Below are 72,089 nucleotides of genomic sequence, written 5' to 3'. Positions count from 1 at the left end.
GCCCTCCACCGCGCCCTCCTCCGCGCCCGAGGCCCTCCACCGCGCGTTGCCCCACCGCGCCGGCCCGAGGCCCTCCAATACGTACACTGCCGAGCTTCGAGGTGATATATTCGTCGATCTCTTTGTACATTCGTCCGAGCCCTCCACTGCCGAGTTATAGATCACGTCGAAAACTACAACTTTGGTGTAAGCCATGTCAACGGTCGAGGTCGATTGAAAATTCCAAATTTTGAATCACAAAATCTATAGAAACTAAAAATGAATATTTGGAACTCTAAATGATTTTAAATAAAAATATATCTTAAGGCAAGTTTTGAATATTTGGAACTCTAAATGACAAGTATAATTAAGGATCACCAATGAAATTACTTTAGAAATTAATTAGATCGATGTAAATCCATGGCTTGTATAATAAACACGCTATATATTATTTGGAAACAACGCTACGAACCATCCGCTAATGATCCAGCCCATCAACCGCCATATATTCATCACTATATGATATGCCATTATTTCAAGATGCAGTTTCAATAGAAGAATTTTTTCTATCTTCATAGATCAATGTTTGTTAACGAAATTTTATCCAAATATATTCATGTAGGGTCTTTTTTTTGAAGGATTTGTTGTAGGATATATAATGGTCAAATAGGAACTCAATTTTGATACCCAGTTTATAAACTAAGCGTTTTTTAGTTTATCAAAAATATCACATGTTTCTTCATTTGTGAACTTTGAATATACAGATATAATATATTAATGTTGCTAAAGTAATATGAGCATTACATATTTTTTTCCGGGAAGACTATCTTCAAACTTTATATCATAGCATCAGAGATCGCCTGTAGAAGAAGAAAATAAATTCTTATCATTTCGGAAATAGTAATGGTTATATGAGCAATAAGACACGTATACTTACATTTCATAATGGCTTATACTTATATTATTAACATAGAATTTTCTCATATGATGAATGACTACATGGTTGATCACATGGTACATAGGATCACAACATCACGCACCGACACCGCCCCGGCCCGCCTCACGTCGTCGTCGTCGTCAGCACGCCAGCCCGCCTCACGTCATCGTCGTCAGCACACCGGCCACCGCGCCGACACGTATATATACGTCATTTGTATTCATATGCATTTCGTCCATGCGTTTCTATGTATACGGCGGAGCACCGCCGCCCTCGTTCACCCATGTGTACAGACATATATACGGCGGAGTGGAGCACCGCCACTCTTGTCACACCGCCCTTTCTCGTGCCCTAATTCGCCCTAGTACCGACGTAGTTCGTCCTAGTGTGGCGAATTGCGTCCGTGATCGAGGGGCAAGATTTAATAATGCATATTGTTTGTAGATTTTACGCATGTAATAAGCAAAGATTTGACGTACTATATATTGGTTTTGTTTTTTGAAGCTAGATGGCCGACCCGAGAAATATGGATGAGGAGGAGTTGATGATGAATTTGATCAACACTGGCACTCAAGTTGCCAGCGATGATGGTGCTAAAAATAACGTGCAAGAGGATGTAGATGACGGGAGTCAGTACTTAGCTCTTGAACAAAATGAGCAACAACATATTGGCCAAGTATATATTTTTTATTATTAGCTATATATATATATTATCATATGTCTTATGTGTGCTCATGACATTAAAAATAATGTTTATGTTTTGTAGCCCTCTGGATCGACATCAACAACTACAACGAAGAGTAAAAATGTTCGAGGTCCCAAAAAGCCATTGGAGGGTCGCTTCATCATCTCGGAGTTCAATGTGGATACAGGAGAACCGGGGGGGCCGAATAAAATGAAATTTGTGCACCACTGTGGTTACCTTGTACGGGACCGGCTCCCGATTAGTACCCGTGAATGGAAGAAGAAGACCAATGCTCCTCATATCAGTTTTGTCTCCGATCGTGACAAGGCGTTAATTTGGAATGATGTCTTGGTACATTTCACGCTCCAAACAGATGATTATGATGATATAATAGATGGTGATGAATTGAAGGAGCGAGTTAGGGATTGGGCAATGAAGAAGATGGCCACCCAGTTTCAGACTTGGAAGAAACACCTATACACGACGTATGTCAAGAAGAACATAGCACCAGATTTTACTGTCCCAGGCCCGATCTCAAAGCAGAGGCCCTATTGGGATGAGTTTGTACAGTACAAGACTTCAGAAGAGGGTGTGAGTCGGGTGATAAAGAACCAACGTAATGCCCAACAGAAGACATACCACCATACCTTGGGATCAGGTGGCTACCCGACTGCCATTAAGAAGTGGAACAAAATGGAAGCAGACCTTCTTGCCAAGGGTATCAGACCAGAATCACTCGAGTGGGGAGAACGTGCAAAGAATTGGTTTTTCGCTCATGGGGGAACACTAGACCAGGAGACAGGGAAGTGCGTTTATGGCGCAAGACTGCAAGAAGCAGCAGAAAGATTGTTTTATGCTCAGAGAGCTGCTGCTAGTGGTGAGTTCAGGCCCAACAGAGAGAAGGATGAGCTGACATACGCCATCGGGACTATTGAACATGGTGGCCGAACTAGAGGCAAAGGAAGTGTCTCGTGGGAGCATGGATTCCCTCAGGACAGACCTTCCTACAGAAGTCGCCAGAGAAAGAAGGAAGAAGAGGCACACCGGCTCCAGAGGTTGGAGGAAGCGGTGCGTGAAGCACAGGAGCGGGAAAAAAACCTTGAAGCGAGAATGCAGGAGGAAATCAAAAGGCAAGTGCAAATAGCAGTGAGTGCAAGCAAGCAGGCATCAGAGCCAGGAATCAACATTAGCCAATCTGTTCAGTTGAAAAGCAGCTGCGCTTCCACGGAGATACCAAATCAAGGGGACACAGGACTGCGCTTCCCTGTGGATGACGTCACTGAACCTTGTACAACGTGTGAGCTACACATTCCGAAGGAGAATTCCACAATCAAGGTGGCTATCGGTCTTGTTAATCCTATCGACCGAACCAAGACACCAAGGATTCATGGGAATATAATCCAAGAAGGATATGCCACCATCTCGGTAGATAAAGCTGAAAAAGGTTTTAGTGATTTGCCTCTTGACATTCCTGGAGGTGATGGCGAGAAGACTCTAGGAGAAGCGGAGAAGACATTCATTCTATGGCGCAAGCGCTACATCATCATTCCAGGGATGTCGGCTCCACCTCCTTCTGAACTACCTCACCATAGGTACGTGCGGATGAAAACACTACATCATTAATTTGTATTGGCTTAAATAATTAACAATCTGCTCATAATAATATGTCATTCCTTTTTTTGTAGCAGATCCTCCCCCAACCTAAATCCAATTGTTCAATCGCCAGATCATCATAGTGCTCTGTACGATGACATTGTGTTGGAAGACGAGGCTGCATCCACACCCTCTCCAAGGAGGTCTCCAACGCCACAGCCGCCACCTCCAAGGAGGTCTCCAACGCCGCTGCCAACACCTCCAAGGAGGTCTCCAACGCCTCCCCCGCCCCCGCCTACCAAGAAGCCTAGCAAGAGGCCAGCCCCTCAAACGAAGAATCAGTCCCCGCCTGCAAAGAAAGCCACCGTGAAACCAAGGGCTATTCCCAAAATAATATCTGAAGAGAAGGAAGAAGGAACTGATGCATATAAAAAAGACATGTCTAGATTCTATGACAAACTTAAAATGAATCAAGAAGCAAGGAGAAACCCAGAGAAACCGTACTTCTTCGTAGCTCCGGATATTTTAAGAAAAAAGGTGACTTCTTACTAGCATCAACAGCGGGAATCTCGTAAGCCGTCCAAATCAACGTTATCAGACTATGACCGCACTCTCACCAAGTCAATTGAGGCGGCACAGAAAAAGAAGCGGGCAGGGAAAGGAGTTGCCCAACTCGGACAACAAGCGCACCAATCAATCCCCCCGCTAGTTGTTGGTAATGAATATGGTTCGAATTTAGGATTAATGCATCAGGCAAACATACCTCCGGATGTCGATTTGGATCACCTTGGTGAATTTCTTGATGAGACTGGTCTCGACCTTTACCAGATGTTTGGTGATGGAAAAATTGAGAGTGCGGCGGAGGTTGATATTTGGAAGAAAAAATTTGTACTAGGCCAGAGTCTATACAACCCTCAAGCCTTATCTGATCTGGGGACGCAAATGTACCTGCTAAACAAGTGGTACATGCAGGCGTCTACCAGTGGAGACTTCTGCGTTGGTGTCAGAATTAGAGACGAACATTGGTTCCGTGGCGATGATGTTATGTATGTTGACTTTGCAGAATTTCATCAACTATGCCACCTTACCTCTCTGGACAAAGTTATCATTAGCTGCTATTGCCTGTAAGTAATAATTCTTTCGATCTATTATTAAACTCATCATATGTGTGCATATGCATATAAATTATCCTAACAAGTACTATATATATGCAGATTTACAATGACAGAGCTCAGAAAGGAAGGCTGCAATGAAATTGGTTTTGTTGATCCCCATATAGTATTCAAAGACCCAATTACTCCAATGACTAATTGGAAGTCTGAGTCAGAGAGTAACATCATAAACTTCTTAGTGAACCAACGCCACAAGAAGGATATACTCTTTCCCTATAACTTCAAGTGAGTGTTAATCATGTCGATCATAGCCTTAATGGCTCATATGTTGATTCTAGTTAATTAATGAGTGTTATGCGTTATATCCTATAAACACATGCAGCAATCACTGGATATTGATGGACATCGATCTGGTGAAAAGTCACTTGATAATCTATGACTCGATGAGAAAACCACAACAAGACTACCAAGATATGATAGATATTATCCAGAGGTAATTTCGGGATCTCTAGCAACTATATATACACACAAACATGATGATTAACTATATCTGATGACGTGGCAAATTTTTTATTGGGCAGTGTTTGGAAAACCTTTATTGAGAAGCAACACATGGAAAAATGCAAAGCGCCACTGAATGTAATCCCATTGAAAGTAAGTCCCCTGAATCGCATCATCTTTATTAATTAAACATATAGCTTTCACCGGATCACCAGATTGGATGACAAATCTTTTTCTCGTAAAGTGGTGTCTGAGGCAGGAACAGGGGAACAACTACTGTGGTTACTATGTTTGCAAGTTTATCAAGGTGCTCTCCCAAAGAACTCCTACAGAGAGACTCAAAGTACGTTAAAAATACACTATATATTCATTTAATTATTATTATTGATTGTGTTACTATGTCTTTATATATATATATATATATGTACATATATTAATTTATTTTCCTTTAATTCAAACATGTAGACTCGATGGTTGGAGGAAAAGGTCATACGGCAAGACCAAATCAAAGCAATTCAAGAGTCTATAGCCGGATTTTTTAATGAGCAGGTCATCGATTCCAAGGGCGAGTTCTACTTCGACCCAACACTGCCATTGAAGCCAAGCTAGAGGATGAGAAGAAACTTGTTATGTCACAACAACTATAATGCAATCTTTTGTAATATATGCATATGAAATAATATAATGTAAAATACACATATGCATGCATGCATGTAAATATATATATGATGCATGCATATATATATATATATATATATATATATATATATATATATATATATATATATATATATTTCTATGCTTGAATTGTGTGATTTAATACGTTCATTGTGCTTGAACCGAAACATACTATATGCGCATATAAATGTATAATTAGCAGCGTACAATACGACTTCGAAAACCTATTTTGAAAAGAAAACAAAAAAATGAAAAGAAAAGAAAAAAGAAAAAAACCTTTAGTCCCGGTTCGTATTACCAACCGGGACTAAAGGTGCCGGCCATCGTGGCATGTCAGGAGGCACCTTTAGTCCCGGTTGGTGTTACCCACCGGGACTAAAGGTCCTCCTTTAGTCCCGGTTCCTGACCCGGGACTAAAGGACCCCCCCTTTAGTCCCGGATGCTTGCTCCCGGGTGGGGAACCGGGACTAGAGGGGGTTCCCCACCGGGAGTAAAGCTCGGTTCTCTACCAGTGAGTACTTTGACGAGAGAGAAGTCAATATTATCTTAGATGCACTTTTGAATACAAATCTACTTATGCAAGTTTTATGCCCTAAACTTGCATATAATTTGACTAATTGTTGGTCAAAATTTGTAAAATACGACTTTTCTCCTTTAAAAAAACTCTTATCAATCCTGGACAGAGGTACACTAGTTGCAGTTCACTTTTGTTGTCGGAAATGACAGCTCCAGACCGGAGGGAGTAATTTCCAGGCTTGGTTCAATAACATATTGGCCAAGGTAAAAGCCGAACTAATTAATAGTTCATTTTAAAAATATATGACGTTTAGGATAGGCTAATTAGTTTGAACTCAATAGGTTGTCCCAAACGTCATATATTTATAGACGGAGGGACACTTGTGCTAAGAAATTAAACAAAAAGAAAACAAGAATGGCAATCGTTTGCTGTTGTATGATTCTACAACCTGAATGGAATGCATGATGACTGTACTCACAGAGTATAATATTGTTGATACAGGATAGGAACTAGAATATACAGTTGCAGACTAGCAGTCTTCCAGATATGCATCATTTCAACTTGACCTTGCCATCAGTTAAAAAGAACACGACAGTACAGAAGCACAACACGCTTTATTGCCGGATTAACTTAAGAATCAAGCTACAACACTAAGCATACACCAACGTAAAAAGAAAAGAAACAAGGACTATTGAGGAATGACCACCTAAATTTCATCTGAAAAGAAAATTAGTAGATTGATGGATAAAATTCTGCAACAAACTCAAAATCACATATAGAAAGATCTATTTGCAGGCAATTGGAAAAACCTACTACATTCGTAGATTGATGTTTAAATTCAGAATAAAGCAAACAAATATGATTAGAACATATTTGAATCTAAGCAGTCCACTACAGAACATTCAGAGCAAAGCAAACAGACTGCAGACGCAGATCCAGTAAAGAACATGGGTGTGCACATGTATGCATGATAATCTTTGGAAGGAATCGAAGTTAGCAGGCATAATACATGTGCGCACAGCAGGAAGGGAAGAGAAGGGGTTGGCACACCTGGTTGTTCTCCTCACCGCCGGAGAAGTGCGGCGACGTGGCGGGAACGGCGTCGGTGTGTCGCGGTGGCGGCGGCCTAGCGAGGTCGTCCGACGGCTTCGCAATCACGGGCGGGGCGGGGCGCCGGGGGCGGGACGCGCCGGGGGCGGGGCGGGGCACCGAGGGCGGGCGGCGCTGGGGACGGGACGCGCCGGGGACGGGGCGGGGCGCCGAGGGCGGGCGGCGCTGGGGGCGGGAAGCGCCGGGCCGGGAGGCGCCGGGGGCGGGGCAGCGATGCCGCGCCGGTGGCGGGGCGCGGTGGGGCGGGGAGGCGGTGGGGCGCGGCGGGGCGCGGCGGGGCGCGGTGGGGCTGGGGTTGGCGGCGTGTGGTTGTGTGCGGTGCGGCGTGTTGTGTGTGCGAGGGTGCTAACCGGTGGGTTTTTTTTGAAGGAGTATGCCGAGTGCCAAGATCTGGGGCACTCGGCATTATTATTTTTAATGTTTCATTACGGCCTGATACTATGCAGTGGGGCCGGTCGACGGAGTTGCCGAGTGTCCCCTATATGACACTCGGCAACTGTTCTTTTCGCCGAGTGTCCGGTACAAAACACTCGGCAAAATAAATCGATATTTCATGCTCCACCATCTTCCTTCTTCATAGCGTGTTCTACTAAATTTGTTACGATATAATTTAAAAATACCTTGTCAAATTCACTCAACAATGCATATTTGATTTTTCTACGAATATTAATCCATTATTTCATGCAGTTATAGCTCAAATTCAATATATATCAATTAAAATTCTATAATTGCAGTTAATAAATTAAAATTATCAAACGGATCTGAAAAATTACCAAAATTTGACGTGAACCAATCTATATTGTGTATTGCCTATACAAAAAGTTTTGAAGTCAAACCCCGATTCGACCGTCACTTTGACTCCAAATCTTATCGGATCCTTCTAAACGCTACGATTCTGGTACGGAGATGCTTCTGTTTGTAAAGGTCATACGTGACAAATTATGCGAAACCTTCTCAATTTTTTTTCACAGTCTCCACGTATGATATCAGGAGATCTTGACAAATCTCGTCATTTTCAGACTTCGTTTGCTTTTTTTAGAATTTAAAAATCATTCGGCCACACGTTCGTGGACGTGTTTCCTAAATAAAATGTTCGAAAATTCTTTTCATTTCCCGAGTAAGGCCCCAAAATGGACTCAATAACATGAATATGATTTCTCCACTCAATTTATTCCATTATTTGTATCACTTGCAGTTCAAATTTGACTTAAACCAAAAAATTCCTCTAAATGCAATAAATTACTTAAATATAGCAAACAAATGGAGAAATATATCAAATTTTAACATGTAGTACCACATGTTGTATGTGGAGAATAGAAAAAGGTTGGAGGGCAGGAGAGAAAAAAAAATTATTTTTTTGCTGAGTGCCACTAAAAAACACTCGACAACAACATTACTTTGCCGAGTGTAAACAAAAAACACTCGGCAAAAATATTAGTTTGCCGAGTGTCAAGAAAAAACACACGGCATACCTTGTCTTTGCCGAGTGTCTCTAACGGGCACTCGGCAAAGTTCTAACGGCAGGGCGGCGCACCCAACGGCCGTCAGATGGCCGCCGCACGCCCAGCGCACGTGACTCCATTTTGCCGAGTGTCCGTGTTTGCCGAGAGTTTTTTTTGTATTTTGCCGAGTGTTTTATATTAGGCACTCGACAAAATTTGCTTTTGCCGAGTGCTATGTGTTTGCCGAGTGTTTCATTAAATACACTCGGTAAAGTGGATGTTTGCCGAGTGCCCGATGAAATGCACTCGGCAAACCCTCAGGCACTCGACAATTCTACTGTTTCCGGTAGTGAGTGTCGTTAGGAGCATCTAGCACTAGCAACACGTCCCATGGCAACACCTTGTTGCAACAACAGGGTGCCGTAACTGGTGCAACCATGAACAGTAGCAGCATGACACCTCCCCCCACACCTCGCATGCTAGTGCTGGTAGCCCATGGCCCATGGGTCTGTTACAGCAGCCCGTGGTCGAATCTACAAGGCAACCCATGGCTAGGACAGTCTGAAGCCTCTACGTAGCGAGCTCCCTTGCTTGGATTGTCGGGCCATCTTCCCTAGGTTCACATGACAATGTCTCCCTCAAAGGTTTTAGCACCTCTAAACACATGGGATCCGTTTGCTCTAGTTGCAGCACTAAACTAGCTCTAGTTTCAGCAGCCTAGTCTATGGATGATGGACACATGCACTACCTCTCACATGAGCTCCACTGATGGTACTCTGCTCTCTCGCCTTCTTCCTTACTCTGACATTACCATTGTGAACAACTCTTTTATTCGAATTGTTGCTTAGGTCATTCCATCGTTCCTATCCCTAATTGCTTTTCCGACACAGATTCATTCCATGGCAGCTATGCTTTGCCCAAGCATGCCCAGCGCAGCGCCACGGAGACGACCGGCTACTACTCTGCTTTGCCTGGAGCTGGGAGGACGAGGACAGCGTCTACTACGTCGACAACAGCAATAGCTACTTCAGCAAGGGCATCACCTCGGCCTGGTCGCTGACCTCGCTGGCACGCCGTCCATAGAGGCGCTCCAGCTCGACGTCACCTCCGCCGCCAGCGTCGGCGCCGCAGTCCGCGACGTGCTGGCGCGACATGACGAGGAAGGCCACGGACGTCGGCGTCTTCGCCAGGCACGTGGCGCGCAAGGCCGTGACTCGGTCACGGATGTCGATGGCCACCACGCGACAGCCGAGAGCCATGAAGGCATGTCAGTACTCATCATTAGGGATGAAAACGGATCGGATTAGGACGGATATCACCGATATTACATTTGTTTTCATATTTCTGTCCGGATTCGGATTCGAATACGGATAGTGTCAACTATGTCGGATAGGATACGATTGGATATCGACATCATAAATATGCGATTTGAGTATTCGGATACGGATACGGTATCGGATGTTGAATATCCGGACTCGAATACGGACAGATTCAACTCCTGGATTCGGTTTCGAATACGGTCAGAAAATATCTGTACCGTTTTCATCCCTACTCGTCATAGATCCCGTCCTGCACCCTGTGAAGATCACCACTAGCTGCTTGCTGTCCTGCTGCCACAAGCCCACGTTGTTGCCGGTCAACATGGGGTGACAAGCTTCGACTTAGCATATCACTAAAGAGAAGAGTAATTTAGTTTTGAAAGTTGCATTACTTGATTCTACGAAAGGTGTCAATAAAAGCCATTTATAGTTTATTAAAATTGCCATGCATTATAAACAATAATTTGAAATTGAATTCAAATTCCATTTTTTCTGCAACATTTATCCAGTAATTAAAAAAAAAGCACCAAAAGGCTCTTGGAGCGCGCTCTCGGCCGGCATCACCCGACTGCCGCAGCACTCTCCAAGCGCCGAGCCACCGGCAATGGTCTTCCCCGTCCCCGGCCTTCCCAGGCTCCCAGCCAGAATCAGGCATGCGTCAAACCCAACTGCCGCTATCGAGTTTCGACGGGATCGGGAGTCGACCGCCTGCGGCGTCTCCACCCTCCGCCCCCTGGTGCTTGGAGGGCGCCAGATCGAGTCAGCGATGCCACCCTCACCAGTTCTCCGCCAGCGGCGACCGCCGATTGCTCCTGGGCGTCGATCGTAGCCTCGCACGGCCGTACCGCTGCCTCCGCCCTGCACTCATCTCAGCTTCCGTCCCCATCGGCTCCGACCCCGCACCTCCGCTCACTCTTGGGCTCTTGGCTCCTCTGTGCAGACTAAGGCGCCCCGACCGTCAAGGTGAGTGAGTATCCTCTCAATCCTCTTTCCTTGTATGCTTATGTGCAAAAGAATGTTGCCAATGGATTCAAAAGGGAGGAGCTCCACTGCCCTAACTCTGGTGTCGTTATCTTTCCTTTGCTCACGTGCGCTCCTTCCACCCCATAGTTTCCATGGTCATGATATCTACTCGCGCAAACCCCATTCCTCCATGGTCATGATATCTACTCGTGCAAACGCCATTCCTCTATGTGATCCACCTCCACTTTCATCTGTTTTAGGATCCAAGAGTAGAAGTCCACCAATCCTTTGCTCATCTATGTGCATCCATGCTCCCGTGCACGCTACTATATCTATGCTGTCCCAATCCATCCCTATGATATGCCACCCCTCCGACCCCCTCTGCGCATGCATGATTCCTTAGTCCTGGCAGGATGTCTTCCTCATCCTCTACATCCAGTGCTATATCTTAGCTTAATAGCATTTCCATGGCCAGCGAGATAGTCATCGTGTTCACCAAATCACTTGTGTCCATCACCCTAGAATCTAAGAATCCCAACGTTGCCAAATGGTCCACTTTCTTATGTTCCATGTGTGGTAATTTTTGACTACTCAAGCACATCAAATGGCACTACAACACCATTGCCAACCAACCCTGTTTGGGAGATGAACAATCACAATGTGCAAAGTTAGCTCTATGGCTTTATCACCCCCAACGTCCTTGATCCTGCTATGGAGCCGAATCAAAACCAAGTGCCCTGTGGACAACCATTGAGAACCTTTCCCAAGCAAACAAGGAACCACCGATGATTTTCTTGAGCCACGAATTCCACTTCATGACTCAAGGCGATCTCCCTATGTCTGAGTACTGTCAACAAGTGAAGATCCTCACCCATTCTCTATTGGACGTTGACCACACCATCTCCAACCCACAATGAGTTCTTCTGCATGGCATCAATAAGTGCTTCTTCAACACGATCGACATATATATTTCCAACACCATACCACTGCCGACCTTCAGTACTACTCGTAGTATATCCTAGCCCTCAAGGAACTCCGATTGGCCAATGAAAGGAAAGTCTCCTATGAAATAGCATTATTTCTTGTCGGGTGTTCCTCCACTGCTACTTATTGTATGATCTATCGCACTTCTTCAGCATTGATCATCGGGAGTGTCGTTAGGAGCATCTAGCACTAGCAACACGTCCCATGGCAACACCTTGGCTCAACAACAGGGTGCCGTAACTGGTGCAACCGTGAACAGTAGCAGCATGACACCTCCCCCCACACCTCGCATGCTAGTGCTGGTAGCCCATGGCCCATGGGTCTGTTACAGCAGCCCGTGGTCGAATCTACAAGGCAACCCATGGCTAGGACAGTCTGAAGCCTCTACGTAGCGAGCTCCCTTGCTTGGATTGTCGGGCCATCTTCCCTAGGTCCACATGACAATGTCTCCCTCAAAGGTTTTAGCACCTCTAAACACATGGGATCCATTTGCTCTAGTTGCAGCACTAAACTAGCTCTAGTTTCAGCAGCCTAGTCTATGGATGATGGACACATGCACTACCTCTCACATGAGCTCCACTGATGGTACTCTGCTCTCTCGCCTTCTTCCTTACTCTGACATTACCATTGTGAACAACTCTTTTATTCGAATTGTTGCTTAGATCATTCCATCGTTCCTATCCCTAATTGCTTTTCCGACACAGATTCATTCCATGGCAGCTATGCTTTGCCCAAGCATGCCCAGCGTAGCGCCATGGAGACGACCGGCTACTACTCTGCTTTGCCTGGCGTCGGGAGGACGAGGACGGCGTCTACTACGTCGACAATAGCAATAGCTACTTTAGCGAGGGCATCACCTTGGCCTGGTCGCTGACCTCGCTGGCACGCCGTCCACAGAGGTGCTCCAGCTCGACGTCACCTCCGCCGCCAGCGTCGGCGCCGCCGTCCGCGACGTGCTGGCGTGGCATGACGAGGAAGGCCATGGACGCCGGCGTCTTCGCCAGGCACGTGGCGCGCAAGGCCGTGACTCGGTCACGGATGTCGATGGCCACCACGCGACAGCCGAGAGCCATGAAGGCATGTCAGTACTCGTATTAGATCCCGCCCTGCACCCCGTGAAGATCACCACTAGCTGCTTGTTCTCCTGCTGCCACTAGCCCACGTTGTTGCCGGTCAACATGGGGTGACAAGCTTCGACATAGCATGTCACTAAAGAGAAGAGTAATTTAGTTCTGAAAGTTGCATTACTTGATTCTACGAAAGGTTTCAATAAAAGCCATTTATAGTTTATTAAAATTGTCGTGCGTTATAAACAATAATTTGAAATTGAATTCAAATTCCATTTTTTTTCTGCAACATTTATCCAGTAATTTAAAAAAAAGCACCAAAAGGCTCTTGGAGCGCGCTCTCGGCCGGCATCACCCGACCGCCGAGCCACCGGCAATGGTCTTCCCCGTCCCCGGCCTTCCCAGGCTCCCAGCCAGAATCAGGCATGCGGCAAACCCAACTGCCGCTATCGAGTTTCGACTGGATCGGGAGTTGAGTCAGAGATGCCACCCTGGCGCTAGGAGGGCGCCGAATCGAGTCAGAGATGCCACCCTCACCAGTTCTCCGCCAGCGGCGACCGCCGATTGCTCCTGGGCGTCGACCGTAGCCACGCACGGCCGTACCGCTGCCTCCGGCCTGCACTCATCTCAGCTTCCGTCCCCATCGGCTCCGACCCCGCACCTCCGCTCACTCTTGGCTCCTCTGTGCAGACTAAAGCGCCCCGACCGTCAAGGTGAGTGAGTATCCTCTCAATCCTCTTTCCTTGTATGCTTATGTGCAATAGAATGTTGCCAATGGATTCAAAAGGGAGGAGCTCCACTTTGGCACTCAAAGAACCTCGGACTCTTATCAATTAATATCAAAGGAAGAATTTCCTCTAGTACAACCAAGACAGACTTGCAGCAATGCAGCGTAGAGTTACATGCATTTTCTGATGCACATATCAATGGAAAATTAAGACTTCATCACCTTTATTCCTTGCAAAATGATAATGATAATCAGCTTAGTAACCTCATTCTGTAACCTCTAAAGACTTCGTCAACATTCAGGACAGTGACACAAATACCCAAATGCCCAGTAACATTATGATCCACTCAACTAATTTTGTACTGAGGCTACACAATTGCTAAAGTGATTTTTTTGATACATAACACGTGAAATTATTTTTTTAATACATACTCTTGTCAGATACCCAAATTAATTTGATGGCTATACCCAGATACCCAAATGCTGGTTTGTAGCGATCCCGGCTGAGGCACTGGGCTGGACGAAGCCATTGAAAAGGAGGTGAAGGGACATAGTCATGATGGTGGCTCCACTTGTTTAGCAGTGTACATGCAACCCAATTAAGAATATCTAGCTCTGTAAGACTGTCTCCAACGGAGACACCCAAACGCATTTTCGGTGCTGCACAGTACTTTGCATACCCGGAATCATCCTCCAACAGATGACCCATTCAAATGACCCATTTTGGGTCCGACGCCATTCGGAACGCAAAAAAGCGTCGTCCACGCGAGACGACGCAAAAATCTTGCGGCCGTAGTGGTGGGCCCGCGGACGAGACGGCGGGCGGAGACGGCGGCCTGGAGCGGGGAAGACGGCAGTGGAGGAGCCGCGCTCGCCGCGACCGCCGGCTGTGGAGGAGCCGTGACCGCCGCGACCGCGACTGGAGGAGTGGAGGCGCCGCGACCGCCCAGATCCACGCCTCCTGCGGAGGCGCTCCAGAGCCGGATCCCGCTGGGGCGGGCTCGATGGAGCTGCCGCTGGAGGTGGTGGCCGTGGCGCAGGGGCCCGGCGCCATCGACGGCGTGGACGGGGAGGACGTCCCCAGGGGCGCTCCCGCGCCGGAGGTGGCAGCACCGGCTGTGGTGGCGGTGCCCGACGTCGTCGTTGTTGGGCGCGTGGAGGGCCGCGGGGACGGGGGCGCTCCAGCGCCGGAGGTTGCTGCGGAGGTGGGGTGCACCATCGTCGGCTTGCTGCTCGACAGGCCGCCTCCCATTTGGGGCTCGGCGCCTCCGTTGGAGAGCTCAAGTTATGCGTACCTCCCTTTTTTACTGTGCGTTACCTAGACTGTCGAATGCGTCGCACGTTTGGGTTCCCGTCGTTGGAGTCAGTCTAAGTCAAAAAACCTGAAGTGTTCGGTAGGCATTTATATATTGATTTTAGAACTGCGTTAGTGCATGAGTTATTGTAGCATGTAAATATAAATTTGCATTGGGCATCTTTTTCTTATTAACTCCTTTTTTTGCTTGATTCATATTTTCTCTGGCTGTGGCATATTTAATTAGTACTGGCTGCAGTCTGTCAATTTGCTTCTAGTCATTGTCAACTTGGACTTGTTACTTGCCCGTTCCAGTTCTGTGTAGCCGTGTAGGACATGTTTGTAGAATTTCTATCTACGTCTCTTAATTGTTCCTGTAATAGTTCATGCCTACAGGTTTCTTGCAGGAATTCATTATTATTGACAAAGATTGCAATTTATAGAATTATATCAGTTACAATCAGACGACAACTATTCAGTCTGATTGACTACTGAATCTTCAGACGTGCCACTGAACGGTGACAACACTAGCTTATTCCTCGACATCGTCGTGCTCTCCACCTTTGACAGACAGGTGAACAATATGACTCGACCGCAGATTAGTTAGCGGCAACTGATGATGACAATATGGGCAGTGTCCTTAATTGGGTAACTGCTGGATTATATGGTTTCGCATGAATAAGTTCCCTTCGTGACGATGGACCTGTTTGGTACAGCTTATAAGCTGCTTACGGCCAAAATAAGTTGAAACCAACAGCCAAACGGTATGCTTTTTTACAGCTTAATTTAGCCACGCTTATTTTCACTCTCACCACTCTCATTTGTACTAAAAAGCAGAAGCTGAATCAGATCAGCTTATTTTGACTGATACTTTTACTCTATTTGTGCAGCTTATCTAGGAAGCGCTTCCCTGATAAGCTGTATCAAACAAGACCGATATATGATTTGCTGATTCCCTGGTTACAACAGTAGTAAAATTTATTTTTGATGTAACATGCAAGATATGGTTAGTTTGTGTGGTGTATCTCCGACCACGGGACCCTGTTCGTGATGGGCACTGCCTTTATGATGGGTGTTGGAGCTGTCAAGTTCTGGGAGAGGACATGGTCTCTCAGGCACGCCAGCTTCAGCATCATCCGGGAATCAGTGAAGACAGTGGCACTGGCCAAGTGCAATTTTTTCCTCGAGTATGAGACCCGTCCATGTGGATTCAAGGGGGATACTGCCCAAGAAGAAGAATTCTTCAAACGGCATGTTCATGCCCTGTTCCATGTTAGCAAGTCTGCCATGGTTGATTCTTCAGTTAATGATGAAGGTTCAAATATTAGAAGTAACCATGGTGGTCTTGGTCTTGGTCGAGTCCTTGAAGGCTTCAAAAAACAAGACACCAAGTACAAGTGGACGTTGATGGAGAATTGGAGATAGAGCTATCTCTTATGCACGACATTCTCTACACCAAAGCAGCTATGGTCCACATCTGGTTTGGCTATTGCATCCGTATCGTGTCAGTGCTCACAGTATCAACCTTGCTTCTGCTGTTCTGGTTCAGTATCAAAGCTGGGTACAACAGGTCGACGTTGTTATCACTTATGCCTTGTTCGGTGGTGCCTTGCTTCTGGAGATGATATCGCTGTTGGGAGCCCTATTCTCCACCTGGACATTTGCCTTTCTATGCTCCACGCAATGGAGTGGCCTTCGGCATGCAGCCTTGTGCTCGGGAAGGTGGGACCAGCTTCGTCGTGTAATCGTTTCCCTTCACCGGCTAGCCTACATTACAAGAATTGCTGGCTACTTCAGATTATCAAGGAGGTGGCATGGTACCATGGGGAAGTGCAGCATGTTGGACATGTGCATCCGTTGGGGCACAACCCGACCTCTTCGCGGCATATGGGCTAGGATGCTAGGCTCCATCGTTTGGACTGTTAACATCCCAGACACAGTCAAGGAACATGTGGTGGATTATATAAATTTCATCAACGAAGGAGGTTCAATAAACACACTGGGGGTGATTAGGAAGAACTGAGGCCAGGTCGCACTAAAGCACCATGATTTTAAGGTTGGCGAGGCACAACATGGTGCTTAGGTCCAAGAGGCCATCGTCATCTGGCACATTGCCACTGATATCCTCCTTGTAAAATTGGGGAAGTTGAGGACCAAGGACACAGAGTGTTGTAGGGGCAATCAAAACAATCTCCCACTACTTGATGTTCCTCCATGTTGAACGCCTGCTATGCTACCTGGCCTTGCTCAGATCAAGTTATACCAACGGACAGAAAAAAACTTCCTCCACTCTCAGTTCAGCAAGCTGGATTTACATCGTCTATACAATGGTCGTGGAATTACATGGTGGTGACCCCAACTCTGATTCTCGGAGCCACCGAAGAGAGCAACATGCCAAGAGACTACTCGATCACCAGCCTAAGTTGGACGAATTTGGCATTAAATCTCGTGTAAGATTTGGGATCAGTCTAGCGGAAAAACTGCTCAAGAGGGAGGGCAAAGAGAAGGACTTATTGCGAATAGTCTTAGATGTGTGGACAGATATTCTAGTCTATGTGGCCAACCGATGCAGCAGGGAGTCGCATGCTAAACAGCTTAGCATAGGTGGTGAGTTTACAACTCTCATATGGCTTATGACAGAGCACTGTCATCAAGCTGGTTAGAGACCAACCTCTTACTAGGGATGGCAATGGCCCTGTCCACTGTTTCATGGCAGTTGTTATTAATCCCCATACTTGGGATGTGGTTAAATATGACATTGGATCTGTGCGTATCTTATATCATATAAAAAAACATTATATGAAATGTTGAGCCACCTTTGATTCTATTTAATATGTCATGGTCAATTGATGTCCATCTTTAGTATCTTGAAGTCTTATTGTGTTGATATAAATCATGATGTTGCTATTGCCATTTTGATGCTTGTAAAGGGGGATGGAGAACCCAGTGGGTATCCATTCGATTTGTATGGGTGGGGGTGGGGAAAAATGAGCTTCAAGGACAAGGATAAGGTATTTTCTTCCCAATGGGTATGAAATGGGGAGGAGTGCTTCAGGTCCAGATCAACGACCATTTGCTATTACAGTTCATGAACTTGACTCCCAAGGAAAGCTCAATGAGTCTGCTATATTAGACACTGATGATGTCGTGCAGGATGATTTCAGAACCAAGAACCAAGATACTGGTGAAAGCTATATGTATGAAGAAATATGGGGCTGTCGCAGATGACAAGTCTCTAAGTAAGTAAGTATGATAATTGATACGGAATAATCTAAAACTGGTTCCACGGTCAGTACTATCCCATGTTCATAAATAGTTCACTCTTCATTGGCATCTTGCATCTATGCTATAAACAGAGGATGCTGGGAATTCATTTTTAATGGGCACATGACACATCACAATGTCCTGTATCTTGTATGTCAGTGTCAGTGTCCATACCAAAATTCACAAGGGTCACATCTGGGGCTAAAGGAGATCATCACTCATCAGCAAATAATCATTGACATTATTAAAAGGTTTTCTGTCAGACTTGCAATATTAGAGTATGCTTGTCTGATTATTAGTACAATTTCAAGTACTGTTTTACATGCTTGTACTCTGAGGGGCATGTGAAATTATTTGCTTGTTCATCTGTTATGTGTGCTGTCTAGTTGTTGCCAACATATGGACAAGTAAACTATGGATAAAATTATGTTTTATATCTTCCATAGAAGTTGGAAAACGCTGAATTAGTACTGCTGGTTTCAAACGGCTGGCAAACAGTTACAAACTGAACTGATGGTACAATCACTTCATTTTTGGCATACCTCTGCTTAACTTGTACCTCCGTTTTCTTCTGTTAAATTTATAGATCATACGTTGCCTGGCTACTCAGGAACTCATCTAGTACTGTCATAGTTGTGTTTGGTCACTTCCACGCTGCCAGTCCTAATCTATTCTCAGGTAAATCTATTATTGTCTTTTGCTAATTTGCTGCCTCTGGACTACCGGCTACCGGCTACTTCTCTTTGCTTTTTGTTGACTGTATTTTCTTTTCATTGTTGAGTTTTAGATATCCTTATGTTAGAAATTACTTCATCTGTTTGCAGATTTTTGAACAGAAGGAATAATTGCTAGAGCAGAATTGGGTAATTCTGTGAATATAACTGAATCAAAGGTTTTTCTCAGATTAGGAACAGAACATGTTTGCTAATTGCTAATGCTCCACAGGTTGGAACATGTTTCTAATCTAGTTGAAAAAATCCCCAGAAACTGGCAAAGCCCAAAACAAACTTGGAAAGGACACGTGAAAGTCAAAGATTGAAGGAAGCAGCGTGCAGCGACGTCTCACCAGATCACGAATCAGATGCGATGGATTTGCATGCTGCATGCATTAGCACGCATCCATCAGGATTAAAAAGATACAGCAAGTTGCTCGCTCCCATGCTCTGACTCTGACCAAGAAAGGCTTGGCCCCTTTCTATTTTTGGATAAACATAAGGCAAGGCTCAGCCAGCTCTTGGCTACGCTCCAGCCCAGCACCACCATGGCAATGCGTGTCATGAGATTGCTGCGCGCCGCCACCTTCGTCATGATTGCAATGGCCTCCAGGGGAACGCACGGCAGTGCCAGCGACGAGGCCAGTTCTCTGCTCGCTTTCAAGGCTGAGCTCGCTGGCAGCAGCAGTTCCGGTGTGCTGGCCTCCTGGAACGCCAGCACCGGCGTCTGCAGATGGGAAGGCGTGGCGTGCAGCGGCGGCGGCCAGGTGGTGTCGCTGAGCCTGCCCTCCTACGGGCTCGCCGGCGCGCTCTCCCCGGCCATCGGGAACCTCACGTTCCTGCGGACGCTGAACCTGAGCTCCAACTGGTTCCAGGGGGAGATCCCGGAGAGCATTGGCCGCCTAGCGCGTCTGCAGGCGCTGGACCTGAGCTACAATGCGTTCTCCGGCACGCTGCCCGCCAACCTCAGCTCCTGCGTCTGTTGTTTTTCATTCAGTTTGTTCAGTCCAGGTTTAGTGTTTTCAGTTCTTAGCAAATAATGGACCCGGTTCGATCGGGTGCGTCTTGTACAGGCCAGACGCACGCTCAGTTCATGCAGCGGCTCTCCTTCTTTGTAGCTGTAGTGGTGGTGACCGCGTCCGTGGTTTCGTTCGTGGGATGGCACGGACAAGTCGGAGACCGCGGCTTGCGCGTCGCGTCGAAGCCTGCATGCTCCGAGTCGTGGGATGGCGCGACAATGGTGGGGGCGTGGAGGTTTCATCGTCAAGGCCATATCGGAGGGGATACTTTCTATTTAAGTTTGCAATAGAGTCATGAAAAAGCTGCTCGGTTGCGGCACCAAAATCAGTGTTTTGTGTGCTTTGTGTTCCACTGCGTTCGCGTGCGTGAGAGTTCAGCTCAGGAGCTGTTCATCTTCCTCATCTCCGGCGATAGGCGCCGGCGATCAGGGGACCACAATTGGTATCAGAGCGCCAGGTTCCGTCGGTGGACGCGCGACCGTGCGATTGCTGTTGCCTTCATGGATCGACGGAGGAACCGCTCGTCCTCGCCGCGACGCGGGAGTCACGGCACGGGCAGTTCGGGCAGCGGCGGCGATGGCGATCGCGGCCTGGTGATCCACCGGGTCGTGCGTGAGGAGACCGGGAAACACAAGTATCCCCTTCTCACCAAAACCAACTACTACTCATGGGCGGCGCTCATGAAACTCAAGCTCCAGGCGCGGAGTTTGTGGGAGGCCGTGAATGTCGGCACGGCGGACTTCGTCGACGATCGGAACGCGCTGGAGGCGATCACGCTGGGGCTTCCGGAGGAGCTACACGGCAGCATGGCCAGCAAGGCCACTGCGAAGGCGGCGTGGGATGCGATCAAGAAGATGCACCTCGGCGTCGACCGTGTACGCCAGGCGAAGGCCAACACGCTCCGGCGCCAGTTCCAAGATCTCAGGTTCAAGGATGGGGAGACGGTGGACGAATTCGGCGTCCGCATCGCTGATCTCGCGAATCAGCTCGAGGTTCTTGGCGCCGCGTACCCGGAGCCAGAAGTAATCCGCAAGTTTCTGCAGGCCACACCGCCAAGGTACGCGCAGATTGTGATGGCTATCGAGACCCTGCTCGATCTCGATCAGATCTCTGTGGAGGAATTGATCGGGAGGCTCAAGGCGGCCGAGGAGCGCTATGGCCTCACCAGCGGCGGAGGCGGAGCCACGGCGAGGCTCAACCTCACCGAGGATGAGCTCGTGGCCAAGGTGATGTCGCGGCTGCAGATCACCGGCGAGGGCGCGTTAGGAGGCGGACGCCCACCGGCTTCAAACCAGCGACACGGCCGTGGTGGCGGCCCGCCCCAGGGTCGCAGGAGCGCAGGAGGCTCCAAGCAATCCACTGGCGGCGACGGCAAGAAGGGCAAGCGGCGTCTCTGAAAGTGCATCTAGCCCTTTAGTGGGTTTTGGATGATTGAATGACAACGTGATTAAAGGACTAACCCGTTTGCTAAGTGTGAACAGGTAATAGGTTATCTCACAGGCACTTAATGAAAGCCAAAATGATGTGTTGTTGTATAAACAATCTAGTTTAAGCACAAGACAACAATGCAAATGGAATTCATGTGAAGGCTTATTTCTTGTGGGATTTCCATGTATTATGTGAAAGCAAGCTCGTGATTATTAGTTAATGAGACATGAGGGATTGCATATGGAATGATCTCATATTTGAAGCTTGCTAAATAAAAATGAAAAAGATAACAATACATATGAATGGATGATTCAACAACAAGATGTGACTTGATGGCTTGAAATGGTGAAGATAGCAAGGAAATGCTTCGAGGTACTAAGCAAGGGTGAAGGGCAAGCGACGGCTTGGCGGCCGAAGAACCTAGCTAGGGTGAAGAAGAAAGTACTTGCATTTAGTTGAGGTACTAATCAAGCTAAGATGGTCATATTGATGTGAAGAATCAAATCTATAATGAAGTATTTGATGGAAGTGACTTGATACATTTGGGATTATTCAAACTTAATGAATGGAATCAAGTCACATGCTCAAGATGGCTATGCTCAAGTGAAAAGATCAACATCAACATGTTAGCACCCTTACTTGATGAAGATTGGAAGGGACGGCATCAATTCAAAAAGAACAACTCAAGTGGTACAAATTCATATTCCCATTTATCTTGAGTTTAATAGGTATGCCGTACTATTAAGAGGGATGCATCATGTTGATAGATAATGTTTCATAAGTGCTCAAGCCAACCCATGTGAGTTTTGAGAATTTGAGCGACAAAAGAGCTGACTGATTCGTTGCTGGTCTGGCAATACCGGACGCGTCCGGTATTCGTACCGGACGTGTCCGGTATTTGTCCAGCAACTGTAAAATTATTGTTCTCGGGTTGGTTAGTCGGGAGTTCCGATGTAGGTCGGGAGTTCCGACGGTCGGGAGTCCCGGCATGGGTCGGGAGTCCCGACGTGTCGCATTTCGACCGACTTGGAGGGTTCACTGTCCTGGTCATACCGGACGTGTCCGGTATTCATACCGGACGTGTCCGGTATGGATGACCAGAAGCCAACGGCTAGTTTTCAAAAGCCGTGAGGGTCGGGAGTTCCGACGTAAGTCGGGAGTTCCGATGGTCGGGAGTTCTGACATATGTCGGGAGTTCCGACACCTCACTAACTTTAACTCAGTTACATGTTTTTCAAAATTACTGAGGGTCGGGGGTTCCGACTTGTGTCAGGAGTTCCGACGGTCGGAAGTCCCGGCGTTCTTCGGGAGTTCCGACGCCTCACAACTTCACTGTAACTTAGTTACCGTTGGTGCAGTATGAGTCATACCGGACGTGTCCGGTATGCTTACCGGACGTGTCCGGTATTGCAACGGCTATAAAACGGCTAGTTTTTCAAGGGGGCTATAAATACCCCCAAGCCTCCACCTTTGGAGGCTGCTGATTCTGCTGAGATAGACACACGTTTTTGAGCCTTGCCAACTCTCCTAAACCCTCTCTTAGTGAGTGTGTGATCCAAATTGCAAAATCAATTTGTGGGTTAAGAGAGAATTTGAAAAAGAGAGCAAGCCACCACTTGAGCACTTGTGCATATTGTCAATCTCGTGATTTGCATTTGTTACTCTTGGACTCTTCGGTCCTAGACGGCTAGGCGTCGCCGGAGAGCAACCGAGAGATTGTGGTTGCTTCGGAAAGTTTGTAACGGTCGATTCCGCTGCCTCGGAATCAAATTAGTGGAAGGAGGAAAAGGAGTTGGAAAAGACTCCGGCTAGAGTGACCTTCGTGGTACCCTCTAGGGCTAACCTTCGCTGGGTCGCCCGCAGCCCCCTCAACGGAGAGTAGGACTCGAACGAGTCCGAACTTCGGTAAAACAAATATCGTGTCTAAATTCGTATTTCATTTGATATTTGTGTTGCTCTAGCTATTCTGCAGGTTCTCTGTGTATTTTGTCATCTCCATTAGGTGCCTGCAGTTTGGTTTGAAGATAGAAATCAAAAGGAGCAAGTTCGGAGCCGATCTGCAGAAATCGTGTATACCGGACACGTCCGGTATTTCCTGCCTGCACTGAAAATATTTATTCTGTGTTCTAACTTGGTGTTACAGGGTTGTAGCTTCTAGATATATTCTTTATACCTTGTTTACTTTGTGGCTAACTTGTGAGGGGTGGTAGTACTCTTAATTTGGAGTTTCCATTTTGGAAACTCCCCTTTCTAATTGTTTCCGCATTTAAAGGTGTTAATTTTCAGAAACGCTTATTCACCCCCCTCTAGGCGGCATCCTAGGTCCTTTCAATTGGTATCAGAGCAAGGTTCTCACCTAAAGCTTCACCGCCGTGAGAAAAGGATGTCGACGCCTATCGAGTTGGAGCCGGTGCTTCTCCAAAATAATGGTTCAAACTTTCTACCTTGGTCAATTAATGTACTCAATGCTTTTAGAGATATTAGTCCTCTTGTTGAGCATATTGTGGATACAAGCATACCTCTTCCTATAGTTGATTGGAGCAACTACAAAAATTTGTCAAAAGAGGAAGAGATATGCGTGCAACTCAATGCTCAAGCTATTAATGTCATTTTGAGTACATTAAGTGTAGAGGTTCAAGATGAGGCAATATTCAATGGACAACCACCTTCGGAGAGTGCTCATCTCATTTGGACTAGACTTTTTGATTTAAATGGAAAATCCAAATGTGATGATGCACTTGAGATCGAGTCAATGGAAAGTATGTCCATTGTGTCTTCATACAGCGAAGAAGCCTCACAAGACCTCAAGAGTGCCGAGCCGGAGCAAGAAGTGCAAGCAGCGCATGACCTGCTGTCTGCCTGCATATACCGGACGTGTCCGGTATGCCTGCCGAACGTGTCCGGTATGCCTGCCGGACGTGTCCGGTATGGCCGAGGCAGCAGACCAGCAAGCAGCTGTTTGCGACGATGCTCAAGCCCGATGGCAACCAAGTGATGAGTCAATCTCAGTATCTCATGATACTCATCACTTGTGTCTCATGGCCAAGAAAAGCAAGAAGAAGAGTAACAAGAAAGATCAAGAAAAGGAGAAGGCTCAAGTGGATGATCAAGATAAGAGTGATATTGAAGTTGAAGACAACTACAACCTTGATCATCTCAACCATAAAGACAAGTTCATCATCATGAAGATAGTTGAAAAGAATGATGAGCTTGAAGAAGAGATTGAGAAGCAAGAGCAATCGCTTCAAAATCAAGAAAAGTTTCTCATTTCCAAATTGCAAGAGCTAAAGGCAATAAATGAGAGGTATGAAAAATTGTCAATTGAGCATGCTTTAGTTACTAACTCCTCTTCTAGTGTTTCACAACTAGAGAAGGAAAACTTTGAGCTCAAGGCAAGGCTAGATGAACTATCAAGCAAGTATAATGAGCTACAAGCAAATTATGTTCATCTAAAGTGCTCTCATGAGGAAGTAGTAGAATCAAGCATCATGCTTGAGGTGGCTCATGAGGTTGTGATTACATCGGTAAAATTCTCTCAACCTCTCATACATCCGCTCACTAGTACACCATCTCAATTAAATATTTCTTGTACTAATGAATGTGCTACTCAAGCAAGCCAATCTTCGATTGAGCTAAATCTTATAGAAAACATAGAGCTCAAAGAAGAAGTGCAAAGCTTAAAGAAAGATGTGATTCGGTTGAAGGGTAAGGAGAAAGCACAACCTTCTCAAGATAACCGTGATAACATGGTGAAGAAGCTTGAGAAGGGTTCAAACCTTGCTTCCTCCAAAGCCCAACAAAAGAATCACATCTCAAGCAAGACCAACACAACCAAGAGCAAGAAACATGGAAAAAGGATGTGCTATGGTTGTGGATTGTATGGACATGAGTGGGCTATGTGTCCACACAAGAGTTGGGCCGACAAGGTTGAAGCTGCAAATCAAAAGGCTTCTACCAAGAAATGCCCAATGTACAAAGAGGCAAGAAAGAAAGCCCAAGTTGCAACAAGAAGATGCTATGGGTGCAATGAGATGGGCCACAAGGTTGATAGATGTCCATACAAGCAAAGCAAGCATAGAGCACACAAAGGCCGCATATGCTATGCTTGTAGAAGAAAGGGGCATCTAAGCTATGAATGCCCAAATGGTAAAACTCCTAAGCCAAATACATTTGTTTATAATGATATGCTTAGGAAGACCACAAATGGAGTTAGCACTAGTAAGGTGATGTGTTCACCACAAACTAACGCTAAAGCCATTTGGGTGCCTAAGCACTTGTTGACTAACTTAAAAGGACCCAACAAGAGTTGGGTACCAAAGTGTGCTTAGGTTAATGATGTAGGTACTTGGTGATGAGATGAAGGTTTCGGGGTGGTTGAGCAAGCAATTTGACTATATTCACTCAATCTATCAACCAATTCTTATCTTAATCCCTTATATGGTTGACCCAAAGATAATTCAATGAACATCTCATATATTTCATCCTCACCATTGGTAACAAGTACCTAAACCTTTTAGGATAGCCACCTTGTTCATTTCATGTTCTATAGTTCACAAATAGGTACATTTGTGAAATAATGAAAGTGGCTAGTTAATTTCACTTGAGATTTATCATGTTTGCCATATGATGCTTTTATTAGCTCTCTAGTAGAGTAACTTATTTGTTGAGATGCAAGTATACAATAAATAGATATTACAGTTAAAACAAAGAATCACAAGCAGCAACTTAATTGGTTCTGTCTTTCACCTATCGGACGTGTCCGGTATTACTATCGGACGTGTCCGGTATGGCCAGGGACAGAAAGTCAGTGTTTCCGTTCTGTGTATTCCGGACGTGTCCGGTATACTACCGGACATGTCTGGTATTGCATGGACCAGAACACTAATTGTTTTCCAACTGAGTATTCGATCCATAATTTTTTTTATATATCCCTAACTTACTCAGAAGCTTGTGTTTTATCAAATCTAAGTGGATTGTGAGCATCTCTTAAACTCACTTTTAACTATGGCAATCTTATTTGGTTTATGGTCAAAATGAAAATTGGCTCTCAATTTCTTATTAGAATAAAAGTGCTTGTTGAAAGTCATTCAAAATACTTGAAGCACTTATTTAGGGGGAGCTAAATTTCCATTTTGCACCATTGTGGACTAACAAATTTATCTAGCACTCTTTGTAGTCCTTTGGATGAAAAATTGAATTTGTATCAAGCATGATTACTTGGCAATCAAGGTCAACATAAAGATTATCATGCCATGTGTCTTCTTAGTGGTATTCTTGTGGGCTCAAGGCAAAGGTATGTTTTTACATACATGTATTGTAAGTGCATCTAAGGCCCTTTACATGTTAGAATGTACATTTGTGTGACATAGGAGAGATGTTTTTCAAAACCCATAACTAGCATATGTAGGTGGTGTGAATTTGAAAAACTATTTGAATCTTGGTCTTTGCGACCTAGCCCTGTCATGTGGTGATTATAGCTCTCCTTGATTGTTTGATCTGCTAATCACACATGACATGGTCTTCCTAAGTCCACAATCTACTTTGTCTCACTTTATCTCTCTCAAGCAAGCAAATTATTGATTATGCCATATATTTGGAAGAGAGAAAATAAATTGATGGCATTCGATAAGCAAAGTGATAGTACTCGGCTTGGATCAAGATCATACACCTTTTTGGACTGAGCAACAACAGAGAAAGGGATTGGAAGAGACAAAACACATTTTGGAATAATTTGGGCCAGCCCATGAATACCGGACGTGTCCGGTATTCTCCCGAACGTGTCCGGTATGAGCGGGACTATAAAAACAGAGCATACCCCTTCGGCCCAAACAGACTTGCCTCCTCCAAACCAACCAGACGACACCCTTCTTCTCACCTAGGGCGACCAAGGATTTCACCAAGGAAAAGAGCGAGAGGGAGATTGCATTGGAGAAGGCTTGGTTCAAGGATTGAAGGCCTGTGGATTTGGATTTCACATCGCTCTCTCTTCTCTCCTCTCAAGGTACCCTGATCACGGACCTCGTCCGATCTATTTGGTCAATACATGATTTGAAAATTCCTTCGATCAATATGCTGCATTGGTGCTGGACGGGGGAGCACCAGAGGCTGGGGGGTGTCTACTACATCCCCAGGCTCACGGCGAACATCATCAGCCTTGGGCAACTGGACGAGGACAAGTACAAGGTGCTAATCGAGGACGGCGTCCTACGGATCTGGGATCAGCGACGTCGACTCCTGGCAAAGGTGCTGCGTTCGGAAAACCGCCTCTACATCCTCGTCGGCAACATCAGTACTCCGGTATGCCTCGCGGCGCACGCGGACGACGTGGCCTGGAAGTGGCATGCAAGGTATGGCCATCTCGGCTTCCAGGGCCTAAAACTGCTATCGAGGAAGGACATGGTGCGAGGACTCCCACAGATCGATCACATCGAGCAAATCTGTGAGAGCTGCCTCGCTGGGAAGCAACGTCGACAGCCGTTCCCGGCGGCGAGCAAGTACCGCACCACCAGATCGCTGGAGCTCATGCACGCAGATCTGTGCGGGCCTATCACTCCGACTACACCGGGCAGGAAGCGCCTGTTCCTGCTCATCGTGGACGACAGGAGCCGGTATATGTGGCTTGTCCTGCTGGCGAGCAAGGACCAGGCCATGGAGGCGATCGTCCGACTGCAGGTGAGGCTGGAGAATGAGTCAGGCAAGAAGCTGGGCACGCTGCGCACAGATCGTGGTGGGGAGTTCACGGCGCAGGTGTTCGAGGAGCACTGCGCCGATCATGGCGTGCAACACCACCTCACCACGCCGTACACGCCTCAGCAAAACGGCATGGTGGAGAGGCGGAACCAGTCAGTGCTCGGGATGGCGCGGAGCATGATGAAGGGCATGAACGTGCCAGGCTATTTTTGGGGGGAGGCGGTCTGCACCGCCGTCTTCATCCTGAACCGGTCGCCGATGCGGAGTGTAGATGGGAAGACGCCCTATGAGGTCTGGTATGGTACTAAGCCAGCCATGCATTTCTTCCGCACTTTCGGTTGCACAGCACACGTGAAGGTTGCCGGCGGTCACCTGCGCAAGCTGGACGACCACAGTACTCCCATGGTGTTCATCGGCTATGAGCCGGGGTCCAAGGCGTACAAGTTCTATAACCCGAGCACACAGCGCATTTGCATCTCGCGCGATGCAGTGTTCGAAGAAGGTAGGCCCTGGAGCTGGGAAGCTGCTGCTGCCCACGCGCCAAGCACCGAGGCAGGGGAGCCGTTCACGGTGGAGTATGTGACGTTGTCCGTTCTGGGCGGCGGACATGAACCACAGTCGCCAGCAGGCACGGAGTCTGCCTCGCCGGGACCCTCGATGCCAACAGTGGGTATCGCGGCATCGCCTGCGACACCAGTACAGGGCGCTACACCACACATCACGCCTTCACCAAGAGCATCACCGGGCGTGGAGTTCGTCTCTCCACCCTCAGGGGAGCCGGTGCTGGACGACGACGCCGACGACGCGCCGCTACGGTTCCGCGCCGTGGACAACGTCCTCGGCAACGCTCCAGTCCTGGGAGAAGCTGCATGTGAGTTTGGGGGGGAGCTGCTTCTCACCATCGACGGAGAACCATCCACGTTCGAAGAGGCACGTGGTGATGAGGCGTGGCAGAAGGCCATGATGGACGAGCTCAGTTCCATCGAGGAGAACAAGACCTAGACTCTAGTCGACCTCCCACCTGGACACCGGGCCATTGGGCTCAAATGGGTGTTCAAAATCAAGCGCGACGAGCAAGGGGCGATCGTGAAGCACATGGCGCGCTTGGTGGCCAAGGGCTATGTCCAGAAGCCCGGCATCGACTATGAGGAGGCGTTCACCCCAGTGGCGAGGATGGAGTCGGTGAGAATGTTGCTCGCCGTAGCTGCTCAGGAGGGTTGGCTTGTTCATCACATGGATGTCAAGTCAGCGTTCCTAAATGGGGATCTCACGGAGGAGGTCTACATTCAACAACCGCCGGGGTTCACTGCAGCCGGCCACAAGAACAAGGTGCTGCGCCTTAAGAAGGCTCTCTACGGGCTCCGTCAGGCCCCAAGGGCGTGGAACCAGAAGTTGGATGCTAGCCTATGTGATCTCGGCTTCACGCGGTGCACTAGTGAGCACGGCATGTATACCCGCGGCACGGGGCAATCTCGGGTGGTGGTCGGTGTCTACGTTGATGACCTGATCATCACCAGAGCCAAGGCGGGTGGAGTCGAGGAGTTCAAGGCGGAGATGCTGCGCTTGTTCAGGATGAGCGACCTTGGGTTGCTGTCCTATTACTTGGGCATCGAGGTGAGGCAATCCAAGGTTGCCATCACGCTCGGGCAAGCGGCATATGCCTGTAAGTTGCTGCAGAAGGCGAACATGGCCGGTTGCAACTCTTGCAGCACTCCAATGGAAGCTCGCCTGAAGCTTTCGAAGGAGGGAACGACGGCGTTGGTCGACGCCACCGAGTACAGAAGCATGGTGGGGAGTCTCAGGTACTTGGTTCACACTCGCCCGGACATCTCGTTCGCGGTGGGCTTTGTGAGTCGTTTCATGGAGAAGCCGAGGCAGGAGCACATGGCGGCGGTCAAGCACTTGATTCGGTACATAGCCGGGACAATTGAGTACGGCATCATCTACCCCAAGCTGTCCAACGGCGACAACAGGCTGATCGGCTACAGTGATAGCGACCTGGGGGGGATACAGATGACAGGAAGAGCACGACGGGCATCATCTTCTTCCTGGGACAGAAGGCGGTGGCCTGGCAGTCCCAGAAACAGCCGGTGGTGGCGCTCTCATCCTGCGAGGCGGAATACATTGCCGGTGCTGGAGCAGCATGCCAGGCGGTGTGGCTCACGAGGCTCCTGAAGGATGTCACCGGCGACGATCCTCAGACGCCTCAACTGAAGATGGACAACATGTCGGCAATCGCACTCAGCAAGAACCCAGTGCTGCATGATCGAAGTAAGCATATTGATACAAAATTCCATTTTATTCGTGAATGCATCGGCAAAGGGAGTATCTCGCTGGAGTTCGCGAGCTCTCAGGAGCAGCTGGCCGATCTGATGACGAAGGCGCTTAGGCGTTCAAGGTTCTGCGAGCTTCGTGAGATGATTGGCGTAGTCAATCTGGGCTGAACGAAACTTCATTCAGGGGGAGATTGTTGTTTTTCATTCAGTTTGTTCAGTCCAGGTTTAGTGTTTTCAGTTCTTAGCAAATAATGGACCCGGTTCGATCGGGTGCGTCTTGTACAGGCCAGACGCATGCTCAGTTCATGCAGCGGCTCTCCTTCTTTGTAGCTGTAGTGGTGGTGACCGCGTCCGTGGTTTCGTTCGTGGGATGGCACGGACAAGTCGGAGACCGCGGCTTGCGCGTCGCGTCGAAGCCTGCATGCTCCGAGTCGTGGGATGGCGCGACAATGGTGGGGGCATGGAGGTTTCATCGTCAAGGCCAAATCGGCCTGTGTACTTTCTATTTAAGTTTGCAATAGAGTCATGAAAAAGCTGCTCGGTTGCGGCACCAAAATCAGTGTTTTGTGTGCTTTGTGTTCCACTGCGTTCGCGTGCGTGAGAGTTCAGCTCAGGAGCTGTTCATCTTCCTCATCTCCGGCGATAGGCGCCGGCGATCAGGGGACCACAGCGTCAGCTTACTGCTGTTGAGCCTCAGCAGCAACCAAATCCATGGGCGCATCCCTGTCGAGCTCGGCAACAAGCTCACGCATCTTCGGGGGCTCTTATTGGCCAACAACAGCCTGACGGGCGCCATCCCAGGATCACTAGGTAACCTTTCATCCCTGGACTACCTTGATCTGACAGACAACCAACTCGAGGGTCCGGTACCACATGAGCTTGGCAGCATTGGAGGCCTCCAGACCCTTTTCCTCTTTGGGAACAGCCTATTGGGTGTGCTTCCACAGTCCCTGTACAATCTGTCATCGCTGAAGAACTTCGGGGTAGAATTCAACATGCTGTCTGGAACTATCCCTGCTGATATTGGCGACAGGTTCCCTGGCATAGAAACCCTTAGCTTCTCTTACAACCGGTTCAGTGGAGCTATCCCACCTTCGGTCTCCAACCTCTCTGCTCTCATAGAACTTGGCCTCGCAGGAAATGGATTTATTGGACATGTGCCTCCTGCTCTGGGGAAGTTGCAAGGTCTCACTGTCCTGGACTTGGGTGACAACAGGCTACAAGCCAACGACAGTCAAGGGTGGGAGTTCATCACCTTCCTGACGAACTGCAGCCAGCTTCAGAATCTGATTCTTGGCAACAACTCTTTCAGTGGTAAAGTGCCCGGTTCAATCGCCAACCTATCGACGACTCTCGAAACTCTTTATCTGGGAGACAATAGGATTTCTGGAGCTATTCCATCGGACATCGGCAATTTGGTTGGTCTGAAATTACTTGAGATGGCAAATAACTCCATATTTGGAGCGATCCCGGAGAGCATTGGTAGGCTAGAAAACTTGGTTGAGTTGGGCCTTTACAACACTAGCTTGTCAGGCCTCATACCTCCATCACTAGGAAATCTTACACAGCTGAACAGGCTTTATGCATACTATGGCAATCTAGAGGGGCCCTGTTGTAACACGGCCTCCGAGAGTGGCGGAGACCTACGCGGCCAGCAGTTCGCAAAGACGTCTCCGACCAACTACCTAAGCAAAGGCCTAGCTACCACGCCTCTAGACCTAGAAAAATGACGGTTTCTCAGACTGCTTGCAGGACGCTGCCGGTGACCCTGGCGCAGCCTCTGCCCGGTTAGCTCGTAGGCGTCTCCGGGCGGAGAGGGCGGAGGCCGCCCCGCTGCAAGGCTAATCAAGTGCCAATGTTACCTACGTGTGTGTGCAGGTAACCAGAGGAAGGCGCTCATGGACGGCGCAGGTGCGCCGGTTCGGCCTCCGCTCATAGGGGCAGAGACCCAAGCAGGAGGACGGCAATACTGGGCGTCGGGGGTCTGCGGCCTCGGCGTCCCAGGGGCGGAGACCGATGGCGGAGGCCTAAAGGACCTTCGCCGAATCCTGAGGCCTGATGGGGCGAAGACCGACGGCGGAGGTCCAAAGGCCCATCGCCGAATCCTGAGGCCTGATGGGCCGGCTGATCGCGCAGGCCCAGTACCTGAGGGCGGCATGATAAGATTACCCCCGAGAGGAAAGGCGAGTAGTGGAATATTCCGAGAATATACTGTAGCAGTCGAAGGGTACTATTGTAAACTCTGTAAAAGTGGTAGTTGAGCCCTATAAATAGGGAACACTTATAACAGTACCGAGAGGTTGGTGAATGTATCAATGAAACCACAGCATTACGTGTCATTCCCTTACACGCCCACTTGCAGTGCCAACCCTTCCAAAGCTTCCGCCCGATTACTGCATTCATCGGGCGGAGGCCCCTACCACTTCCTCACCGTCTGAGACCGCAAGTCTCAACATTGGCGCCCACCGTGGTTTGGCCAAGGCAAACCAACGATGGCAGGGAAAAGAAAAACCACAACCAAGCAGCAACGACCACGGGTCAGAGAGGAAGGCCTAGGCGCACCACTCGTAGCACCTACGCAACCTCATCAGCGGAGGATGACACCAGAGCAGATGCCCAAGGTCAACCACCGGAACCCCAAGATCCAGAGATTCAAGATCCGGAGGCCCAACCAAATTCAGGCACAACACTCGAGCAAGAACTGCAACAGCTGCAAGCACAGTTCCAAAGAGCGCAACAAGAAAGGGACAGAATGGCAGCAGCATTCACAGCTAATCAGCAAGCTACTCAAGCGTCAGCACAAGCAGCAGAAATAAGGCAGCAGTTGGTAGTCCTACATGCTGAGATGCTAAGTATGCAGCATGCAGTACCAGCGTCAACCTCCGCAATCCCAGCCTCCGCAGCAACACCAACTGCAACCATACCTCCGCCAGTGATCAGCCCGACCACGATGCCATCTCAGGTGATGCGGAGGCCTATCGATCCCAAGTCCCCACTCTCTGAAGGCATACAACAATCGCCATGGCCAACGACGTACAAGCCAATCACACTACCAAAGTTCAACGGAAAGACAGACCCCCATCAGTTTATTATGAGTTACGAGGCAGCAGTAGCCTCCGCCGGCGGAGACGACGCCGTCCTGGCAAAGTCATTTGTTATTGCTGCCGAAGGTGACGCATTGGCTTGGTATTCCATGCTCAAACCAAGCACGGTCTATTCTTGGGAAAACCTCCGGGACAAGATATTGGCAAATTTCAAGGGGCTAACAGCATAGTCGCTGACATCCACAGATCTGTTCCAGTGCAAGCAAATGCAGGGAGAGACACTAAATGACTACTTCCGAAAATTCGTGCAACTAAAGGCGAAGGCACCAGACATCCCAGACGAGATCGCCATTGAAGCAGCGATCAAAGGCCTCCGAATCGGGCCGTTTGCAGCACACCTAGCAAGAAAGAAACCAACTTCCATACAGCAGTTGTATGACGAGTTCGAGAAATACTGCAGATCAGACAATGACCTACGGAAAAGGCTGGAGGAGCAGGGTCAAAACAGACAGCAAAACAGCAGCAAAAACTCCCAGAAGAGCTATACGAACCAGAATGCATCAAATCAGAAACCAGGCCAGGGGCAAGTGCTAAGCATCGAGGGTCAACCTTACCCCGAACAAGGGCAACTGGCAGCGCCAACAGGGCCAGAGACCCAGACCAGGAACCAAGGTCGGTAAGGTTACCAAGGCAAAAACTGTAACAAAAACCACAAGCAGAAACAACGCAGGCCATATTGCGTTTTTCACGGCAAAAGCATAGGGCACAGCACCAAAGATTGTCCAGAGACAAAAGAGACACAGGAAAGGATGAAGAACAAGCAGATTGCCCAAACTTTGACACAGCAGAGCGCAAGAGAGGTCAACACCACCTACACAACTGGCCACCAGCAGTACTGCCCAATGTACCCAGCGCTAAACGCAAACCAAATACATCCCTCCAAACTGGCCTCTGCCTATTACCCAAACTTCCTACTAGCATGGCGGTCAGCGCCTTCGCAGCAGCCTCCGGCGGGTAACTACAGGTCGGAGGCAAGCCTGACCTACATAAACCCAAAACCTCCCCACATAACCTACCTCGAAACAAACCAACCGCCACAAAACCAAAGCAGGTTCGAGCATCCACCGCAACAGCAGCACATGCAGCAACTGCCTCCGCCGCCACCTCACAACCAACCCCCAACACCAAAAAATGAGCCAAACCCAGAAAACCAAGTCAACCCTCATGGAGCACTACCAACAATAGGCATGATACTACCAATCGCCGGAGGATCATCAATGGAGTTTCAAATGAAAAAGCAGAAAAAGGATCACCTCCGCCTGGTAAACAACGTAGCAGTCCAAGGCCCAGCAAAATACACAGATTGGTCCAGAGTCCCAATCACCTTCACAGAAGAAGATCTCCAGCTAGAAAGCTACCCTCACACAGACGTAATGGTAATCAAGACAAACATAGCAGCATGGGAGATAAGCAGAGTGTTGATTGACACTGGCAGTTCAGCAGACATCATCTTTGCAAATACCTTTGACCAAATGAAGCTCAGTAGGAATCAACTACAGCCCTCTGAATCCCCTTTGATAGGATTCAGAGGCAAGCAGATACAAGCACTAGGAAAGATATCACTCCCAGTGTCGTTTGGAACCCAAGCAAATGCTAGAACCGAATACATAACCTTCGACGTCGTCGATCTATATTACCCATACAATGCCATCTTGGGCAGAGGATTCACAACCAAATTCAACGCAACCCTGCATATGGCCTACCTGTGCATGAAAATACCAGCACTCCATGGTATTATCACAGTCCGAGGCAGCCATAAAGAAGCAAGAAACATAGAAAAAGCAATCTACAGAGCCTAAAGAAACATCAATGCAGTCGAGTCGGCAGACAAAGAACTAGAGCCTCCGGATATGCCCAGAGGAAAAACAAATATGGCAGGTCAAGAAGAGACAAAGGTGACCCCTCTAGAAAAGGAGTTACCAGACAGAAAAGTAACAATCAGCTCAGAATTGAGCAAAGCAGAGGAGGAAGAGCTCATGGAAACTCTAGTAAAAAAACAAAGACATCTTCGCCTAGTCAGCCTCTGACCTCCAGGGAGTCAGCAGGGACATCATACAGCATGAACTGGATATCAATGAAAACATGAGGCCAAGAAAGCAGAAACAGAGAAAAATGTCGGAGGACAGAATCCTGGCAGCAAAGGCGGAGGTGCAAAGATTGCTAGATGCAAAAGTCATCAGGGAAGTCAAGTATTCAGAATGACTTGCAAATGTAGTACTGGTACCAAAGAAGAATGGCAAAATGAGAATGTGCATAGATTTCACAGATCTGAACAAAGCTTGCAAAAAAGACCCTTTCCCATTGCCAAGAATAGATGCCTCCATCGACAAGGCAGCCAGATGCCAGAGGTTTTCTCTCCTCGACTGTTTCTCTGGGTATCACCAAATCTGGATGAAAAAAGAAGACAAAGATAACACAAGTTTCACCACTCCATTCGGGACATATTGCTACACCAGAATGCCGGAGGGCCTAAAAAATGCCGGAGCAACCTTTGCCAGAATGACAAAGGAAGTTTTGGGCTCATAACTAGATAGAAACATCATAGCCTACATCGACGACATAGTGGTCATGAGCAAGAACAAGGATGATCATGTCTCCGACTTACAAGAGACCTTCGCCAACCTCAGGACAGCTGGCCTCCGCCTCAACCTAGAAAAATGTATATTTGGAGTCACAAAAGGGAAGATGCTCGGATACATCATAAGCAGCGAAGGCATCAAAGCGAACCCAGACAAAAACAGAGCAATAATGACAATGGCAGAACCCAAAAACAAGAAATAAGTGCAAAAGCTGATGGGAAGAATAGCAGCGCTCAACAGATTCATCTCAAAATCAGCAGAACGCAGCCTACCCTTCTTCCAAGCCCTGAGGGGTGGAGACAACTTCGAGTGGGGGTCCAAGCAGTCGGAGGCATTTCATAACTTGAAAGAGTATCTGGCAAACTCACTAGTGGTCTCCGTCCTAGAATCGGACAGCCACCTATTGCTATATGTGGCGGCCTCCGACCATGCAGTCAGCGTAGTCTTAGTTCACGAGCTGGAAAAAGAATCAAGCAAAACTCAAAAGCCAGTTTATTTTATCTCAGAAGCACTGTACGGAGCCAAGCTAAACTACACTGAGGTAGAAAAAGTTGCCTACGCAGTGTTGATGGCATCAAGAAAACTAAAGCAGTATTTCCAAGCCCACGAAATCTCAGTTCCAACATCGCTGCCACTGCAAGACTTGCTCAGAAACAAAGAAGCCTCTGGCAGAATAGGCAAATGGGCTATAGAGCTATCATAGTTTGGTATCTCGTATGTCCCCAGAATAGCAATCAAATCACAAGCACTAGCTGATTTTGTAGCAGATTGGACACCTCCGATAGAGCCCAAGGTACAACCAACCACTCAAGCCTGGATAGCATTCACGGATGGAGCCTAGGGCCAAGCCGGAGTAGGAGCCTCCGCCGTCCTAACGGCACCCTCCAGCGTCAGACTGAAATACGCAGCAAGGCTAGAGTTCAAATCAACAAACAACATAGCAGAATATGAAGGCCTGATCCTAGCACTCAGTAAAGCAAAGGCCATAGGGCAAAAACATTGACAGTTAAAACAGATTCTCAAGTGGTTACTGGCCAAGTAGAGAAAGAATACACAGCAAGAGAGCCAGAACTCATCAAATACCTATCCGTTGTCAGAAATTTGGAGCGGAGATTCGAGGGCTTCACCCTGAAGCACATCCCAAGATCAGAAAATGTAGAGGCAGATGAACTAGCAAAAGCTGCGGCAAACAACCTGCCACTGCCACCAAACACTTTTTACCAGATCCTGAAGTCTCCGACAACTACAGAGACATCTAAGGCACCTAAGCCCATACTACACCTACAAAATGAAGATTGGAGAAAGGAGATAACAGAATTCTTAGAAGGAAAAACCACCGAAGAAGATGAAGCAAAAGCAGCAAGAATACAGGCCAGGGCAAGAAATTACACAATCATAGATGGTGTACTATACAAGAAAGGAGTAGTCCAGCCTCTCCTCAAATGCATATCGCAGAGCGAAGGCATAGAGTTGCTTCAAGAAATACACTTAGGAATTTGCGGGTCGCACATTAGCTCTAGAGCATTATCAGCAAAGGCAATAAGGCAAGGCTTTTATTGGCCAACACACATACAAGATGCAGAGCAGACAGTCAGAACATGCAAAGCATGCCAAACATTCTCTCCTGGGCAGTCAAAACCATCATCGGAGACCCAGCTTATACCTCCGACATGGCCGCTACAAAGATGCGGTATGGACCTGGTCGGCCCATTACCACCATCCCAAGCAGGAAATAGATTCACAGTAGTGGCAGTAGAATATTTTACAAGATGGATAGAAGCAAAGCCGCTGGTGAAGATAACCTCAGAAACTATCAGAAAATTCTTCTGGCCAAACATCATTTGCAGATTGGGTGTACCGAGGATTCTGATAGTAGACAATGGAAAATAATTCGATTCAGAGAACTTCAAAGAATTCTGCAAAAGTATTGGGACAAAACTAGCCTTCGCCTCAGTATACCACCCAGAGTCCAATGGTGCTGTGGAAAGAGCAAACATAATAGTGTTTTCAGCAATATCAAAAACATTGCTGGGCCTACGCAAAGGAAAATGGGTAGATGAATTACCCAGAGTGATTTGGTCACATAATCCATCTATCTCAAGAACAACAGGATTCACACCATTCAAACTGCTTTATGGAGAAGAGGCCATGATGCCAGAAGAAATCAAGCACGAAAGCCTCCGCACAACGAGACAGCTAATGTTGCAAGATGAAGAATATGCAAAAGAAACAATAGAAGCCATAAGACTGGAAGCAGTCGAAAACATTGCAAAATATCAGTCCCAAACCAAGAAGTGGAGAGACTCTCAGGTGGTAAGAAAAGACAAAAAACACGGAGACCTTGTACTCAGAAGAAAACCCAACACATAACTTGTTGGCAAACTGCAACCGAAATGGGAAGGCCCATACACAGCAATGGCAGCAGGCCGCCCTGGCTCTTTCCACTTGACCGACAGCGAAGGTGTCACGACAACCCACACCTGGAATATTGATAGCCTCTGCAGATACTACATCTAGGCAATGTACCAAAGGGCAACCTCCGCAAATAATAAGCGGAGGCCCCTCCGTTCATTTACCTTTCAGCTCTTTTTTCTTCAACCCAAAAAATGTAAAAGAGCAAGTACTCTTTTCCTCACAGGGGAACTCTAAGCAGAGGTGTGGTTTTTAACGAGGTAGGCTCAATGTAAAAATCCTCTAGAAGTATAAAGAGGTAATTCCCCAAAAGAACACTTGAAAAGTCCAAAACCGAAAGCGACCAGCTCTGGCGCCGCAATATTCGGTGAACAAAAATAAGCACAGGTCCTTTCAAAGCGCCGGCCACAGGCATTGGCAATTTGAAACGACCTCTATGGCCAAATAGGCCTTCGACCTTTACAAAGACCTGTCCAGAGTCGGGCATCAAGGCAGAAACCACCTTGGCCAAACAGGCCTTCGACCTTGACAAAGACCTGTCCAAATTTAGGCATCAAGGCAGAAACCACCTTGGCCAAATAGGCCTCCGACCCTTGACAAAGACCTGACCAGATTCAGGCATCAAGGCAAAAACAACCTTGGCCAAATAGGCCTCCGACCTTGATGAAGACCTGAACAAATTCAGGCATCAAGGCAAAAACAACCTCGGCCAAACAGGCCTCCGACCTTAACGATCAAGAAAGTGAACCTGTTTTGTATTCCATAAAACATCAAGTAGCATTCTTACAGGACACAAACTTACAATAAAATCCAAACTATTGTGGCGGAGGTCCACGCTAAGCAAGCGCGCGAGTAAACCTAGCGCGCTCGTCGTCTATGTCAAACTTAACTGACTCAAACACATCGCACGCAACGCTGCGGGGAAAGGCTGAACGCCAATACTCCCAAAGCTCTTCGCTCACATAAATACCGTCGTTGTAGAGAGTCAAAGGCGTAACATCTTGCGCAGGCTCCCGATTTGGAACCTACGCAAGATTAAAATTTTCCACAAAATCATTCAGAACAAAAGAAACTTTATTTACAAGAGTCCAACTGGACTACAATATACAAGTCAAAACAGCTAAGTCCTACAAAGAGCCTAGACCTCCGACATCCCGGCCACAGCAGAAGTCCCTGGAACGGAGCTCGCATCAACTGTGGGCGGGGACAGCGCCTGCGGCCTCCGACCATCACCACCGCCGATCGTAGCGCCCACCGGAGCGCCAGCGGTGGCGGAGGCATCGCCCGCGGTCGACGAGAGCGGAAATGGTGGAGGCCTGCCCATAAGACTCTTCTGTGCATCCTGTAGCACAGGCTAAAATATCAGGGGCACAGGCAATGAAAGCTTTCGTAGCTTCGCAAAAAGCAATGAGAAAAAAATAGCGGCTACAAAGACTAGAAATACCTTCGCCCTCTTTTCCTCCGCCAATTTCCGGGCAGCAGGTCTCCCAAATGGAGCCCAAAAGTATCCAATGAAATTTCTCAAAGATTTTCGCAAACCAAGAGAAGTCTCACCAAGCTCCTCCGGACCCGGCAGCGCTCCCTCCGGAATACTTTCGGTATGTGTACACCCGCCGCGCACCAAAAGCTTGGCGTAATTCGCTACTCCCGCTAGCGCCCCATAGTCCGTGCAGCCATTGATCAGACCGGGGAGCTTCGCAAGGTGATGCTTTAGCCAGGAGGCGAGGGCGTAGACGCTGTCTTCCTCCGGAGGAGCGGAGGTTTCGCCTCTGAACTCGGCGACGATGGCCCGGTAATGGCCAACGGTTGCAGCAAGGACCCCCTTGACCGAGTCCAAACGCCTCGTCGTCAAAGACAGCTGCTCCCCCACCGCAGCTGCGGATTCCTTCTTAGAGGCCAGCTCTCGCCGGAGACCCTCGGCCAACTCATTCACCCTGCGGGCCTGCTCGGCGGACAAAGCTTCTACATCCTGGGCCTTGGCGAGATCGGCCCTCAAAGCCTCCTTTTCTTGTTCCTTCTCCGCCAGAGAAAGGCGGAGAGCTGCAAGGGAGTTGGCCAAACCCCCTTTTTCATCTTCCAGGCGCTTGTTCTCCGCCTTGAGCGCTTCAATCGTAGTATCTCGATCGGAGACCTCGCGAGTGCAGCGCTCTTCCATAACAATGGCCGTGTGATACCCCTGCGATCAGAAAGAAGAAGACCAAGGCGATCAGCAATAGAAACAAAAACAAGTCTAAAGGCGAACATACACCAAAAAAGGCAAACCGCCGAAGACGCACCAAGCTCTGGTGTTCTAGATGAACATGGAGAAGTTGGAAGAAATCCATGTCCCTCAGACGCTGTTTGAAAACGATCTATTCAAAGAAGAACAAACAAACACAAAACCATAAGGTGAGAAAAGCAAATCTCACAATACATACACCAACTGCCAGAGACCACCTCCGACGTCTCCAAGAACCCCAAGATAGCACTCTTCCCAACCTGAGATAGAAGTGTCGGAGGAGCCTGCGTAGCAAAAAAATAACAACAACAACAACTCAGGTCAAAGGGCCGATCAGAAATAGGCAATAACAACAGGCCAAAAGACGAGTAAGATAAAAACACTCTATACTCACTCGGACCCGGCGCCATCGGCCCCGGCTGCCCCGGACCAAACCTGATGCTGACAGCGGCCGCTCGCTCCTCCGGGGTGAGGAGTCCAGCCATGACATCACCTACAAAGCAACAAGCACACGGTATTAGCACTTGGTAGAACACATAAACAAATAAACCGAGCGAAGACAGTAAACACAAAAATGTGCGCCAAACAAACTTACTCATAAAAAGCCTAGGCTGGGCCGCCTGCCGAGCCCCTTGGGTAGAAGTCTCCGCCATATCATGCGGCGAAGGCCCAAAGGGCCGGCTCTCCTCAGCCAGCGGGCGGAGGGCTCGAAGAAGACTGAGCCGCCGGGGCCTGCTCAGCAAGCACGGCCTCCGGCTGCCCGACGTCGGCCGCTGGCGCGGGGGAAGGCGCAACAACAGCGGGAGACGAAGGAGCATGCTGCAAGACGACCTCCACACCCTCTTCAGAACTTGAATACAACCCACCAAAAATGTCGGGCATAGGATCAGCGGCGCTAGCCTCCGGCTGTTCGGCGACACTCGTAGCACCGTGCAAGGAGCACGCTGGAGCAGCGCTGGCCTCTGGACGCTTCGCACCGCTCACAGCGCCGCGCACAGGGCACACCGGAGCTCCAGGAGAGCCGCGATCCCCGCCGCTCGCGACCCGCACGTCCACCGATGGGACGGAGGAGCTCTGAACATCTTCACTGTCGGCGGAGGCAACGCCAGCACTACCGGCCGAAGACGCGACCGCCGCGATCACCAGAGCAACGCTCTTCTTCTTCTTTTTCGCAGGCGCCTGAGCAACAGCGGCGCCCTTCCTCTTCTTGGACTCGGCCTCCGCAGTAACATTCTTCGCGAAGGCCTTTTTCTTCTTCTTCTCAATCGAAGCCAGGACCTCGACGGGAACCTCGCGCTCCCGGTAGACGACCCCGAGCTCCTCAAAAACTCGATTAAGCCGCGGCATGGTGCCTGCCACGGCTCTCTGAGACATGTACTCACGCTTGGAAATTTTGCCAACCAACCCGACGGTGGCCTCCTCAACGTCGGCAACGAAGCTGTCCTCGGTCACCCCCTCCCCTAAAGACCGGCCAAAGCGGGGGAAAGGAATCCCGGCCTCCGGCCCAAAAACAGGAACCTTCGCCTTTTCCATCCGAAAGGCTGGTTTGTCTCTACCCAGGGGCTAGTAGTTGGAGGCCATAATCTCCTCCACCAGGTCATGGCCCTCGGAGTAGCGGCACACGGCTGCAAAAGCCCGGTCGCAAGCCTTCCTCGCCGGAGACATCTCCTCCGGCGGATCCACGCGCGTATGCGGCGCCATCTCCTCCATTCTTGAAGTCAATGGATACTCCACGACCTCCACACCATCCTCGGTAGTGCCGCGGACCCCGTAGGTCTTCACGTAAAACCACTGCTCAAGCCAGCCGCGGTCCCACTTGCCCTTCTGACAAAAAGAAATCTCTAGGCGGTCTACGCCTTGGTTCCTCTTCGACATAAAGGTGCAACTACCATATTGGTAGGTCACCTCCACCTCCTTGCCCTCCCGCACCTCCTTCTTCTTCTTCGGCTGCTTCTGCAGCTCGTAGTAAGCGCAGAAGGTGTCCGCATCTGGCTCGGCGCCATAAGAAACACACGCCCAGCAGAATTTGCTGAGCGTGAGGAAGGCAGTAGGAGTCAGATGATGGAGCTGGACATTGAAGGTCTCCAACACCCGGCGGAGGAAGGGGATGTAAGGAAGGCGGAGGCCGCAGGTGAAGAAGTCCCGAAACACCACCGCATATCCCTCCTCCGGTTCCGGAACAGTCTGGCCAGGCGGAGGGATTTTTACCCTCGAAGAAGGAAAATACGATTCCTTCAACATCTCCGCGACCGCCTCTTCAGTAATGGAGGAGGGGCCAAAATCCCATGACTTTATCGCCATGTCTATGGAATCCGCAGCGATCAGGTCTCCGACGGACGCGGAGACACTCCCCAAATCCTCCTCCACTAGCTTTTCAAATTCCAACGCGGAGGCGGAGGCAAGCATGCACTCCTCAAAGCGTGCACTCCAGCCGGCGGCCCTAACGCCGAGAAGGTGGCGATAGGGTTCGAAGAAGGCGGGCTGGCGAGTATGGGCGGAGGCGGAAAAGAAAGCCACCGCGGCGGCAGCCTAGGCGGAAGACGCAAGCGGAAAGACGGAACGCGCGAAGGCAGCTCAGGCGAAAGCGAAGAGAGCAGAGAGCGATTTCTCAGAGGCAAGGAAAGCGAATGAGCAGTGCGGGGGAGGACCCCGCCACCAACCCCGCCCTTATATAGGCCGCGGGCGGGCGGTTCGGCTCCCACCGTACAACGGTCATCTCCGGAGAATTCGCCTACCGCCCAACGGTCATCTCCAGAGAAGTTGCAAGGTATACGATGGAAAGCAATACAGTGTAAACGGCCACAGCGTAGGACAACGGCTAGTTTTGCAGCCTAACGGCTACTATGACAAGACCAGCGGCCACGCCAGAGCGGGCCAGGGGGGAACCTGCGGGGATCGGTCGGAGACGTGACTACGCGCAGTCTTCGCCCCCGCGGACGTCCTTGCTTAGGGCGTTTTGAGCTCACGACACGCTCGGGCGGACCATGGTCTCAAAAGTGGGGCCCTGTAGTAACACGGCCTCCGAGAGTGGCGGAGACCTACGCGGCCAGCAGTTCGCAAAGACGTCTCCGACCAACTACCTAAGCAAAGGCCCAGCTACCACGCCTCCAGACCCAGAAAGATGACGGTTTCTCAGACTGCTTGCAGGACGCTGCCGGTGACCCTGGCGCAGCCTCCACCCGGTTAGCTCGTAGGCGTCTCCGGGCGGAGGGGGCGGAGGGCGCCCCGCTGCAAGGCTAATCAAGTGCCAACGTTACCTACGTGTGTGTGCAGGTAACCAGAGGAAGGCGCTCGTGGACGGCGCGGGCGCGCCGGTTCGGCCTCCGCTCTTGGGGGCAGAGACCCAAGCAGGAGGACGGCAATACTGGGCGTCGGGGGTCTGCGGCCTCGGCGTCCCAGGGGCGGAGACGATGGCGGAGGCCTAAAGGCCCTTCGCCGAATCCTGAGGCCTGATGGGGCGGAGACCGACGGCGGAGGTCCAAAGGCCCATCGCCGAATCCTGAGGCCTGATGGGCCGGCTGATCGTGCAGGCCCAGTACCTGAGGGCGGCATGACAAGATTACCCCCGAGAGGAAAGGCGAGTAGTGGAATATTCCGAGAATGTACTGTAGCAGTTGAAGGGTACTATTGTAAACTCTGTAAAAGTGGTAGTTGAGCCCTATAAATAGGGAACACTTATAACAGTACCGAGAGGTTGGTGATTGTATCAATGAAACCACAGCATTACGTGTCATTCCCTTACACGCCCACTTGCAGTGCCAACCCTTCCAAAGCTTCCGCCCGATTACTGCATTCATCGGGCGGAGGCCCCTACCACTTCCTCACCGTCTGAGACCGCAAGTCTCAACAGGCCCATTCCAAGGAGCCTGGGAAACTTGAAGAATGTATTTGTCTTTGATCTGTCAACAAATCGACTCAATGGTTCAGTTCCCAAAGAGGTGCTAAAACTTCCTCAGCTTTCTTGGTACTTAGACTTATCATACAATGCATTGTCTAGGCCACTCCCAGTTGAAGTTGGTAGCTTGGCAAACCTTAACCAACTGATTCTATCAGGAAACCAGTTGTCAAGCAGCATACCTGATAGTATTGGAAATTGCATTTCACTGGAACGGCTGCTGCTGAATCAGAACTCATTTGAGGGAATCATACCTCAATCTCTGAAGAACTTAAAAGGTCTCGCCTTACTGAACCTGACCATGAATAAGCTGTCTGGTAGTATTCCTGATGCCCTTGCTAGTATTGGCAACCTGCAACAGTTGTATTTAGCACACAACAACTTTTCAGGTTTGATTCCAGCAGTTCTACAGAACCTGACACTATTGTCGAAATTGGATTTGTCCTTCAATGATCTCCAAGGTGAAGTGCAAAAAGGGTGTGTTTTTGCAAATGCAACGTCACGTTCAGCGACGGCAGCGGCGAACGCACGGCAGTGCCAGCGACGAGGCCAGTTCTCTGCTCGCTTTCAAGGCTGAGCTCGCTGGCAGCAGCAGCTCCGGTGTGCTGGCCTCCTGGAACGCCAGCACCGGTGTCTGCAGATGGGAAGGCGTGGCGTGCAGCGGCGGCGGTCAGGTGGTGTCGCTGAGCCTGCCCTCCTACGGGCTCGCCGGCGCGCTCTCCCCGGCCATCGGGAACCTCACGTTCCTGCGGACGCTGAACCTGAGCTCCAACTGGTTCCAGGGGGAGATCCCGGAGAGCATTGGCCGCCTAGCGCGTCTGCAGGTGTTGGACTGAGCTACAATGCGTTCTCCGGCACGCTGCCCGCCAACCTCAGCTCCTGCGTCAGCTTACTGCTGTTGAGCCTCAGCAGCAACCAAATCCATGGGCGCATCCCTGTCGAGCTCGGCAACAAGCTCACGCATCTTCGGGGGCTCTTATTGGCCAACAACAGCCTGACGGGCGCCATCCCAGGATCACTAGGTAACCTTTCATCCCTGGACTACCTTGATCTGACACACAACCAACTCGAGGGTCCGGTACCACATGAGCTTGGCAGCATTGGAGGCCTCCAGACCCTTTTCCTCTTTGGGAACAGCCTATAGGGTGTGCTTCCACAGTCCCTGTACAATCTGTCATCGCTGAAGAACTTCGGGGTAGAATTCAACATGCTGTCTGGAACTATCCCTGCTGATATTGGCGACAGGTTCCCTGGCATAGAAACCCTTAGCTTCTCTTACAACCGGTTCAGTGGAGCTATCCCACCTTCGGTCTCCAACCTCTCTGCTCTCATAGAACTTGGCCTCGCAGGAAATGGATTTATTGGACATGTGCCTCCTGCTCTGGGGAAGTTGCAAGGTCTCACTGTCCTGGACTTGGGTCACAACAGGCTACAAGCCAACGACAGTCAAGGGTGGGAGTTCATCACTTCCCTGACGAACTGCGGCCAGCTTCAGAATCTGATTCTTGGCAACAACTCTTTCAGTGGTAAAGTGCCCGGTTCAATCGCCAACCTATCGACGACTCTCGAAACGCTTTATCTGGGAGACAATAGGATTTCTGGAGCTATTCCATCGGACATCGGCAATTTGGTTGGTCTGAAATTACTTGAGATGGAAAATAACTCCATATTTGGAGCGATCCCGGAGAGCATTGGTAGGCTAGAAAACTTGGTTGAGTTGGGCCTTTACAACACTAGCTTGTCAGGCCTCATACCTCCATCACTAGGAAATCTTACACAGCTGAACAGGCTTTATGCATACTATGGCAATCTAGAGGGGCCCATTCCAAGGAGCCTGGGAAACTTGAAGAATGTATTTGTCTTTGATCTGTCAACAAATCGACTCAATGGTTCAGTTCCCAAAGAGGTGCTAAAATTTCCTCAGCTTTCTTGGTACTTAGACTTATCATACAATGCATTGTCTGGGCCACTCCCAGTTGAAGTTGGTAGCTTGGCAAACCTTAACCAACTCATTCTATCAGGAAACCAGTTGTCAAGCAGCATACCTGACAGTATTGGAAATTGCATTTCACTGGAACGGCTGCTGCTGGATCAGAACTCATTTGAGGGAATCATACCTCAATCTCTGAAGAACTTAAAAGGTCTCGCCTTACTGAACCTGACCATGAATAAGCTCTCTGGTAGTATTCCTGATGCCCTTGCTAGTATTGGCAACCTGCAACAGTTGTATTTAGCACACAACAACTTTTCAGGTTTGATTCCAGCAGTTCTACAGAACCTGACACTATTGTCGAAATTGGATTTGTCCTTCAATGATCTCCAAGGTGAAGTGCAAAAAGGGTGTGTTTTTGCAAATGCAACGTCCTTGTCGATTCACGGAAATGATGAGCTTTGTGGCGGAGCGCCTCAACTACATATAGCTCCATGCTCCATGGCTGCTGTGGATAACAAAAGACAAGTGTCAAGATCCCTTATGGCCACCCTAATATCAATTGGCGCACTTGTATTCTTAGGTATACTAGTTGCTCTTATTCATTTGATCCACAAGAGGTTCAGACAAAGAAAGGCAAGCCAACTCGTTTCCACACTAATTGATGAACAGTACGAAAGGGTTTCTTATCAAGCATTGTCAAATGGAACTGGTGGTTTCTCAGAGGCTAATTTGCTCGGACTAGGAAGCTATGGTGCTGTTTATAAATGCACTTTACATGATCAGGTATTACCACAGCTGTAAAGGTGTTTAACATACGACAGTCTGGGTCCACTAGAAGTTTCGTGGCTGAGTTTTTGAGTTCAAGCATATAGCACTGCGAAGGGTACGTCACCGTTGTCTCATAAAGATCATCACCTGTTGTTCAAGCATCAATCATCAAGGTGAAGAATTCAAGGCACTGGTTTTTTAGTTCATGCCGAACGGTAGTCTAAATGATTGGCTGCATCCAGTATCTAAAGTACACACTCTGAGTAATACGCTCAGCCTAGCTCAGAGACTAGACATTGCTGTAGACATCATGGATGCTCTAGAATATCTTCACAATCAGTGTCAGCCACCGGTAGTCCATTGCGACCTCAAGCCAAGTAACATCCTCCTTGCAGAGGATATGAGTGCCCGGGTTAGAGATTTCGGCATATCGAAAATCCTTTCTGATGGCACTAGTAAAACCCTGCTAAATTCAGTCAGCTTCACTGGACTGAGGGGCTCCAATTGGTTATGTCGCTCCAGGTAACAGAAGTTCCTACTCACAATGTTACCTTCGGTCTCTAACTTCCATTCTGTCATGTCTAGCTGCCTCTGCATGTGTACTGAATCCATCGACGAAATAAACTAATGTCCGAAATTTGAATGACACTGCAGAGTATGGCGAGGGTCGATCTGTCTCAACTCTTGGGGATGTCTACAGCCTTGGCATACTGTTGCTTGAGATGTTCACCGGGAGGAGCCCTACTGACGACATGTTCAAAGACTCGTTGGACCTTCATAGGTTCGCCGAAGCCGCTCTTCCCAAAGGAGCCTCGGAGATAGCCGATCCAGTAATCTGGCTGCATGAAGAAGCTAAGGCAAAAGATACTGCTGATGCTGCCAAAATTAGAAGCCAGAGCGAGGAGTGCTTGGTTTCAGTGATCCGGCTCGGCGTCTCCTGCTCAAAGCAGCAGCCAAGAGAGCGAATGGCGATGCGGGATGCTGCTGTGGAGATGCGTGCGATCAGAGACGCGTACCTCATGGTTGCCAGCTAGCTGGACGGAGATCTGGAAGAGAAGCAAGCAAGCCGCCGAATCCTCTTATTCTGATTAAGTTTCTGATGTTCAAAATCATAGAAGCAGCAAAGCAGGAGGCCCAGTTCTGAACTAAATCATTGTACGGTTTAGAACCTTCATTCATAGCTATGAGCCTATGACAATGATGAAATCAACACAAATATTATTTGTTATACTCGTACCATTGTGGAAACATGTGCTAAGTGCGTTCTCGAAAAAAAAAACTTCTTGTACCATTGTACGCTGGTGAAGTTGCGCATTACCAGGTTTTCATATTTGGATTTGGCAAACTAGTTGCTTGATTGGCTGCTATAATTTTTTTTAAGCTGAAGGTGTAGAGAGATGACGGATCGGTGGAGAGCTGAAGGTGTATCTGCTGACCCTATGCAGTTCATCATTGGATTAGGAAGAACAAAGAGATAAGGAAGCCCAACAGGAATAAGCAAAGGTTGATGATTGACTGTGCCCAAGAAACAGAACACCTCAATTTAGGCCAAGGAAATCTTTTTTCAGAGGACAAGGAAATTGCGTGTTTACTGGGTTTCATCAAGACAAACAAATCTGAAACAGTTGGATGTACTTCACGTCGTCGAAAACAGTATGCTCTGATGTTGATTGGACATAGACACTTCACCCACTGCCCAGTAATGCGGTAGCCACTAGCCCACACCACTCACTCAAGTCTCAAGGTGTGTGCTAGTATTTGCCAGCAGGGTGCATGAGCACGAACAGGTTGATCTCGTTGACGTCCGTCTCCGGCGTCGGCTTGCTTATCATCTTGAAGAGCATGTACCCGCGCGCGAGCCTGAACTTGCCGGTGCCGCCGACCACGGCGCGCTCGATGGTGCCGGTGAACCCGAGCAGGGGGCCCTGCACGGACAGCGTGCTCCCGCCGTACTCGCCGGCGGTGAACACCAGCGTGATGGACGTCAGGTAGCCCTTGCCCAGCTCCAGGCTCGTGCCGAAGAAGACGCCCTGGTACCGCCCCACGAGCTGCGACGACCGGTCCGGGACGACGCGTATCTCGTCGTCCACCACGCCCATGCTCCCGAACGACGAGTTGGCGCCCAGCGGGGACTGCAGCACGGCGGTGGCCGTCGCGTTCGCCCCGGTGTACGTCTCGTGCACGTAAAGGTGGATGTGCGTCAGGCCGTGGTGGTCGCCTTCGCTGCCGGCGGCGGCGGCAGCGAGGACGGCGACGGACGACGTCAAGGCAAGGAGGAAGAGGAGGTGGGGAAGCGAGGACGGGGCCATCGTGATGGCTGCCTTGTGGCCCTGTGTCGTCCAGTGTTTCCCGGCTTTCGTTTAAAATAGGAGTACGTTATGGTGAAAATTTTCGTATTTTGGTCTCTTTTGAAAACAATTTCTAGAAAAATACCAACGCCAAAACAATTTCTGAAAATAGATCATTTTTAGACGTCTTAGCACATGACGCCGAGATATGAGGCTCGGCGTCGTGTCACTCCACGCCGAGGTACTGCCACGTCACGGGAGACCGGGGTCGTCGTCGACACGTTGGCGCGTGGGTCCGAGACGTCGGTGTCGTGTCAGCCGACGCCAAGTACCCAACATCGGCGCGGTCGGACTCAGCGCCGAGCTCTGGCCCCATCCGGAGCGCGGCCCAGGCGGCCCAACAAAGAACGGTGGCCCAGAAGCTCGGCGTTGGGTCACTTAACGCCGAGCCTCCAGACCTCGGCGTGTCCCGACTCAACGCCGAGGTCTGGACCCTTTAGGCCGCGCCGAGGCCCCTTCTTCTTCTTCCCTCCCCTCCTCCATTCCCCCACGGCTCCCAAATCCCCCACGGCCCCTACGAAACTCTAACCTCCAAAATCGACCCCCGGTGTCCGGATCTCGTCTCCCGAAGCTTCCTCGAGGTAATGGTCCCTCCCCTCCTCCATTCTATCCGCGTAGATGTGCTTACATTGTCCCTAATCATTTGGAATCATGGTTGTTTGGTGATTTGGTATATTTGTGTTTGCATTTGCAAAATGTATGGCTTAGGATGATTGAGTGCATTGTTGTTTAACTGTTATATGTGATAAACATGTTAGGTTAGTTTGGTTTCTAGTTATTTTGGTCATTAGGGTTATTTGTTTATTGTAGGTGTCATTAGGGTTAGTTATTTGTTGGTCATTAGGGTTACTATGTATTTTATTAATTTGTTGGTCATTACATTTCAATTTGTTATGACCAAGGCGTTTTCTTCGTAACGTTAGGATGCCAAGGCGTGGTAAAGCTCGTATTCCAAGGTAATTCCAATGTTTATTCATTATCTGTGCAACAAATAGAAAACCCTAGGTTTAGGTTTGGTTCTCCGTTAATATGACTAAATTCTTTCAATTGTAGCTATGGTCGCCAGAGGGCAAATCCCTACGACCTAAAGCCTCTCCCTGAAGGTGTTCCTCGACCAATGTGCTTTTGTGGTGATCCTTGCAAGGTAGACATCTCTGAAGATGAGGAAACATATAGGCAGAGGTACTGGATATGTCCCAATTATGCATGGGAACCAACAAAGCAACAACGCCGTGCATCGTTTGTGAGGAATTTTTATTTTGTTAATTAATTTTCTTGTGATATTAAGTATTGCTTATTTATTTGTTTTGTAACAATTTGTTTTTCTTGCAGACCGTTCCACCACTGTGTGACTTTGAGCAGTGGATTGACACTGAGATCAAGGAGTCGGACAAGCAGCGTCTAGAAGGCCTGAAGGAGTGGGATGCGGAGGTTAAGGAGAGGTTTGAGCAGAGACGCAGACTGGAGGCTATAGAAAAGGAGCATAAGGAAAAGGAGGAAAGGAGGCGTGTTGCTGCGTACCGGGCGGAGAGGGAGAAGAAGATTGAGCGTGTGCGCCGAGCGAAGGCGGCGATGGAGGAGAATCCCGATGCCGAGAGGAAGGGAAAGTGGCCTCGTTGCACTCAGTAGGTATTTGGTTCATTCACGAGCGATGTCGTGTAGCCCTGGACTTTTTTTACTATGTTGTAATGCACTCTGCTTTTATTTCAGAAGAACTTATTCCCTGGAATTTTTTTATTATGTTGTAATGCACTATGATTTTATTTCAGATGGTCTTATGCCATGTACTTCGTTAACTATCCGAAGACTGTAGTGGTACTGTTTGTATCACTGAAAAGACTACTTGTGTTGTTGCAGTCACTGAAAGGGCTACAAGTACTGTTGCAGACACTGAAAGGGGTACTAGTCTATTTGAAAACTCACTGAAAAGCCTAGATTCATTTACTGTTGTATCTGTAGACGCAATGAATTAATATCAGAGTGATGTACTGCATTTAGATGTAGTGACAAAACACAGGTGTAGCCTTTTCAGATGAAATGACCAGTCATGGTTGTAGGCTTTTCAGATGAAGCATCTAGCCTTTTCAGATTCAATAAATGAGTAGGCACACATGTTTTTTGTCACGTAGCATTCATGGTGAACCTGCCTTCATATCTATATATAGTGCTCCATGTCTTGCTCCACATCCACACAACTTGTTTTCTGGTTTAGTTTTAGCAAATGTCGAGCGCAGGTTCCTCGAGTGGAAAGGGTTTAGGTGGAGGGAGAGGAAAGGGGGTGAGGAAGGGACCTCCGATTGTGTGGGAGGATTCTCTGGGTCCTGATTCTTTTGAAGAAGCAATAGAGGAATTTCCTTTGGAGAAGAAGAGTGACTTCACCCGTGAGAGACCTCTTAGATCATACGATAAGCGCATTGAAGATTGGCCAAAATGCCGCCACGGTTTGGATTGCGTTGTGCAGATGTACAACGACTATGACGGTGGAGGCCGTCGTTTCTTCAGATGCCCGCGAGGATTTGTATTGCCTTTGAACTCTCTCCTTTTTTAGATTTGCATGTAGTTTCTAGTAGTACTTATTGGTAGATGGGTTTTCAGGATTCAAGCTGTCCAGATAACTGTGGCTTCACTAGATGGGTCGACCCTCCTCCTATCTATCCCCATCACCTCTTAGTGGGACGCAAAAAATAGATGATGTTTCCTTTATCTTTTTTTTCTTTTTTTTTTGAACAAGGGAGCAATATGTTGACTTGCCAACAGCTTCGTGGGTGGGCACATGCGAATCATGGTGGTGGTTGTACGCGCCAGCTGCCTCCCTTCGTGGGTGGGGCACATGCGAATCATGGCGGTGGTTGTGCGCGCCAGCTGCCTCCCTTTTCTATACAACTTCGTTTAGGCCCCGTTTGGTTTCCATAAGTTAGGTGATTTAGGGTGTGTTTGATTGAGTTGTGGCTGTGGGAAAAAACTGCTATGGACTGTGAGCTGTAGAAAAGCTGTTGTGGGTTGTGAGCTGTAGAAAAGCTGAAAGCTGTTTGGTTAAACAAGTATAAAATACACCTTCTATCTTTATCTCTCTTGAAACAACTATGGAAGAGCTTTTTATTCCACCAATTTCGAAAAGCAGAAAGCCAAAAGCCAAAAGCATGGTTAAACCAGCTTTCAAAAATGTACTACGAAAAAGCAGCTGCTTCTGAAAAGACAGCCTCCAAAAGCAGCCCATTTGGTTGGGCTTTTGGCTTTTGGGGCCAAAAGCCCAACCAAACGGACCCTTATTAAGTCAGGTGACTGAAAACCAGTGACTTATAAGTCATACATGTTTGGTTGTAGATGACTTATAAGCTCATGCCTGTTAAGTGAAAAGTGTGGGCCCCACGCGGAAAAGGGTGGCTTATAAGTTTTAAGCAGGGGTGAACCAGCTTATTTCTTATAAGCAGGGGTGACTTATAAGTTGATGGTGTTTGACAAAATCAGTCACTTATTTCACTTTTTAACTTATAAGTAAGTGACTTATTTAGAACCAAACAGACCCTTAGATCCACGATGTAAGAGCTATCTCCAAGAGTTTTCTAAATCCTCTTCTAATTCTTGGTTTTTAGCAAGATGAGAAAAAATCTTTCTTCAATAACTCCTAATACATCCTCCTAATCTTTTAGCACTTCGAAAAAACTCATCCAATCCGCTTAAAGTTATGCGTCGTAGACATCGCGCCTATTGTAGCCTCCCGCGCGGTCTCCCGTCTTGGCGCGGTCTTTTGGGGCGGACGTTCCCCTTCGCGCGCAAAGCATAGGGTCGCTGCCGCCGTCTACTGGAGAGGAGTTCGTCGCCACTGTCGTTGTGTGGAAAGGAGAGCAGTCCGGAACCATGGCGGTTACGCCGCTCTGCACGGCAGAGGCGGCGGAGGGCCACGACTCGTAGATCCGGACCCCATCTGAAAGAGCTCTGAAAGGCGTCAACAGCGTTCTCGGTCGCGTGGCCTGTGCGCTCGCCCTTGCAGCTGGCTCTTTTGGCAGCGCCGACGGCTGCCGTCACCAATGTTTTTTTAGGCGCTAGGCTGTTTCTAGGCGGTGACCCATCACCTAGGCAGGCCTAGGCGTTTTGACATTTTTTTATCTCAGCATATATAACTAAATAAATTATATAAATATAGTTGCCGAGTGAATTTTATAAAAAGAGAGAAGGTCCAATAGACATACCTTAGTTGATAGAAAAGCGATGTTCATGCTTAGTTCATAGTTGATAGTTGATACAATACAAATGTGATGTCCTGCAGCAATACAAGTGGAGAACAGACCATATCAGTAGTTAAATATAAATGGACAGCAGACCATATGAACAATACAAGTTATACAAAAATAGGAAAGAGCAGGTTAGGTACTTATCTTAATGATCTTAGCCCTTTCCTATCCATCAGACATTATCAGCAGCAAATGATAGCCATTTGAAACAACAAACATGTAGGGATAACAGTAGCAGCAAAGAAAATTAAATGGTACAGAACAACACATAATTCAGTTCTTAAAATACAGAACACAGGCACACAGACTGCACTACTGCAGGAGTTCCAAGTTCATAAGTTAAAGATACAATTAAAAGATAAACATGACATGATAAAAGCCCCACTGCCATATCTTCTTCAATAGGGTTCCATATATTCATCCTCATCTTCATCAAACTCTTCTTCTTCGGAGTCAAATTCTTCTCCTTCATAAAGCTGCATCACTCTTGCACTTCTACGCAGCTCAAGTTGTTGGTCTGCTCCTACTGCTTCTCCAATAACAGACCAAGTTATCCCTGTACCTTCCATCTCCTCATCTTCCTCATCTCTATAGACAACTATTGCACAATCATCTCCATCCTCGTACAGAAAACCTTGAGCTTCAGTTGTCTCACTAGACAAGAGAACATCAGTGGTTTTCTTTGACGCTATCCTTTCTTTCTTATTAAGCAACTTGGAGTTGAATTGAATAAAGACCAATTTGTTGAGTCGGGTTGTAGTAAGCCTATTTCTCTTCTTGGTGTGTATCTACAAATTAAACATGAGAGCATATAACTATTTTCATTCCTGTAAGTTTACTGCTGAAATCTAGACAGTAGATAGGGACTAACCATTTCAAATGTACTCTAATTTCTTTCACAACTAGAAGAGCTTGATGTCAGAGATAGGATCCTTGTTGCCAACTTCTGTAAAGCGGGCGTTTCAGTTCCATACAACCGCCACCAAGATGCTGAAATAAATGAGCAAAAACTATATAACAGCCATGTAATAGCACTGGATAACAAAAAGTTGCAATAAGGTGTATAGCAATAACATGTAATTATTAACTTTGATGCGGTTGCAGTTCAACCTGCAATATGTTGGTGTGTGTGTGTTTTGGCTTGCTAGATGAAATAATGGCTTTGTTGTTATATCATGTCGCCATGAATTCCCTGTTTTGTTGATCAATGTAATGTATGATACATGCAGAATCTTAGTGTGGCCTACCGTCTGCGAGGTACTCTCTTTTTTTAAGTCTTAACTAGCTAATCACTTGTTTCATTGCATTTAGTTTTGTACTGTTACTACTCTATGAAGTTACTTAGACCATGAGTGTGCTTACAGATTATGCAACTCATGTATTTAGAAGCTAGCATAGTGAGTTACTTTTTCATAGGCCACTTAAATAGTTAACAGCCATGGCAATCAAGGATAGATGCCGAGGTACTTTTTCATAGGCCACTTAAATAGTTAACTAGCCTCTTGATAATGATAATGATAGCAGCAACTCTATAACAGCCATGTAATATGAGTTACCTGGGTTGTACTCAAATTTTTCACAAGTCTTTGCAAGCTTCTTGTTAAATGGTCCTTCTCTATTATGAAACTTGTCTAGTTTAGTGTTGACAGCCTGATCTTGCTTGTCCTCATCATGATGATAAAAAGTCTCTACACAGCTCATAAAACCTACTGTTATTGTGGCATCATCAAAGATTGATGGGTTGCCATAGCTGTAGTATGGATTCAGCAGATAGGCAGTCAAATGCAATGGAGAATCAAGTCTTCCTTTCATCTTCTTGTCAATAATAGCAATAACTTCGTTGTAGCGGGACTGAACATTGCCATAGGCTTCCTTGATCTCTCTCTTTGCCTTTAGTAGTTCTCCATATATGAAACCCATTGATGGCTTCACATCCTCATCAACCAAATGAAGAACTTTGACCAATGGCTCAAAAACACTCAAACACAGCTTCACATCCTTCCAAAAGGTTGGGCTCAATATTGTTGCTGTTGCATCTTTTCCCTTTTTTGACTTCACATCCTTCAATGTGTCCCACCTATTATGAACCACCATCTTTCTTAGTTGGTCCTTCTTCTCTAGTATGCTGTTCAAAGTGAGAAAAGCTGGAGCAAACCTAGTCACTCCTGGCCTTATTATCTCTCTCCCCTCTATGAAGTGTGTCAAGCACTCTAATGTTCTTGTGTGCCCATAGACAAATATGGTTAATGCCTTTGCTTGGTCAATCACCTTCTTGAACCGTGGCATGTTGCCAATTCCTTGGAGCATCAAATTGATTGTGTGAGTTGCACAAGAGGTCCAAAAGATGTTTGGTCTCTTCTCAAGCAATAGCTTCTTTGCTCCCATGTTGTTAGAAGCATTGTCTGTCACTACTTGCACCACATCATCCGGACCAATGTCTTCAATTGCTTTGTCCACTAGTTCAAATATGACTTCACTTGTGTGTGACACATCTGACATCTCTTTTGAGCTGATAAAACTGGATCCATCAGCACAGTTAGTGCACAGGTTCATTATACTTCTCCTCTTCCTATCTGACCAAGCATCAGTCATAACAGAGCACCCATTCTGCACCTTCTCAGCCTCACGTTCTTGTAGCAAACTCTTGGTTCTTGCATATTCTTCATCTAGCAAACTCTCTCGCAGATCACGCAGAGATGGAGGTTTAAGTCCAGAACCAAACTGTCCAATTGCTTCACACATTTGCTTGAACTCATCATCGTCACAAGCATTGAATGGTATGGCTACATATGATACAAAAAAGTGTAATTAACTAATTAGTGTGTAGTTCAGGCATGTATTCAAATTTGAAATGTAAAACAGAAATGCATAATATTAAATTACCATGTGTATATGCCCATCTTGCAATATATTTATGCACCTCATGTGTTCTTTGTTTCCAAAGTTCCTTGTTCAGCTTCTGTTGCTTCAAAGACTCAGATTTTGTTGCTTTAGGATCAATAGCACGTGTCCACTTATCAATGGGTCCTAATTTGTGAGGCTCTGAACTTCCAACACAAGTCACTTCATCATCCTCTGTTCCAACCCGAGAAACATTCATGTCTTCTCTAAGCTCTAGTTCACGAACAGCCTGCTCCTTCCTCTTCCTTTTTGAATCTTCTAGTGATTTCTTGCACTTGTCTTTAGCCTCCTGTGTGCTCTTCCTGCATTTCTTCGCATTTGTTCCAACATTGGCCACATGTTCCTTCAACCGATGGACCCCTCCTTGGCTCCGATGACCACAGAATTTGCACTCCACCTTGTCCTTGTTGTTTGCATCCACTAGAAACCCATACTCCCATCCAACATCATCTGAATTCCTTTTCAGGACATTCACCTCCTCCCGAGATGTAACACCAGTTTCAATTTGAGGAGCACATTGTTGGATCGACATTCTACATGAAGAGCAACAGAGGCATGTGAAATTAATCCTGCTGCACTACTTATAAATTTAGATAAAAAGCCACTGAGTATTTCATTCCCCTTCTCATGAAAACTAATCCAGCAGTATACATGTAGAGGGAAAACATGGGAAAAAAAAAGGAAGGAAGATAACTTGTACTTCTAAGATTGATAACCAGATCATGGTAGCACACCAAGTTCAGCTAAACACTCTCGTCATTTATACAGATCAGCCGAGCAGAGGAGAGCACAGCACAGCCGAGCAGAGGAGTAAGCAGAGGAGTACAGCACAGCCAAGCAGAGGAGAGAGGAGCAGGGGGCGGGCGGACCTCACGTCCTCACCTTACCTTGGGGTTCCCGAGCGGCGGGGTGAGGGGCAGCGAGGAGATCACCAGCAGTGGTGGCCCGGCGAGGAGGGGGCTCACGGGACCTCTAGGGGCGGCGGCGGGCTGGCGGACTAGGGTGCACAGGAGCTCCAGGGGCGGCGCGGGAAGGCCTGCACGGAGGGAGAAGATGGCCGGTTATCTCTCTGTCTCTCTCTAATCCTCTCTAGCACCGGCGCGCGGGGCTCTTTTCCTTCCCGCGCGACCGCTTCCTTTCCCGCGCAGACGCCTGCTCGCGCGCGCGCTCCCGCCTGCTCCCGCCCGCCAAAACGCGCACGCGCTCCCGCCGCCTAGGCCCCGCGGAACTCCGCGGAGGCGCGCCCAGCGCCTAGAGGTGCGCCTCACCCCCTAGGCCCCGCGGGAAGGCTCCGCCTTGCGCCTGGGCGCGCCTAGGCGAGCGCGGAAACGCGCCTTGTTTTTCATTGGCCGTCACGGTGCGTGGACGGCGGCGTTGGCGGCCCTGCGGTTGCTGAATGTACCTGTGTTCTGTGAATTTGGTTTGTTCGTCTGATGCTAGCTTGTCTTGGTGGCCGGCAGCCAGCAGCTTTATTTGCATTGGATAGTTGCCTGCTGCTTGATACTGTGCTACTGATTGCCTGCATGCAACTGTGCTTTGCTGATGAGTACATGGCCGACAAATACTGCTGCTCTGCTGGTCATACTGGATGATCGGCGGCCTGTGGCTGGGAAGTGCTGGCGGCCTGCTGGGAGTTGACCACAGCCGCCTCCGATGTGGCCACGGCCTGCTGGGAGGAGGCCAACTCAGGTTGAGAGGTGCAGGGCTACGGCAACACGAAAGGAGGCGGCGGCGACGGATGTATGCGCGATCACGAACGGTTCCCCGCGGGAAAAAAAGTAACGCAAACAAAATTCAAGTGGAACCAAAATTTTATTTTTTTAGAAGTGAAATATTATGAACTTTTTTTTTTTTAGATAAAGGATAGAAACTATCCGGCTTCATCTACCCGTGGGTAGAATCAGACCAAATTATTACAGCATCAAAAAATAAAGAAAGAAATTGACCGAAGAAAATACATCCCCAACAAGGAGCTCGAGTAGTCCTACGTGACCTCTGACTTCCACCGTGATGTCAATTCCACAGAATAAGATCACCAACGTCAAGACGAAGCCGTCAAACACGTTTGTCAGACCTAATAAAGGTACTGAAAACGTTGGACACCGACCACCATTGAAGACTGGATGCTTGTTCCTTGGCAACAGCACGAAGCACTTGGTGTAAACCACCAAACGCCGAGCTGTTACGCCAACGAATGCCGCCTCCGCCTTGAGCTGAACACCGAACAGGGTAACCACACGGGAAAACTGCCCGGCCTTGGCGATCAAGAACTTCGACGACGCGCCTGCGCCATCGCCGCCGGCCCGGAGAAACCAGGCTAGGTTTTCACCCAGTTATTGAACGCCCGCGGATGCAGCAAGGGACGGACTGACCAACGGCTTCAGCGGCGCCTTCAACAAGGTGCGTGGCATAGAAGTTCCACCGCCGCCGGCCCGGCGTAACACGCCAGGCAAGGATTTCGCCCAAGCCGCCGCCACCACCGTCGACACTGCGCCCGGCCAACGTGGAAGACCGCCTTCACCGGAAGGTCACCATCAGAGACGCTCAGAAGGCGGGCATCCCCGGCGCTGACCGTGGATCAGATCCCGACCCAGGGGGCCCAATCCTGACCCGCCGCCACCGCCGCCAGACGAACGGCACGCCGGCCGCCGCCGACGATCCACCACCACACAGAGCAGGGTACTACCGGCAGAGGGACAGCACCAGCCCAGACCGAGGACGCCAGATCCAGGCCCGCAGGGCCCAAATCCGCCCGTCCGCCGCCACGGCGACTGCACACCGATGACGGAGAAGTCCGCCACCGCCGCACCGCCCTGCGCCCGCCGCGGTCATGGACGGCGACCTCGCCGAGCCCCACGCGGCTCGGGCGAGTCGCCCCACCTGGCCGCGTCGTCCAGCGCCGCCACACAACCGGCTGAGAGGGCCACGCCGCCGCCATCCCGGCCGTCCGCGCGGCCTTGCCGGCGGACCGCTCCGGCGGCGGCGCGACTGGAGATTGAAGGGGAGGGAGAGGGCGCGGCGGCTAGGGTTCCCTTTTAGCTGATGACCTTCTTTCTTTCTTCCAATACCTTTTTAGGAGTTGGAAAACATAAAATTTTTAGGAGAAATATTTAGGGAACTCTTGAAGATGCTCTAATAAAAAAACAGATTACAGAATCCGTAAGTAAACCGCGAGACGAATTTATTAAGCCTAATTAATACATCATTAGCACATGTGTGTACTGTAGCACTTTATTGTCAAATCATGGAATAATTAGGTTAAAAAATTCGTCTCGCAAAGTAGTCGCAATCTTTGTAATTAGTTATTTTTTTAATCTATATTTAATACTCTATACATGTGTCTAAACATTCGATGGGATATGATGTAAAGTTTTGACGGAGGATCTAAATAAGGCATTAGTTTAATTTTTATTTATATACAAGGGTTGCGGTTGAGAAAAAAGAAGAACAATCGTTTGTACTTTTAAACACGTTGACCAAGTAGTATTTTTTTTTTTTGAAAACACGACACAGATGGCCGTCTGTCTTCTAATAATAGGCTTAGCCGCTTAGCGCTCACTCTCCATTCCTTTATTGCTTTTGGTCAACGTGTTCTAGCCAAAGACTGAAACTGAAAGTTGATTTTCAATAAAAAAAAAAGGGATTATATGCAAACTTTTCTAGTTATCGGAATAAAGAAATTATTTTATTCTAAAAACATATCCGTGCAATCCCTTTTGGTACACGCAACTCTCCTGTCTCTCTCAAATTTGGGAAGGTTTCGGGTGCTTTTCATCTCTTTCTCATCTCACTCTGGATCGATCTTAATTGTCGAGGCCCCGTTCGGCTGGCTGAATCTTGGCTGAAACTGGCTGCTGTTCTGGCTGAATTGTTGTAAGAGAAAAACATAGTTCCGGCTGAAAAAACAAGCCTAACAAATCGAATATAGGGTAAGCCGAACGTAGCCTTCCAGTGTGGCAAACACGATCATATCTGGAGTCATTCCAGGGAGGATTCAGCATTGGCATGTTGGCAAACTTGGTTATGCTAGGTGTTTTTTTTTTGTGACAAATGGTTATGCTAGGTTGTTCAACACTGATTTGTCAGGCGGAATACCTCCATCGATTGGAAATCTCTCAAAGTTAACTATCCTTGATGCATACCATGCAAACCTGGAGGGATCAATATTCCAGCAACCATAGGGACAATGAAGAATCTGATATCCCTTGATCTTGACATACAACCGCCTCAACGGTTCCATTCCAACAGATGTAATATGTTACCTGAAATGAATAAAGCCATACATGCTCAGATCTGTACTTCTTTCCATTAGATTAGAGTGAAAACTAAAAGGCAACACTTATGCACAATTTGCACATTTACGCATGCAATGTTTGAAGCTCCACAGCAGTGGCATACCGCACATCAACCTTAGTTGGTGCAAAGATTTCCTATTTTGATGCACTACAGGAATTTCACAGTTGGAAACAAGCAATGCATGTACGAGTTACGAAGTTAGAGTTACCACACACATAGCAATCATTTCACAACCTGAGCAATAACCAATCCTCTATTCCATTTCTTCACAACAATCATTAGTCCAACAGAAATCGCCTACTATCCCAGGTTGATGGTGCAAAAGTCAACTAGGGAACTAACTACAGTCTGCCCAGAAACCATCATCCATAAGTTTTTGTTTCCGTTCACTACTGTCACTTATGCTAATAGATAGGAGTAGGAGGCACCACTGTAAAGTGGAAACGCCACCCTACTCCTAGAAGTAGCGGATGGAGGAAACATGCAAGTAAGAGGAATAGAGGATGCGGATATGGAGGTGCGCTCGGAGATAGCATGCTTTTATGAGCTCTCCTGGCGCGGAGTGGATTGGACGAGGCCCTTTTGGAAGACACCGTCGATGAAGGACTGAAGGAGTTCTTGACAGGTGGCCCTATGGTGGCGAGGCAATGGGCGCTGTGCAGTGCCCCCTCTCAAAATCCCTTCTTCCACGGCGTCGGGAATGAGTCGCGCCGGCAGCAGCAGAAGCGCAAGCCTTCTTCCTAGGCTATGTCACCGTCCATTAGTCTCGTTTGTGTAATATCGAAATATGTATCTATATGCTAAGATGTGTAGCCCAAAGCTGTAATCCTGTATACCTCCTAGAGTGCTCGTAGAAGCACGTTGTTATATCAAATATTTCTTTCTTAGATGCATAAATCTTTTGCGTATTTAAGAAGAAAAAAAAAATCCCTTCTACGGCGAGGCAATGGGCACTGTGCTCCGGGAGGCGCAGAGAACTTTTGTTGAGCCGTGCTGTGTAGCCACATTGGGCTGATGGGTTGAACCAAAGAAGAGGAGAGTTGGACAGCTCAACTCCGAAGGTTTCGTGTCCTGGCGGATTGTCCACGTCTTTGTTGGACTGTGGAGAATTTTTATTTTTACTTATTTTTTAATCAATATTTTAATAATAACCACTCCAAAAAATATTTTTAGATCTGACCCTTTTGGTCGCGGCGTGTGACCAAACAACGCTGTCGCGCCAACGCATGTGGCGCGGCAACATCTGCCATGTTGGATGGCGTTTTCGACGTGAAAAAGCTTGTCGCGCAACTTCCGATGACGTGACAGTAGACAAGACTAAATTTAAAAAAAAACATAACTCTTCAATACGACGTTAGATGAAGATAATTTTTATATGAAAATTATAGATCTAGACGAGATCTACAACTTTTTAGTTTTGAGTTTTTTCGTTTGGGGACGTTAAGATGCTCAAAAAAAATAATATAAAATTTCAGCACCATAATAATCATGTATCAGCGCTTACCGTATTTAAAAAATAATATCTTTTTTTGTATGGTGTCAAATTAAGATACATTTTATATCAAAGTTGTAGCCCTCAATGAGATCTAAAAGTTTATAGTTTTGAGTTTTCATATATGAGGTCGTTAACATCAAAACTTATCTTTTTAGAAAAATCGTATATTTCTTATTTGATGTGACATAAAACTACTTTTTAAATAAAAGTTGTAGATCTCGTTGGAAGCTCCAATTTTGATATAAAAAGTACCTTCATTTGACACGATATAAAAACGATATTATTTTTTCTAATGCGACAAGCGCTATTATGCGATTATTATGCTACTAAAATTTTATATTATTTTTTTTAAATATCTTAACGACTCTAAATGTTAAAACTCAAAACTATAAAGTTGTAGATCTTCTTGAGAGCTACAACTTTCATGTAAAAAATATCTTCATTTGACAACATACAGAAAAGATATTATTTTTCTAATGCGACAAGTACTAGTACGTGGTTATTATTTTTTTGAAATTTTATATTATTTTTTTAAGCATCTTAATGACTCCAAATGTTAAAACTCAAAGCCACAAAGTTATAGATCTCATTGAGAGCTACAACTTTTATGTAAAAATTATCTTCATTTGACAACGTACAGAAACAATATTATTTTTCTAATATGACAATCACTAGTATGCGGTTATTATGCACCTGAAATTTTATATTATTTTTTGAGCATCTTAACTTCCTTAAATGAAAAAACTCAAAACTACAAAGTTGTAGATCTCATCGAGAACTACAATTTTTATATAAATTTCATCTTCATTCGACGTCGTATCAAAGAGTTATGATTTTTTTAAGATTTAGTCTTGTCACGCCACTCCCGGTAGTGCGACAGAACAATACTGTCACGCCAGCGGGAGTGGCGTGACAACGTTTTTCACGTTGAAAACGCCGTCTAACGTGGCGGATGTTGCCAAGCCATTGCATGTGGCGCGACAACGTTATTTGATCATGCCAGCGGGTTAGATCTGCAAGAAAAATTTAGGAGCGATTATTATTAAAATATTAAATAAAAAAGGATTAAAAATAAAAATAAAAATAAAAACCGTCTGGAAACGACTCTCAGATTGGCGCTGCAGTTGCTGGACTGTCCGGTGGCCATATCGATCTGGACCACCAGCAATTGCACAATAGTGCCAGACTTAATAACTGTTGAAAATTAGTTTTGCAAAAATATAATTTACATGATGCAATGATCATGATGGGGATGATTCTCAAGAATGCATGTTGGGTCGTTACCCTTTGATTCATACATCTTACTAAATTCTCTACAAAATTTGTCATACAGACATTTGGTAAAATTATTGATCCAGTCTATTTGACACATTTTCTGAATGTCCTTTATACCTGCATGTATCAAAAAAAGACAGGGAATAGTTATAGAGCTGAAACTTCAAGTACATCTTCAGTTATTTCAGGTAAGTGATCACCTACAGGTATCTTGCCCATTTCATGTCCTACGTATTCACTATTGTGGAGAATCGCCGTGAACTATTGCTACTCCTTTGTGATCCACCAAATGAGATCCCGAAAATTTAAGGTAAAAATCTCTAATGGCAAGCATCTCAATAGCTGCATCCTGTATCAGGATCCGATCTCTAGGTTGTTTCTTTGAGCAGGATATTCCAAGAGCAATAACAGAAACCAAGCATTTCTGAATTCCACTTCTTGTAGTTCTATTGTTAGCATCTATGTGCATCCAGATTGTCGGATCAACTATCTCCCATATTCTCTCTGGAAGAGCATTCTCTGAAAACTTGTGCAAATCTAACGAGTCATTGAATATCTCATCTGTTGGGCTCCTTCCAGTAAACATCTCGAGCAGCAATATACCGAGGCTATAAACATCACCATGTGTTGAGACAAAAGGACCTTCACCGTACTCTATGATTGCAACAAAAAAAGTCAACATGCCGTGTTCATACAAGAACTAGGAATAATGTACAAGTAAAAAATAACTATTTCAATTACCTGGAGCAACATAACCGATGGTGCCTCTTATTCCAGTTGTGCTACTTGAATTTTGCAGGGTTCTACTAGCATTGTCTGGAAGGATCCTTGATATGCCGAAGTCTCCAACTCGGGCACTCATGTCTTCTGCAAGAAGGATGTTGCTTGGCTTGAGATCACAAAAAATGATTGATGGCTGACAGTGATTGTGAAGATAGTCCAAAGCATCGAAGATATTGACAGCAACCTGTAGCCTTTGTTCAAGGCTAAGAGTATTTGTTTGAGCAAGTGTGTCAGATTCATGGTGAAGCCACCCCTTCATGTTACCATTTGGCATGAACTTAAAAACTAGTGCCTTGAACTCTTCACCCTGGTGACTGATGCTTGAGCAGCAAGTGATGATCTTTATAAGACAACGGTGACGCACCCTTCGCAGTGCCTCACATTCAGCCACAAAACTTCTAATAGTCCGAGTCTGCTGTGTGTTAAACACCTTTACAGCTACTGTAGTGCCCTGATCATGTAAAGTACATTTATAAACCATGCCATAGCTTCCTTGTCCAAGCAAACTGGCCTCAGAATCCCATTTGACAATGCATGATAAGAAACTCTTTCATACTGTTCCTCAGTTGTGGATGTGAGTTGAGTTTCATGCCTTTTTCTGAGCTTCGAGTGGATCAAGTTAATAAGTATAACTACTGAAACTAAAGCTACAAGCACACTGATTGATGTTAGGGTAATCATAAGGGACTTCGAAAAATGCCTTTTCTTCTTTTCTGAAGCAAACATGGAGCATGGAGCTAAATGAAGCTGAGGTGTTCCACCACAAATTAAAGGCCATCATTCCCTTGAACGGACAGGTTCATTCTATTTTCAAAAATACCCTTTTCTGGCACTTCATCATGTAAATTATTAAAGGACAGATCTAATTTTGACAATGATGTCAAATTCTGAAGACATGTGGGGATCGATCCAGACAAGTTGTGTGCTAGATACAATTCTTGTATGCCGCCAATACTACAAAGGGCATCTGGAATACTCCCAGACATCTTGTTTATGGTCACGTTGAGAACAGAAAGACCTTTTAAATTCTCCAAAGATTGAGGCACCCTGCCTTCAAACGAGTTCTGATCCAGCAACAACAATTCCAACGATTTGCAGTTTCCAATACTATCAGGTATGTTGCCAGACAACTGGTTTCCTGACAGAAACAATGCGTTAAGGTTTGCCAGGCTACCAACTCCAGTAGGAAGTGGCCTAGACAACGAATTGTGTGACAAATTTAAGATGTAGGAAAGTGCAGGAAGTTTGAAAACCTCTCTGGGGACTGAACCATTCAGTTTCTGCGCTGAGAGATCAAGAATAAACAGGTTCTTCAAGTTCCCCAAGCTTGCTGGAATTGGACCCTCCAAGTTGTCATTGTATAAAGCAAGTGTATTCAACTGTGTAAGATTTCCCAGTGACGTTGGTATAAAGCCTGACAAGCTGGTGTTGTAAAGGTATAAAGCGGCCATGTTTTGAAGCCTACCAATGCTCTCTGGAATCCCTCCGGATATGGGAATATTCATAATCGCAAGTACTTGCAGACCAACCAAATTACCTATGTCAGATGGAATAAACCCAGAAATCTTATTGTTTCCTAAGAAAAGATTCCGGAGAGTTGTCGACAGGTTTGCAACTGAACTAGGAAGTTGTCCACTGAAGGAGTTATTGTCAATATACAGGGTCCGAAGCTGGCTACAGTTTGCTAGCATCTTCATGAATTCCCACCCCTCCCTGTCACTTGATTCTAGCTTGTTGTCGGACAAGTTTAGGGTAACGAGACCTTTCAATCTTCCCAGAGTAGGAGGAACGCGCCCACTAAAACTGTTTAGCGCGAGTTGCAGAAACGTGAGAGCAGAGATGTTGGAGAGTGAGGGTGGGATAGTTGCATGGAACTTGTTGTAACCAAAGTTCAGAGTTCTGATGCTGGGGAGCCTATCGCCAATATTACTGGGAATAGTTCCAGACAGGGAGTTTGAATCAATGGAGAAAACTTGTAGCCTAGACAAGTTGTACAGAGAGTGTGGAAGCACACCTGAGAGCTTATTTTCGTAGAGATAGAGGAAGCGCAGGCCTCCAATGCTGCCGAGTTCAGGTGGTACGGGGCCTTCGAAGTGGTTTGTAGTTAGATCGAGAGAGTACAGAGCCGACATGTTGGCTAGTGATGCCGGGATATTGCCGGAGAAGCTGTTGTTTCCCAGCCAGAGCTTCTGAAGGTCTGTGAGCCTGTGGCCGAGCTCGACAGGAATACGGCCATGGAGGTGGTTGTTGCTGAGTGTCAAGAACAGTAAGCTGACGCAGGAGCTGAGGTTGGCAGGCAGTTCTCCGTTGAGCTTGTTGTAGCTCAGGTCGAGGGTCTTGAGGCGTACTAGGCGGCCGATGCTTGCAGGGATGTTCCCCTGGAACCAGTTGATGGTCAGGTTCAGCACTCTCAGGAAAGTGAGGTTCCCAATGGCCGGCGACAGGGTGCCAGCGAGCCCATAGACGGGCAGGCTCAGCGCCACCACTCGCCGACGCCTAGCCCCGCACCTGATCCCCTCCCAGCTGCAGAAGCCGCCAACGCTGCTACTGTTCCACGAAGCATACGGGTCATCACCATGACCGCCGCTGATCACGGCGGCGGCCTTGAACTCCAGCAGTGCGGTCTCGTCGCCGGCGGCTTGTGCGGCCACGAGAATCGAGATGGACACGGAGGCGGACAGCAGCAGCGGCAACAGCAGTGAGCTCGCCGAGGCCGAGCGCATCGCCATGCCTATTCCTCTATTTAAATTTGCTCCACTGCTTATTGGGTATGGATGGGTATGCAGCAAGTGGTTTTGGGTTCTTTTTGAGTGTTCACTTCGAACAGCGCGGCTTCGTCATGGCCCTCTGCGGTCACGCCACCTTTGTTTGCCGTTATAAATGTCCATGCAGCCCCTGAGGCCCGGCGGCCCGGCACGTAGCCCACAAATTTAGCCCGGCCCGGCCCGGTGGTGTGCGGGCCTGGGCTGGCCTGGCCCGATAGAGCATGCTGTGCCTGAGCCGCTACTCAGGCCCGCGAGCTGGCACGACACGGCCCGGTTTATAGGGGTCGGCCCGACAGCGGCCCGAGACCTCCCCCAGTGGCGAAGCGGCTCAGTGCAGCGGTCAGCCGGCCCAGCCCCACAACACCTCAACCCCCGCGTATATAAGCGACGGCCGCAGCGCTCTCCCTCCTCAACCCTAACCCTAAATCATTTCCTCCCCCACCGCCTCGCCGCTCTCGCTTCTCGCCTAGATCTCGCCTCGATCGCTCGACGGTCGATGCCTCGCCGTCTCGTCCGCTGGCGTCCGACCTCGCCGACCCCGACTCCGGTGACCTCGAACCGCCTGTCGCCGGCGACCTCCCCTGATCCCCTCCCTCTCTGCCTCTCCCTTCTCTGTCTCCCTATCTCCTCTCTAGATCTCAGTGATTATGTGAGTTCGTTGTCCCCGTCTGTCCCTCCTCCGTCGCTCGCTGTCCTTGCTAACCGGTGTGTCGTCTTCTCTAGGTGGTCGTCGTCTTCTCCGGCACCGGGCTCCGGTTGCGCAAGTAAAACACTAACCCTCCTCTTCTATCTTTTCATCCTCAAGTTGTGGCATAGAGCGACCAAGGTGGCCCCTCGCACCGTTGAGGAACGGTGCTGGAGAGCCGTCCGCCATGGCGGCTGCTGATGATGATATCGTCTGTCCGCTCACCGGCAACGACGACTTGATCGCGGCAGGCCTAGCCCCTGAGGACGACGACGACACCAAAGAGGACGCTGTTGCGTTGTTCGGTATCGATGTCGGTAGCGGCTCTGCTGCTCTGACTCCGATCGATCTAGACGACGATGGTGGTGAAGGGGCGACAGCGACTGGGAACCCGCTGGGCTCCAACTCAACAGCTCTGCTCCATCTGTTGTTGGTAACTCTAATATTGGTAAGCGTAAATCACATGTGTGGACTGATTTTGATGAGATATATGAGACTATGAATGGTAGGAAGATTTACACTAAAGCTACCTGTAAAATATGTAAGCAAACTTTGTCTGCTAGATCTAATGCCAGCACTGACCACTTGAAGGGGCATCAGAAATCTTGTAGGTAGAAAATTGGTCAACGTGCTAGGGTTCAGTCTAGGCTTGCTTACAATCCTGATGATTCTGTGCATAACTGGGACTATAAACCTGATGTTACTAGATCTGAGTTGTGTCGCTTGATTGTTAGGCTTGATCTGCCATTAGGTATTGGTGAGACAGAGGCCTAGAAAGAGTATATTGTTCGTGCTCATAACCCTAGGTTAGTTAAGGTATTTAGACAGACCACCACTAGAGATCTTAGCAAGCTATTTACTGGACGTCGTAATATTCTTAATAACTCTGTGTTGTCTGCTGCTTCCTCTGTTGATCTGACATCAGACATTTGGTCTAGTAATGCTAACGAGGACTACATTAGTGTTGTGGCTCATTATGTGAGTGCTGATTGGGAGTTATAGAAAAAGGTAATTGGTCTTCGGTTCATTGAGGTAAAACATACTGGTGAAAATATTGCTGAAAGAGTTGCTTGTGTGGTTCAGGAATTTGGTTTGATTGACAAGGTTTTTTTGTGTAACTCTATACAATGCTTCTTCTAATGCTAAGGCTATGAAAACTTTGACACCTATGTTTGCTGGTTATTTGGGTTCTGATCCTGTACTTGATCCTTCAGATCCTAATAAACATAAGTATAGTCTTGTGCATCAATGTTGTGCTTGTCATATCATTAATCTGATTATAAAATCTAGTTTAAAGAGGTTCAAACCTTACATAGAGGATTTTAGAACTGCTATTAACTTCTTAAATTCTTCTAATCAAATAATTACTATGTTCAAGAACTACTGCACGGCTCAGGGTGTTAGACCTAGAAAGTTTGGCTTAGATATGGATGTTAGATGAAATGTTACATACCTTATGCTTAAACACTTGCTTCCATATAAGAATATTTTTTCTGTGTTTATTAATGCCAATTATGGGTCAACATTGTTAACTGCAAGGTATTGGTATATTGCTGAAAAGATATTGGAGTTCTTAGAAATTTTTTATGAATCCACTATTATTCTTTTAGGTGTTTACTACCCAACTAGCCCACTTATTCCGCACCATCTGCTAGACATTGCTTCTCATTTGCATGTAAGTGAAAAAGATCAAAATCTAATAGTTGTTGTATATCCTATGAAGCTTAAATTCCTTAAATATTACAGGATATACCTCTGTTATATTCATTTGCATTCATTCTTGATCCTAGAGCTAAGTTGAGAGGTTTATTTAATGTTTTTCAAATACTTAAAGAGAACACTGGTTGTGACTACAGTTCTTATAATGCTGATGTGAAAACTGAAATTTACAAGTTGTTTAACAAATATGAGAGAAAGTTTGGTACAGCTAAGTCTCAAAGGGCTGCACAGCCTGCAAGCCATACATGTAAAAAAATAGGCATGGGGAAGAATCTTTAGAGGCCTTGGATCATGTGATGTTGTTGGTCCTTCCCCTGCCTCTCCCTCCACTCCATCTCTATCTGCTTCTACTGTTGCTTGTGAGCTCTCAGCTTATCTGGACAGTGACAATGTCACTGCATATGAGGATGACTTTGATTTACTTCTCTGGTGGCGTGATCATAAACTAACATTTCCAGTACTTTCTATAATGGCTAGAGATATTATGTCTGTACTTGTTTCTACTATCTCTTCAGAATCATGTTTCAGCTTGACAGGAAGGATAATTGAAGAGCGACGACGACGCTTGTTGCCTGAAACTGTGGAGATGCTGACTTACATAAAGGATTGGGAGTTAGGAGAAAAAAGGTTGCCACATGCTGTTGACAACCAAAAGTTGAAAGACTCCTTCAAAAATCTCTATCTTGATGAAGATATATCTGGGGCTGCTTCTGCTGGCACATCTAGGGCTGGCACATCTGCATCTGCATCTGTGGCTTCTGCTAGTACTTAGTATCTGTGTGAGACTTGAGAGTTATGAGAGTGTGAGACTTGAGAGTGATCTGTTATCTGTATTTGAGACATTTGAACAATGATGGAAGACTTAATTAAAAGCTGTGTTGCACTCTTTTTTTTCTTTCTAGGGTTTCTCACAAGGATGAGTTTTACCTAGAAAGATTTTTAATGAAGCAGCATTGCACAAACAGTTCATTTATCTTAATTGTCTTATCTGCTTTGGTGCTTTTAGTTAGAAGTTATAACTTAAAATCTGTGATAAGTTTGGAATGTTATATTTGTGATTGTGAATGAGTTTGGCTAATGGCTTGTGAATGAGTGTGAATGAATCTGTGCAACTATAAAAATTGAGAAGAGTGTGATAGGAGCAACATTTTAAGGTGTGTTAAGGTCACCGGGCCGTGGGCTGGCACGACACAGTGATTTGACCGTATTTAGCGGGCTGGCACGGCACGATATGATTTTCGGCCTGTAGTGCCATGCTTAGGCCGAAGGTTAGATACAAGACCCGTAGAGGCACGACACGGAAGACACGCGCGTGCTGTGCCGGCCTGACCCCTGCAGCCGGATCGGGCCGGCCCAGTGGACAACTATATTTGCGGTCGTAATCCAGCGGCTCTTGTCCCGTAGGTCCACGCAAGGGTGGATAGACGACGGCACAGTTATGTGATGGTACGCGGCAACCGTCAGCAATTGTCAGATGCGAAGACGCGTCGCCTCACGCACAAAATAAAAAGATCATGGACCGCCATTGGGCTTGTTTGGACTGGTACCTGAAAACGACACCTAGGCCAGACAGCTTCCCCAGGCCGTCGATTTCCGACGCCTGGGGCTGGATCGACCTGCCTGGGCGGGGCTCCCCAGGCGAGGCCACGATCAAAACAAGCCCAATGTGCGGCTGCCAGAGTAAAGTCAGTATGCCCCATGCTCAAAAAAAAAGTCAGCATATCGGATCCAGAGGCATGCATTTATTCAATGCATGGTTTTGGTTGGTACTGGTAAAACAACTCTCTCTCTCTCTCTCTCTCTCTCTCTCTCTCTCTCTCTCTCTTGACCTCTAGCTGGATCAACAACACCTCGGCAAAGTGCACCGACGCTGTTCACGAAAGCCAAAAGAAAAAAAATCACAGTTGACAAAGCTCTAGATCAAAACAAATGTGTGGATCATGTCACCCCACACTACATACTCGTGTTGAGATTAGGGAATTCGTCAATCTCTGGGAGGTACTACAGGGGATTTGCACGACACCTTGATAGAGGATCAAATCTATTGGAAATGGGCATCTAACGAGGAATATACCACTAAAAGTGCTTATCAAATACAATTCACCGGAGGTTTCGCCAAGATCAAAATCTTCCCAATTTGGAAGTCTAGAACTGAACGGGAATGTCGGTTCTTCGTGTGGACACTTCTTCACCATAAGATTCTTACAACAAACAACCTAAGTAAGTGAAATTGGTCACACGACCCGATTTGCAAATTATGCAAGTTTAATCCGGAAATACCGTTGCATCTGTGCAAATATATCTTTACCAAAGAGGTACGGTCCATAGTCAGAAATTGGTTCAACTTATCATAGTTGCAAAGCATCCCCGAAAACGGCTCTAT

The 72,089-nt window shown here is 47.6% G+C and overlaps 2 protein-coding genes and 3 pseudogenes across 2 annotated transcripts; 2 read left to right on the top strand and 3 right to left on the bottom strand.

Moving 5' to 3' along the window:
- The first annotated feature begins 14,327 nt into the window (after nucleotides 1–14,327).
- LOC136454258 (uncharacterized) lies at nucleotides 14,328–17,589 on the top strand (annotated as a pseudogene).
- Nucleotides 17,590–19,433: 1,844 nt separating this feature from the next.
- LOC136449549 (probable LRR receptor-like serine/threonine-protein kinase At3g47570) lies at nucleotides 19,434–48,412 on the top strand (annotated as a pseudogene).
- A 365-nt stretch (nucleotides 48,413–48,777) lies between these two features.
- On the bottom strand, nucleotides 48,778–49,563 carry LOC136449552 (dirigent protein 1-like). The gene has a single exon (XM_066449600.1). The coding sequence runs from the start codon at nucleotides 49,514–49,516 to the stop codon at nucleotides 48,959–48,961; it is 558 nt and encodes a 185-aa protein (XP_066305697.1). The 5' UTR covers nucleotides 49,517–49,563; the 3' UTR covers nucleotides 48,778–48,958.
- A 4,622-nt stretch (nucleotides 49,564–54,185) lies between these two features.
- LOC136454257 (uncharacterized) lies at nucleotides 54,186–57,220 on the bottom strand. The gene is made up of 4 exons (XM_066454742.1): nucleotides 56,671–57,220; nucleotides 55,344–56,570; nucleotides 54,728–54,777; nucleotides 54,186–54,575 (listed from the first exon to the last, which is right to left on the bottom strand). The coding sequence occupies exons 1-4, from the start codon at nucleotides 57,218–57,220 to the stop codon at nucleotides 54,186–54,188; spliced, it is 2,217 nt and encodes a 738-aa protein (XP_066310839.1).
- Nucleotides 57,221–63,992: 6,772 nt separating this feature from the next.
- Nucleotides 63,993–67,266, bottom strand: LOC136454256 (receptor kinase-like protein Xa21; annotated as a pseudogene).
- Between the last annotated feature and the right edge of the window lie 4,823 nt (nucleotides 67,267–72,089).

The sequence above is a fragment of the Miscanthus floridulus genome, chromosome 5 (assembly GCF_019320115.1).
Source record: "Miscanthus floridulus cultivar M001 chromosome 5, ASM1932011v1, whole genome shotgun sequence".
Lineage (NCBI taxonomy): Eukaryota > Viridiplantae > Streptophyta > Magnoliopsida > Poales > Poaceae > Miscanthus > Miscanthus floridulus.
Note: the sequence above shows the minus strand (reverse complement) of the source record. Positions and strands in the feature narration are given on the sequence as shown.

Excerpts from the sequence above, each read along its gene's own strand:
- LOC136449552 (XM_066449600.1), bottom strand. The coding sequence starts at position 49,516 with ATGGCCCCGTCCTCGCTTCCCCACCTCCTCTTCCTCCTTGCCTTGACG.
- LOC136454257 (XM_066454742.1), bottom strand. The coding sequence starts at position 57,220 with ATGTCGATCCAACAATGTGCTCCTCAAATTGAAACTGGTGTTACATCT. Across the intron at positions 56,571-56,670 it reads AAGATGGGCATATACACATG|CCATACCATTCAATGCTTGT; the intron begins GTAATTTAATAT and ends TATCATATGTAG. Across the intron at positions 54,576-54,727 it reads CGCCCGCTTTACAGAAGTTG|ATACACACCAAGAAGAGAAA; the intron begins GCAACAAGGATC and ends TTTAATTTGTAG.